This window comes from Gossypium hirsutum, chromosome D05, assembly GCF_007990345.1.
Source record: "Gossypium hirsutum isolate 1008001.06 chromosome D05, Gossypium_hirsutum_v2.1, whole genome shotgun sequence".
Taxonomy (NCBI): Eukaryota; Viridiplantae; Streptophyta; class Magnoliopsida; order Malvales; family Malvaceae; genus Gossypium; species Gossypium hirsutum.
In genome coordinates this window covers 53849621-53921709 of record NC_053441.1, presented here as the reverse complement: position 1 = coordinate 53921709, position 72089 = coordinate 53849621, and the positions used below count along the sequence as shown (strand labels likewise).

The 72089-nt window shown below is 32.7% G+C and overlaps 2 protein-coding genes, 1 long non-coding RNA gene, 1 other non-coding gene and 2 pseudogenes across 7 annotated transcripts in view; 4 read left to right on the top strand and 2 right to left on the bottom strand.

Moving 5' to 3' along the window:
• Nucleotides 1-22247: 22247 nt before the first annotated feature.
• LOC121218022 (small nucleolar RNA R71) lies at nucleotides 22248-22350 on the bottom strand. Its single transcript, XR_005914294.1, has one exon. It is a non-coding gene; the product is annotated as a small nucleolar RNA R71 (small nucleolar RNA).
• Nucleotides 22351-22677: 327 nt separating this feature from the next.
• LOC107902333 (uncharacterized) lies at nucleotides 22678-27877 on the top strand (annotated as a pseudogene).
• An 11113-nt stretch (nucleotides 27878-38990) lies between these two features.
• Nucleotides 38991-40258, top strand: LOC107903812 (probable glutathione S-transferase parC; annotated as a pseudogene).
• A 1501-nt stretch (nucleotides 40259-41759) lies between these two features.
• LOC107903814 (probable glutathione S-transferase) lies at nucleotides 41760-43240 on the top strand. Its single transcript, XM_016829983.2, has 2 exons — nucleotides 41760-42375; nucleotides 42780-43240. Exons 1-2 carry the CDS (start codon nucleotides 42058-42060, stop codon nucleotides 43125-43127), a joined length of 666 nt encoding a protein of 221 aa, XP_016685472.1. The 5' UTR covers nucleotides 41760-42057; the 3' UTR covers nucleotides 43128-43240.
• Nucleotides 43241-54354: 11114 nt separating this feature from the next.
• On the bottom strand, nucleotides 54355-67552 carry LOC121216759 (uncharacterized). 2 transcript variants are annotated; one of them, XR_005912941.1, is made up of 5 exons: nucleotides 67160-67552; nucleotides 66537-66919; nucleotides 66100-66458; nucleotides 54891-55138; nucleotides 54355-54569 (listed from the first exon to the last, which is right to left on the bottom strand). It is a non-coding gene; the product is annotated as an uncharacterized lncRNA (long non-coding RNA). The 2 variants fall into 2 exon arrangements; XR_005912940.1 differs by lacking the exons at nucleotides 54355-54569; nucleotides 54891-55138 and adding an exon at nucleotides 63084-63536.
• Nucleotides 67553-71369: 3817 nt separating this feature from the next.
• The window catches only part of LOC121216758 (signal peptidase complex catalytic subunit SEC11A), a 3552-nt gene continuing 2832 nt past the window's right edge, over nucleotides 71370-72089 (top strand). For all 3 annotated transcript variants that reach the window (XM_041092165.1, XM_041092164.1, XM_041092163.1), the window contains exon 1: nucleotides 71370-71782. In XM_041092165.1, the coding sequence (XP_040948099.1) occupies nucleotides 71771-71782 (12 nt within the window). In that variant the 5' untranslated portion in view covers nucleotides 71370-71770. The remainder of the gene's footprint in view (nucleotides 71783-72089) is intronic.

Genomic DNA, 72089 nt, shown 5'->3' with positions numbered 1-72089 from the left:
GTGTGTCTCAGCTGTGTGACATACGGCCAAGTGACATGGTTGTGTGTCCCCTATAACTTTCAAAGGGTTATAAGTCAGGGTGTTACAGGGCCTAGCACATGACCTAGCACACGGGCGTGTAAGGCTACTTTGAAGGGTACACGGCCTAGCACACGGGTGTGTGGCTTGGCCGTGTGGCCCAAGTCAGTGAGTTACACGGGTACGGACTCGAGCTGGGACACGACTGTGTGTCCCTATTTTGAATGCCCATACGGTCTGGCCACACGGCCGTATGACCCCTATAGCTTTGAAGATTTTTATTATTTTTTGATAAATTCTCTAAGTTTTTGATTTAGTCCCGACTTATTTCTAATGCATATTTAGGGCATCGATGGCTAGTATAAGGGATAATATGTATCATTTTGATTGGTTTTAATATTAATATTGATATGTTATGAAATGTTTGAAATTTCTGTTCTGTTTTATTTGTAATCTCTGGTAATGCTCTTTAACCCTATTCCGGTGATGGATTCGAGTTAGGGGTGTTACATTCAAATGGCCCCTTTTGAGACACTGTGTGGTAGAAAATGTTGCACTCCGCTTTGGTGGCCAGAGTTGGGGGAGAGGAATGTTTTGGGTTCTGAATGGTGGCTGAGACTAAGGATAACGTTTGCTTGATTCTAGATCAACTTATGGCCGCTTCTGATAGATAGAACTCTTATGCGGACCTTAAAAGGTATGATGCGGACCTTAAAAGGTATGACATTGAGTTTGAAGTGGTTGCTCGTGTTTTTCTTAAGGTATTCCTTAGAAGAAGGTTCTCAGGTTTGGTCGTAAGGGAAAGTTAAGCCCTCGATTCATTGGGCCATATTGAATTGTAAGGCATGTTGGGTTGATAGCATATCAGTTTGAGTTGCCTCCATAGTTGGATCGTATTTATGATGTCTTTAATGTATCTATGTTGAGGCATTATCGATCTAATCCTTCGCATGTGGTTCCAGTGGAAAAGATTGAGTTAAGGTTGGACTTGTGTTTTGAGAAGGAACCGGTACATATTTTGGATCATGAGGTTAAGGTCTTGAGGAGGAAGACCATTCTATTAGTTAATGTTCTATGGTGGAATCATGGTTCAGAGGAGGCCACTTGGGAGCCTGAGGACTTAATTCGTCAGTAGTATCCCTATCTTTTTGAGTCAAGTAAAATTTCGAGGCCGAAATTTCTTTAAGGAGGGAAGAGTTGTAACACCCCGAAGTTTCTTTAATATGGAAAGTTAAAATTATAAGAAGTAATTTAATTTGGTTTAGTGGTTATGTGTTCTATATGTGTGTGAGAGGTTTTAAGTTCAAATCCTACCTTTTGGAATTTTGTTAATTTTTGTCTCTAATCCAATCCCTGGTCTTTTAGACTTAAATGTTATTTCCATTCAAATTATGATAGAATGAGCTTGTTGGTGTGGTGGTAAAGTGTTTGTTAGCTTACTTTTTGGTCTTGTTTTCGAATCTTGTAGTGTACAATTTTGAAAATACTTTGCTATTCGTTGGAGGTTGAATTCAATTTGAACTCTAAAGAAATCTGGTAGAATTTTGTAGGATAGGTTTTAACAAGATATTTATATTTATATTATTTTTGATATAAAAAATAATATCCCTAGTTTTGCTCAATCTTTTGCATGTTCAAACAACCCTATCTTTTCACTTTTTTTTTAGTTTATTTTTCCCACTTTTCTCTCTTTAGTTCTTTTGATTCTTCCTCTTCTATGCTTCTTTTTGCTTTCTTGATTTTCTTGATCAATTTGGTTCTTGCGTTACTCTCTGTTATCTGTGTTTGTTGCATTTTCCTTTTCTCTTGGTGAGAGGTGTTGGTCGTGGTTTTGTCTTCCCATTTTACGAGTAAGTTGTCTGTGAATGTTTTGGTGGTAAGGGGGTGTTTATGTTCGTGTAGAGGTTAGAAGTTTCATTTTGATATTTGTAAACTTTGCAATTGGTGGGTTTTTCTCTCTCTTCTAAGCGATATTCGTGAGGCTTAGGATCTTTAGGTGGTCAAGAGCAACACAAGTTGCTGTTAATTTTGTGGTGAGTGGGTTTAGTATCGAATTTAGGGATTTTGTGTTAAGTCTTAACTTTGGAATGAAAATTTTTGGTGTTGTTAATTGATATTTAATCATTGTGATTTTTATGATTATTGTAGGATTCGTGGGTTCCCCGATTGTGTGGTTAATCAATTTCATCATCAGGTGTGTGGTCTAACCCAAAAAATTTGTCAGAAACTCGAAAAAAATTACAAAACAGGGTTGTGTTTTGAAACTACCCGGAGTCACACGACCATATGGCCGTGTGGTAGGTGATGTGCCAAGCCGTGTGGAGCACACAATCATGAACGATTACATAGCTTGGATTGGTAGACCGTGTGGATCACACGGGCTGGCTTGTTTGGCAATATGGGCCCTTTTGGCTAATTTTGAGGGCCCGTTTGGGGGCCAATTTAGGGATTTAAAAATTTGGATCCATGGGCATTTTGGTAAGCCTATAAAAGCAGAAAATTAGGTAAGTTATTCATAAAGAAGCTTAGAGAGCATGTTCTGTAAGTTCGTTTTGTATATGTTATGTGCTATATTATGTTCTCTAAATCTATGTTTAGACATGAATGCTGCGTAAGCTATAGGATACGTATTTGTATAGCATGTTCTGTAAGGAAGTTTTACTGCAATTATGGTGACTAGACCGTAAATTTCTATCTGACAGCTCAGCTGCATATTGAAATTATGGCGACTACACAATTTTATTTGTGTAGCGGTTGAGGGTAGGATATGCTATGATGTGTTATATGATATGTTTTGATATGAAATATGATATGCTATGATATGAGACATGATATATTTGATATGAGATATGATAACCTCTGATATGTTATATGATGTATGACTAGAAACTTTGCTTTGATGAAAGCTCTATATGTATAAGTGATATGTGGGCCAAGTCACACACTAGGTGTACCACTCACTCGTTTATATGTTTCATTTCAGGTGATCCTTGGCTTGGGATTGGACGGCGACTGAGGAGTTCAGTTTTTCACATGACTGGATTTAAACTTTATCTGGTTTACTATGTTTTGAATTTTTATGGACTTTACGGACTTTTGGACCTTTACATTATGTTTGGGACATTAATTTGGTTTTTTTGTATTAATTATGCAAAATTTTACCCATAAACGGAATTTTAATCAAGATGGCGAAATCAATAATAAATGATGGTTTTAAAAGATAAAATTCTAAATGTTTTTCTTTCCAATTCCAAAGTTTTGGAAACTGACATAATGATTTACAACTTAACTGGTCACGTATAAGGGATTTTTTAATAGAATTGGGTTACAAGGTTTTCGACAAGGTATTTTCACATGGTCATATGATTGCTATGAATTCGATAAATTTGATAACTTTAATTTTCTAGGATAAAATAAAAATCAAGTTTTTATGAAAGTTAAACATGAATGTTTTATGTGAGGATGTAACCCTCCTAATTCGACCGTAATGTCTAGGCCGGGTTTGGGTGTTACATTTAACATGGTTCACAATATAACATAGTACGCTAATATAATTGGCTCACACTACAGTTGAGCTCGCACCTAGCATTTCATGTTAATATAATTTTGCACTAATCAGAGCTTGCATTACGGTAAAGCTAATAATTCACATACTGGTTCGTGCATGCATAGAAGTACATTATCAGTAAAATTCACATGTTATAAGAGTTCATATTATATTTTTATATTAGTTTGCAAGCATTACAAAATCCATATACATATATATTATTTATAACAAAACCCACGCATATATATTGTATATATACACACATACCTCTTTAGTATATTAGCTCGCCTTTAATATTATGCTCTCTCGCACACACACAATAATTAATTGCACAGTTCACACACATTTATCCCGTCAAGTACATGGTTTACAGTTACGACCTGCCTATTTTATTCCTATAACTACATGCACGTTTGAAATTCATGCATTTGGCTCATTAAAATCACACAGCATGCATATCCTACACTCAAACAAATTTGCAATGGTTTACACTAGAAGAAATCAAAGTTTGCATATTAATTAAATAGGGGTTTGCATATTTTACCTTGGCCTATGGAGTTTAAATGTTATATATCAAACCACTCACCTTAGCAATCATTGCTTCAACTACCATGCTCAAGTAAGCTTTTATTTACCTTTGTCCATGGTTGTGGAGGCTCCCAAATTAATTGACATTTTTCATACACATCAAACACATTACAAAGACATTACTAACAACAAAAAAACAATTAAATCGTTCCAAAATCATAGATCAAAGCCTTTTAACCTCTACACCGAAAACTTAACTAGTTTTACTGAAATAGGTGGTTAACCACTCAAACCTTGTTTCTAATTTTAGATTTAAACTTCATAAATCCTAAATATAATCAAATTATAGATCTAAACCATATATTTTATCTAATTACACCGATATAATTTTTCCAAAAAAATCAAGCTTTTGTGATATTTTAAAAGGGGAAGACATTCAATTTACTTAAATGCATTAAAGATTTGTTAAACTAAGATCAAATACCTTTTTATTAGATCACAATAAGTTAGAAATCACTTTAAAACCAAATCTTAGACAAGAAATACGAGATCCACCATTTTTAAGCAAAAAATCAACTTAAAATCAAGTGATATATCAAGATCTTGATTAAATCATTTAAATCTGGAATTGAAATAACAACTCACTTAGTTTAATCATAAAAAGTTAGAATCTTACCTCAATTTTGCAAAATTGATGAGCTATGGAGCTAATTCGAGTGAAAACGTGCGAAGACCTTTTTGTCGATTTGAGGATGAAAATGCAGTAATCTTCAAATTTGAAAAGAGATTTTGTGTCTAGAGATCTTAGAAATCATAAAGATGAACTATTTTCAGGAGAAAAAAAATTTGATTTAGTATTTGGAAAATTTTTGAAAGAGGTGTTGGATGGGAGCGAAGGAGACAGATTGTTTAAATAGGCAAGGAAGAAGTAAACAAATTGTTAAATTTTGGGTAAATTGCCTTTTAAAGACTTTCAGTTTTTCCTTGTTTTTCAAATCAGTTCTTAGTTTAATTAAAACACATTTTTCTCAATTATTTTCAAACCTGATTTTGTTTTTAAAATTCGTTTTAAGTTATTTAATAATAGACCACCTAATCCTAATTTTCACAACCTAATTTTAGACCCAATAATTATTTTATCCTATTTTAATTTCTATAATATTAAACCTAATTTTTTTCTCTCAAGCTCACAATCTAATACTCAATTCTACTAATTTGGTTTTTAGGGTGTGACATGAACAGAAGTTTTGTATTCAATCAATACTTTTTTTCTTTCCTTTAACACTAACATTCATTATTTTAATTTTTTGACACTAAAATTCATTTTTTATTTTAATTTTTTAAAAAAAACTTAACACTAACAAAACTATTGTATTCTCGAAATTATATCAGTTTAGGTGCATATATAAGTTACAAATTTATGAGCAATAAGTTTTTTTATAACTTAAAAATTTATCTTCAATTTTTTATCATAGCAATACTTACATTACACATTACTCAAAAAATTATTTTGCTCTACTATTGTTTTTTATACAAAATTTACCTAACTAATTTAATAATTCGTGAAAAATCTATAGGTGCAATAATACTAATTAAATTTGGATTAATCAAACTGCAAAGTTTCCTAATGTATTTTGAAAAGTAAGTTCTTCAGCAAATTCATCTTTTGCTTGAATCAGGTCTATCGTCGCATTTAGTAATATTAGGTCCGGCCACCCTCTGTTAAATAAAACGGTGTTGCTTAATATTAGGTTTGACTGCCCTCTATCAAACCATAATGACTTCATTTATCTGAGCCTTCAACCAAACAACGTTGATTCGAGCTTCAAATGGCTCCATCAAGAATCTCGTGCCCCAAGTTTGAGGTTTTCATGATATAAGTTTCCGTCTACGAAGATTGGCGCCAACTTGTGTAAACCATAACCGACATCTTCGCCTCTTGACAACATAACCTTTGTAGTTCTTGTAATAATATATAATTCAACCTCGTTGACGCTTGACTACCAATATATGATAAAAATCTCTAATTGATGGTATACTCCCCAAACAAATAAATTTTTTTTCAATCTCTCCCCCCATTTTTTTTATCTTCATTTTTTTCTCTTTAGCAAGACATTCTCAGATGAGTCATCATCATATGATTATTTTGGACTATATCTTACTTACATTTGCTTGGTTTCTTGAGCATTTTTATATGTGTTAAATTCATTTTAGTGATTTGATTTTTTTGTTTGTATGGTAAATATTGTGTATTTTTAGTGTTTTTCATGCATTTAGTTTCAACAAAACATTCTATGTGGAATTTGCAGGTAAAACAGGTTTGTGAAAAAGATGTCAATACATGGAACCATGTGATTAAATGCACTAAGCCTAAAGTTGATCCAAGATTATTAGTGAAAGTTCAAAGCTCAAAAGATTAAAAATTTGTAATTTGAACTGTAACACCCCACACCCGGCCTAGACGTTATGGCTGAATCTGGCGATGTCACATGGAATGGGATTTAAAGACAAGATTGTCAAGTTAAAACCGTTACAGTTAGTTAGCTTTTATTTAATTCGGAAAAAAATAAGTACTAGTTGATTTACTTTAAAACTTTCTCTGAGCAGAAGCTTCTGTAACCAATTAATTTAGGGAAAATCATTTTTATCTAGGAAAACCTTAGTTTTCAGAAAAACCGTGTTTCATTGAGTTGCAGTTTTAAAAAAAAATCCATAAAAATAGTATAAAGTCTCAAATTTAAAGTCAACCAGTCCATAGTCCAAAATTTACATCAAAAACCCCAAATAAGTAATAAATTCTAGACATTAACGGAAAACAGTCTAAAATTTATGTGTGGCCACTATCGAGTCCTCTGCTGCACTGACCCATCAAGTCTGGAGATTACCTGTACAGATTAAACAGAAAATGGGTGAGTTTTCGCAAATTCAATGTGTAATCTCTATAGAAAACATGCATACAAATATTCAATAGCATTCAGTTAGATACAGTCTGGGGCCTGTGCCCATCACAGAATTACTTTGGGCCTTAGCCCGTTCAGATACAGTCTCAGAAATACATTAGGGCCTTGGCCCATATCAGATATAGAATGCAGATACAGTAAATTAGAATCCTACCCACCAGCCTCTACACACCATCTCCGTCCAACCCTACACACCATATAAGGATTAAATCAACCCACCCATCCCTACACACCATGCTGTACCGAAATACGGCACATAATCAGAAGGTTGCAGCTGAGCTGCTAGATAACAGGCTTAATAGCCTTTCAGACACTTCCTCCAAATATCATCAACCCACCCCGATGCAATACAACATGCGAAATATGTCATGCCATCATGCAATTAATAGTACATACATTCAGATATCATAAGTCATGCTCGGTATAGATATCAGACAGACAGATCACACATATAGAGGTCTAAGTAAAGCTTACTAATCCTACAGTAGGTCCACAGTCGACTTGGGCGACCCGTGCAACCTTACAGAACTTTTCAGAAAAATGAGCTCACACCCCCATTTGGTCCACTCGGCCCAAATTGGCCTTGGCCATGTGATCCATTTTTAATGTAACCCGTGCTAGTTAATTATTCATATATGTTTTCACTATTTACTAATATGTTCCTTCAAAGTTATCTACTTGAGTCGCTGTTACTAAATTATTTATATCTTGAGCTAAAAAATTCCAAATTAAGATCCGCTTGATTTTTTTGAAACTAGACTCAAATAAATTTCTACCATAAAATTTTTAGAATTTTTGGTTTAGCCAACAAGTACAGTAAAATCTTCAAACTTACCCCTATTTTGCTGTCTGATAGCTTTGTCCCTTCTTTGCTAAAAATTAATTATCTCTTAGTAAAAAATTTGGATGATGTTTCCATTTGTTTCTATTGAAAATAGACTCATTAATAATTTAAACATGTCAATTTTAACCCCTAATTATTTTTCTCTAATTTTTTTATGATTTTCCAAAGTTAGAACAGGGGAACCCGAATTCATTCTAACCTTGTCTCACAAAGTTTATTATACCTCACGATTTACAATTCCATTGCTTACACTGTTTCTTCTATAAGAAACTAGACTCATTGGGATTTAATTCATATTTTTTTCATCCTCTAATTCAATTTCCACAATTTATGGCGAGTTTTCAAAGTTAGCCTGCTATTGTTGTCTAAACAACAAGCAATTTCAGCTTTTCACCGAATCCCTTTTCTTTTTCGTTTTGGGTACACACCTGGTTTTGTTTGATGCTAAAACAGCCCTTGAGCACTACAAAGCTTATAATTGAACAAATAACACTAATTTAATCTCACATAAGATGATCCCAAATCGAACTCGTATCGAGGTTTTAACCCATAAGCGACAAAATCTTACCTTCAACTGATGAACAGTAATTCCCACACAAACTAAGACTCCGATTGATGATTACGAGCCATTGAATCCTCCCCCAATTGGCATAAATAAAACAATTCAGAAGAAATTTAACAAATAGAGACAAATAACTTATCTAAAACTTACCGAACGATCGCAGACAAACATGGAGCGACACGAGGCAAAGTGGGAAATGAAAAATCAAGAAGATGAAGGGTGAAAGAGAGCAAAAATTCGGCAGCAATAAAGAGACAAATGGCAAAAGGGTGGAGGGATTTTGGGGAAAGTAAAAAAAAGAAAAAAAGAAAAAAAAGATGAACAGAATATTCCAAAATTCAAACACAGGACATCCTTCACACCAACACTCCATTTATCCACCAGACCAACAGGCTCATTTTGTTAATTATTTGCCAAATTTTACTTAAAATTTGCCTACTGACCAAAGATTGGGCTTATTCATAAAAATACCAAAATTTTCCCAAGTCGCTTGAACTTGAGACCTCCCAAACACACCTAGAACACATAACCACTAAAACAGACAGATATTTTGTGTCACACATTCACAATACCCAAAATTAAATTTTGGGGCGTTACATGAACACATTCAAAACTTTCAGTCGAAACACTTCTTAGTGTTTTGATCATGTCTCGAGCTTCAGGACTCCATTTTGGGTGTACCTTATATCATCGGAAAGGGGATTTGAAGATTTATTCAAATATTGGAACACCAACACCAGAATCCATTAGGAAGAGATCCAAAAGTAAAGATAAAGTTACAAGTTTCACATTGATGGACAATTTTGACACATTTTCATGTTTGGGTCATATCTCTTAACACAATTGGAGTTTGGAGTTGAAATTTTTACAGCATATAGAAAAGATGCAGACCATAAATCATCTATCTTGGAATTTTCCCATTGAGAGACGTTAACTTGGGCAAAATGAGTCATCTTTAAACATGTGAAAAATGACCCAAAAGCTGACAAAGAAGTAGGCCCATAAATTTATTATTAGCAAGTTCTTTGTATTGTCATTTTCCTCTTTACAAATCTATGTAAGTAGCTTTTGGTTTCAGAATAGGAGGCATCTTGAAGGTTAGTTCAAGATCATTTGCTTGTTAAGTTTTTGTTTGTTTCATTAATTGTGTAAAATTTCAAGTTTCTTATATCTAATATGTCTATTTCATTTAAGTTTGAGTTGTTTAGTTTTGCTACGTTATTTTAAGTTTTCAATGCTGAGGTGAAAGGGTGAATCTCTTGGGAAATATTAAGGTAAATTCCATACTCATCATTTGAGCTAAAATTAATTATCAATCACTTGTTATAATCATTCTTGTAAAGTAAGATATATTATTTGTTATAGACAATATGTGACACAATGAATGCTTGGATAAATTAACCTTGATTTGTTGTAGACATAAAAATGGGTATAATAAATATGTGAAATATTGTAGACACCCATTTTGTCTAAGTCCAATTGGAGGCCCATTTAAATTTTTGTTCTCCCTTAGTCCATTCCACTCGATTTTGGTCAATTTGAGACCTCTGTTTTTTTTTTCTTTCCTTTTTAAGCTTGTTAAGGGCCCAAATTATTATTATTATCATCACTAGTACTACTATTATTAAATAATAATAATAATATTATTATTATTATAACTTTTTACAAATGAACAAGATTAAAATATATATATACATGAAATGAAATGAAAGAAAAAAGAAAGAGGCTTTTCATATTTTTGTTCTTAAAAAAAAGGTAAAAAAAACAAGTATTCTATTTTTTTTTCTTTTCTTCTATTTTTTTTGGCCATAGACATGTCATAAGGGATCGGGTTTATGGCTCCAATGAAGGGGACGTCACCGGACCGTCAGTCCTCCACCCTTAGGAGCCCCAAAAAATCCCCCTTTTTTTCTTTCTCCCTTTTTAAAATAAATGTTTCTTTAAAAAAAAGGCTGGATCTTGGGAAAAGTTTTGGTTTTTTTTTTTAAAAAGGAGAAAGTTTAGATTTTAAAAATAAAAAATATATATTTTAATCATTTTAAAGGAAAGTTTAAAATTTTAAAACAAAGTTTTGACTTTTCTCAACTATTTCAAAATAAAATTTTGAAATTTAAGAAAATAGTGTTTTTTTTAAAAGAGAAAGTTTAAAATAAAAAATATGTTTCTAGTCATTTTAAAGAAAAAGTTTAAATTTTTTAAAACAAAGTTCTGATTTTTTTCAACTATTTCGATATAAAGTTTTGATTTTTAAGAAAAGTAGTGATTTTTTAAAAGAAAATTTTGATTTTGCAAAAAAAAAAAAATACCGGCCACCGTATTCGGCTCTTCGGCCTCCGGTGGTGGAGCCATGACTAACATAGAAGGAGGAAGAGAAAGAAGAAGAGGTTTTGTTTTGTTTTTTTTAAAATGAGGTTTAAATGAAAGAATGAATAGTTTTTTTTTCCATTTACAGGTGTCAAAAACGAGTAATTTATTCCTACCCCATTACTTTTAAAATTTACAAAAATACCCTATTTTTTTGCAGCATCGCTCTCACTCTCTGGCCTATTTACACCCGTAACCCTTTTGTTTATTCAAACCTTCGATCTAATCCGGAATTTAAAAATTAAAAGCAAATTAAGTGCTACATTAGTCCTTTGTCTTCCACATTTTTTATCTTTTAGTCCCAAACTCAAGCTATATCATTTTGTTTCCTTCTTTAATAAATTATTTACACTTATATCTTCCCTTTCATTTGCATTTATACATTATATATTTAAAGTCGATTATGCACTTTATTTTAAGGTTTTATATTTATTCACACTTGTATAATTTTTATTTATTCTTATTTCGTTTTTATTTATTTTCATGTCTATTTATATTTATGTTTTTTTTACACATTCCTCTTACATACATTTTAATATTATTTATTTATGCTAATTTGATTCTTTTATTGTATTATGAATAAAGTGTATTATTGTTATTATTATTATCATCATGATAAGGTCTTATTTATTTCATTTCTTTAAGTTTTCTTTTTACTATTTCCCCTTTTTAAAGATTTTTAACTTTTCATTAACTTTAGTCAATTTAGTTAATTTTCCTATTTTATTACTATTTATTTTAAAAGAGGGAAATTTAGGTCATTTTTCTATCCTATAATTATTGACATGAAGTTAGTTAAGTAGGTGTTACATTTTAATGAAACCATAAGGTTTTTACATTTGGATTTAGGTTAGTTCTTAAGATCTTACCTACCATTTATCACAAAAAAATTATAAATAATATGTAAGATATTTTTTAGGGCTCTAAATCAATTTTAAATATCATATAGGATTCCTCTTTAGAATCTTAAATTAATATGTAAATATTATTTAGGACTTTATTCAAGATTAAAACTAAAGATTTTTCTAGGTGAATTGTAAATCATGAGTAAGTTTTTCTAAGTATTTTTATTTTGGAAAATTTGTAAGAAAGCTAATAAATATGATTTAAGATATATTATTTTACGATTTTAACGAATTTAAACCTTAGATCAAGAATTTTAAAGTAAGATAAATCATAAACCCGGCATAGGATACTGTCGTAAGATCTTGATACGTTTAACGTTATTAATTAAATATTTTAAAATAATAATAATAAAAGATCAAATAAGTTGTTGATGTATTTTGATATTTTTCTTAATTCATTGGTAATTTTAGGCTTTTTTTTTAGAATTCTAAAATAAAATTAGTTTTAGGAATTGAAGGTATTTTACTAGAATTATTTAAGTATCCTTTAGGGTTCACGTTAAAAGTAAAAACCTCTAATTTAAGTATCAAATTAGATAAGTTTGGTGAACACATCTTAATCGAGTTACAAGTAAACTGGAGGCATTTTCTTTAGAGTTTTTTTTTATTTAAGATTTCTATAGGATTTTAGCCTATATTAAGACATTAGTATGTTTAAATAAAAAAAACCTAGCTCCTAAGACCCCGTAGGACTATCTCTAGATAGGCGTTGTGGGGGTGCTATAACCTTCCCCACACGTAATCGTACTCCTGAACCCGAATTTTAGTGATGAAATCGAGTCTAGATTTTTAGTATTTTTGTAGCATTAATTGTAAGAATATCTGATATTGTATGTAGTACTAATATGTCAGTAAAAATGATAATGCAATACAATGCAGTAACATTAACACAATAGAATACCTATAATCGAACAAAGATAAAAATTAGAAGAAGAATTTTGTTGAGGCTTGTATAAACAGTTTTCTTAAGACAGATTCGTCCTCTCCTTGGTGCTTTGAGTAACGTTGGATGTCTGTTTCCCAGGATACAACAACAAATGATCACAGTAGTAGCACAAAAATAGTGATCAATCGAACACAATCTTGCCTTTCTCTATTACCAGGAGAATTGAATTTAGAAGGAATTTTTGCTATTGATAGTTTTTTTTTATGATATGTTTTTGAAATCTCTTAACTTGGCTTTATATAAAGGAGAGGAAATTAATGAAGAGATTTGTTGAAAAATTAATAAACATGAGTGAATAGACACAATGAATGGAAAAATTCAATATTAAACCAAGAGATACATTTTTTCAAAAGATACAACTATATGGAAAAAGACAATATTAAACCAAGAGATACAATTATCATTCATTACTCAATAATTATTTTCCAACAATCCCCCACATGAATGAAATTGATGGATCAACGGGACTCAAAGACTCAAAGAGGTGATAGATTCTACGTTCGATAGGATAGGTAGGCATCAACCCTTAAACCTTCCCTTATGAAAGTATATTTACTTTACTAGCTGACCAGTAGACGCGATGTCCTTGAACTATTTTGTCGTTTGTGTAAACGATGATATTCCTCACACAAATTCCTCACTGGCAAGATTTTGGTTTTCATGGGTATTTTCATATGGCTGTGAACATCCTCTTGATTTGACAAGAGTTTAGAGAATTATTCCCCAATAGTCTCCTTGAAGTGGCCCCACTTAACTCTCACATAAGTGACTTATGTTGTCCATTTCACTGAAACAAAAAATTGTCATTAAAAACATTGCTTAACCTTTTCCATATTTTAATCACTGTTTTCATCATAGGAATGGACTCGGGATAAGAACCCCCACAGTGACCTCACAAGGTCTATGCAAGTAGGTTGTCCCATTGAACCTAGATCTTGGGATCTCCAATCAACTAGGTTGGGTTTTCCTTCTCATAGCACCTTAAATATTCATGGGCTTTAGTCCCATTCCTTTCGATGTTTTATCAACTTGATCTCAGTTTAACCTTTTGGTTAGCGGATCCGTAGTGTTATCTTTTGATCTTACAAAATCAATAGTGATAACTCTAGTTGAGATAAATTGTCTAATGGTATTGTGTCAACGACGCATGTGTCTTGACTAACCATTATACATTACGTTATGTGCTCTACCAATTGTTGCTTGGTTATCACAATATATGCATATTTTGGGCACAGGCTTTGGCTATTCAGGAATATCCTCTAAAAAGTTTCGTCGCTATTTTGCCTCTTCTCTAGATTTGTCCAGAGCTACAAACTGAGCTTCCATTGTGGATCTAGTTATAATCATTTTCCTTGAGGATTTCTATGACACAGCTCCTCCTCCCAAGGTGAAAATATAACCACTTGTGCCTTTGGTATCTTGAATATCAAATATTCAACTGGCATCGGAGAATCCTTTTAACACAATAGGATATTTGGAATAATGTAATTCATAGTTCTGAGTATATATGAGGTATCTCAGTACCCTTACAATCGCTTTCCAGTGGTTCTCCTTTGGATTGCTTGTGAATCTACTTAATCTGCTTACAGTGAAAGTAATATTAGGTCTAGTGCAACACATAAGCGACATTAACCTGCCCATGACTCTTGCATATTCCACTTGGTCAATACTTTCACCTTTGTTTTTGGAAAAATGTTGATTTATATCTATCGGAGTTCTGGCTACACCAAAATCATCCTTGCCAAATTTCTCAAGAATCTTGTTTATGTAGTGTGATTAAGTCAATACGAGACCTTTAGATGACTTTTGATTTGGATGCCCAATATCACATTAGCAAGTCCCATATCTTTCATATAAAATCTTGAATTTAAGAAGTTTTTGGTACATTTTACCATTTCATTGTTACTTCTAACAATGAGTATGTTATCAACATATAAACATAGAATTACATATCCATCAACAGTGGTTTTGACATACACATATTTGTCACACTTATTAATTTTAAATCCATTGACACCGCCAAATTTTTCATGCCACTGCTTTGGTGCTTGCTTAAGTCCACACAAAGATTTTACCAATTTATAGACTTTTCTTTCTTGCCCTAGAGCTACATAACCCTCAGGTTCTTCCATGTAAACCTCCTCATCAAGATCTCCATTTAGAAAAGATGTCTTAACATCCATTTGATGAACTTCTAGATTCTGCAAAGCCACAATAGCAAGTATCATCCTTATAGAAGTTATTTTTGATACATAAGAAAATGTATCAAAGTAATCAATGCCTTCCTTTAGTCTATAACCTGTTATAACCAATCTGGCCTTGTACTTATCAATTGTTCCATCTGCTTTCATTTTTCGTTTGAATATCCATTTAGAATTTAGTGGTTTAAGTCCTTGAGGTAGATCCACTAATTCTCACTTATGATTTTTCATGATGGAATCAATTTCACTCTTGATAGAATCTTTTTAAGAAATACTTTCAGATGAGCATATAGCTTCACTATAAGTTTGAGGTTCAGTTTCTAACATATAGGTTAGAAAATCTGATACAAAGGATATTTTCACCCTTACCGTTTTACTTCTTGTTGGTTCTACCTTGACATGACTATGAATAGTTTCTGAAGTTCATTTTGTTAAACTTGACCCATCTTCCCTAGTCTTACAAGGGAATATATTTTCAAAGAATGAGACATTTTTAGATTCCAATATTGTATTCTTGTGAATTTCAAGATTCTTTGATTCATGTACAAGAAACTGATATGCATTATTGTATCGTGCATAACCAATGAAAATACAATCTACCGTTTTGGGGTCTATTTTCAGTTGCTTTGGCAAAGGAACCATTTCCTTTGGAAGACACCCCCACACTTTCAAGTAGTTGTGGTTTCCTGCCCTTCTATAACTCATATGGTGTTTTGTTCTTTTTTTTACGTGGCACCTTATTTAAAAGGGAATTCACTGATAAAATAGCTTCCCCCTACATGTTTTGTAACAACCCAGAACTTCCTAGCATTGTGTTCATCATTTCCTTTAGGGTTTGATTTTTAAGCTCTGCTACTCCATTAGATTGAGAAGAGTATGATGGTGTCACTTCATGAATAATACCAAGTTGTGCACAAAATTTACCAAATGGTTCAACATATTCACCACCACGGTTACTTCTCACCCTTTTAATTCTTTTATTAAGTTGGGTTTCAACTTCCTGTTTATAGAGAACAAATTTCTCTATAGCTTCATCTTTGCTTTTAAGAAAATATACAAATGAATATTTTATGCTATCATCAATGAAGGTAATAAAATATTTATTCCCTCCTCTAGTTTTAATAAACTTTAAGTCACAAATATCACTATATATTAGATCAAGTGATTCAATATTTGTTTCAACAGATTGAAATGAAGACCTTGTTAGTTTTACCTCAACACACGTTTCACATTTATGATTATAATTAATGTGAAATGAAGGAATGTGCTCTAAATTAATTAATCTACATAAAGTATTAGAATTAACATGTAACAACCCAAGAATTTGTGGGCACCAGAAAAGTACATTATCGAGCCTCCGTCTTAGTAAACTGAGTCATAAATAATTATTAGAAGTAATTATGAGTTTAGTTGAGTGCTTAATTAGGTATTAATTAGGTGAATTTATTCTAATTAAGAATAATTAGGAAAAAGGATCAAATTGAATAAAGAGTGAAAGTCTAATTATAGATTAAAAGAAAGTTAAAAGGACTAAATAGGTAAATATGCCAAGTCCCATAAATGAGGCGGCATAAGTATGATAAAAAAATTTAGATTTTTATGTTTTAAATATATTAATATGTTATTTAATTATAAAATATATTATATTATATTATATTATATTATTATGTAAAATAAACCAAAATTATGACAAGTGTGTGGTAGAAATAAATCCAAGTGTATAAATAAAATACATATATTTGTGATTATTATGTATTTACTTATTATTTAAGTAAAATTATTATATTAATATTATGTTATTATTATTTTAATATAAATCATAATAGAAATAAAAGAATAGAAAAAGAGAAACAAAACAGAATAGGAAGGGACGAAACAGGGGAGTAAGAAAGAAAGAAAAAGAAAAAGAGAAAGAAAGGAAAAACTAGGGTTTAAGGTTTTAAAGCTTTAAAGGTAAGTCAATCAAGTCCTTTTCTTTTAATTTAGATGTTTTAGAAGTCTTAGAACAAAGTTTTGTTGAATTTAAGTTGAAGTTTTGAAAGTTAATAGATTTTTGAGTAGGCTTTATGTTGAATAAATGATGGAATTGAGGGTTTATTTGATAGAAAATTTGATTGGAATTGAATAAAAGATGGAATTGTAAACTAAGCTATACGTTTTGAGTTTTAAGGATTAAATTGAAATGAATTCGAAATTATGAAAATATGATAAAGATTAGATAGTTAAATGTGAGTTTGGCAAGAAATTGAGTAGCAAAAAGGTATGAATTGAGAAAGAAAAATATATAGGTTTAGTTAGGATTAAATTGGAATTAAAGTAAACGTTAGATAAAAATTTCAGCAATTAAATTGTGTTGTGCTAATGATTGTGGAATTATTTTAATTGTTCGTAGCTAATATCGAACCTGAAGCATCGGCCCAAAAAGGAAAAGAAAAGATCGTCGAGGATTAAATCCGAAGAGAATTCTGGTTTGTATCACTATAATTCGAACTTTGTCATTATTATGTGTTTAATTTACTAATTATGTGTGGTAAGTATTTTAAGGTAAGTGTCTAGTAAAATGAAAATTTATGATTGGGTATTGAAATTGAGACTGGTACTGAACTGAATTATAGAATACTGAATATTGTTTTTGAGTACTGAATTAAATTGTGAAGTTACATAATATTGTTATGTGTACCGCATTGAACTATGAAATTACTAAAGTAATGAATTACTGCAATACTGTGAAACTGATTGAAATAAGGAATTATAATTAATACTGAACTAAGATGGAAAGTGTACTGAAAAGTGAATTAAATACGCTATTAACTAGTCGGGCTAGTCGGATATAGTTGGCATGTCATAGGATATGAAAGAGTACGAGTTTTTGCCGGCTTACTGATCAGGCACTTATGTGCCGACTACTGTTACTGTTACTGATTCGATACTTTGTGTGTCAAATACTGTTACTTTTACAGTTACAAATTCAACACTTTGTGTGTTGAATACTGTTACTCTTACTGTTATTGCTACCGTACTGATTACTGATCAGGTACTATGTATCGTTTTAGGCACTATGTGCCGTATTGGTGTGTTGGTTGGAATTCGTGTATCCACCGAGTCCGAGTCAAGTTAATAGGGACAAATGAAATAAATTTGCTTGTAAAACTAAACTTGAATGATATAGTATATGTGAAAGGTGAGAATTGAAATAAAGAAATAAGAATGATATATATAATCAATTGATAATATAAAAAGATTGAATTGTTCATTAAGTAATGATAATTGTAATGAAAAAAATATGAGTGTAATTTAATGTATTTAATTATAAATTGAACTATAGTGATACCACTGAGTATATGCATACTCAGAGTACGGTTGTTTCCATGCGCAGGTTGTAGAAGTCAAGTACTGAACTAGCATCCAAAGCCAGACCCGACTTCAGCAAATTTTTGGTGATGTATATTTTCTTTTGGTAATGTGGCATGTACATAGGATGTGTATAAAGGTTATTATGTTCTGAATATAAATGGTTAAAAATGTTAGTATTATAAGTCTAAGAATTATAATGAAAGAAGTTTACCCATTTCAATTTAATTAGTACATTGATAAATTTAAATTGATATTATATTGATTGAGTTTGATTAGAAGGTATTTAGAATAGAAAATGAGAATGTGAAATGAATTGGTTGAATTGGTTATGTTTGGAAATGATACGGTTTTAATTGTAGGGGGTTTTATGTGAAAATAAGCAAAAATGCTGTCGAAATTTTTAAAAAAAATTGGAGTACTTGAACGAGTCCCATTTCACTTTTAATATATGTTTTAGACTTCAAAAGTTCATTATAAGGACTTAGTTATTCAATTATATTACGAATGTTATTTTATTTATGAATCATTCTTAAGTTATCTGATATGTTCGGTAATGCCTCGTACCCTTGTTCCAGCGATGGTTCGGGGTTAGGGGGTATTACATAACATGTCCGAACCGACCATGCCATAAATAAAATGACTTAAGCATATAAACAGAAGAAGAAGCATTATTCTTATTCATAATATTAGCTTTTACGGAGATAACATTGAGTTTCCACATGTCATTTAATACATATCCCCTTCCCAAAAATGTTCCCCATTTTGACAAAACTAACTTCTAAGATTCAAATACGATTCTAAAGCCATGCATACTTAGGAGGGTACCAAAGACAAGATTCTTGCGTATGTCAGGCACATACAACATATTTTGAAGTTTCAACTCTTTGCCAGAAGTCAACTTCAAAATCACAGTGCCTTTGCCCTTAATCTTGGAAGTTGCAACGTTGCCCATATAGAGTTTCTCCCCTTTCTCACGAGGAACCAACTCAACAAAGGAGTCATTGTCATAGCAAATATGACGTGTGGCACCAGTATCAAGCCATCATTCTCTTGGATTTGAATCAACCAAGTTGACTTCAAAAATCACAGCGCAGAGGTCAAGATTAGACACTTCCTTAGAAATATTTTCCATAGTGTTGGCCTCGTTTGTTCTGACTCTCTTTGGAAGCCTACAATCGGATGATTTCTGTCCCATCTTATTGCAATTAAAGCAATTTCCTTAGAATTTTGGCTTCTTGAAAACACCGCCTTTTGGACCTAGTTTAAATCCAGTCTGAGAATGTTTTCTTTTCTTAGAGTCCTTCTTGACTTCCACTAGGTTTGCCCTGGTAAAGTAAGGATTGGTTACTTTGTTTAGCCTTTTAGCCGTGCCTCAATTTGTTTCTTCAATTTGAAGTCTGACAATCAGATCTTCCACCGTCATTTCCTTTCTCTTATACTTAAGATAGTTCTTGAAGTCATTCCAAGCAAAGGGAAGTTTTTTAATAATGGCTACCACCTAAAAGGATTCACTTATCTCTATCCCTTCTACGAGAAAACCATGGGTGATCAGTTGGAATTCTTGCACCTGATTTACAACAGCTTTAGAATCAACCATTACAAAGTTTAAGGACTTGACAACTAAGAATTTCTTAGCACCAGCATCTTCAGTTTTGCATTTATGGTCTAGAGATTCCCATAATTCCTTAGTTGTTTTTTTGATACTATATACTTCATAAAATTCATCAGATAAACTGTTCAAAATGTAGTTATGACATAGGAAACCAGAGTTATTCCATGCTTCGACAAGGTTGAATGCGGTAATAGTATCTTCCTCATCCTTTTTAAAAATAGGAGGATCATCCTTCAAAAATTTTTTCATATTCAACATGGTAAAAAAGAACAAGATTTTCTGTTGCCATGTTTTAAAATTATCTCCAGCAAATTTCACAAGCTTTTCATTGTGACTCATAGCCACAGGTAAAGTTTGGCTTTCAGCTTGAGCTTGAGCATTTGCCTCAGGCTTTGAATTGGATAAGTTGTTTGACGAATGAGACATTTCTGTAATCGGAATAAAGAACCAAAATCTATAAATAAATTAAAATCTGAAACAGAAGTATAAACCAATCTTAAATAAGTTATAATGGTAATTTGTACGCCTTAGATTAAAACTATAATAATTAATCTGTCTTAAGATTGTAAGAATATTTGATATCGTATGTAGTATTAATATGTCAATAACAATAATAATGCAATACAATGCAGTAGCAGTAACACAATAGAATACTTGTAATCTGACAAAGTTAATAATTAGAATAAGAATTTTGTTGAGGCTTGTATAAACAGTTTCCTTAAGATAGATTTGTGCTCTCCTTGGTGCTTTGAGAAATGTTGGACGTCTGTCTCCCAAGATACAACAACAAACAATCATAGTAGTAGCACAACAACAGTGATCAGTCAAACATAATCTTGCCTTTCTCTATTACCAGGAGAAATGAATTTAGAAGGAATTTTTGATATTGATAGTTTTTTTATGATATTTTTTGAATTCTCCTAACTTGGCTTTATATAGAAGAGAGGAAATAAATGAAGAGGTTTGCTAAAAAATTAATAGACATAAGTGAATAGAGACAATGAATGAAAAAAATATCAATATTCAACCAAGAGATACATTTTTTCAAATGATACAACTGTATGGAAAAATGCAGTATTAAACCAAGAGATACAATTATCATTCATTCCTCAATAATTATTTTTCCAATATTAATTCTAGACTTTTAGATGATAGGTGGCTAACCAATCTAGCCCTAACTGGTTAGTGGCTACTCTACGTTAATTTATGCCTTTCGTGGCTAACCAATCTAGCCCTAATTGGTTAGTGACTACTCTAATGTAGGCAACTTTATGACAAATATTTTTATAAGTCTTAAAGTTATCAGGTGATTATAATACCATATGGTTGGAATGAACTTAAACAGTTGAAATGTCATATTTCACCATCATTTGCTTATGGATTCATTTGGTAAACTCTTGGACTTATTAAACAATCATTTTGGACACTCCATTGATGGACATACCTTTGCTCATGGACTTATATGCTTAATTAGTGGACGTACATTGTTAGATCATCTGATTGGGACCTCCATTTATGTTTGGGTTCTAATTGAGTAATAACATTAGTATTAAGTTTTAATCTTAATATAAAACCAAGAGTTCATCCTCTAACCCCAACATATTTTCTTCCAGTATTTGTTTTTATTTTCTTGCATTGATTGTTTATTTTTAGTGTTTCTAGCAACTCATTTCATTACCAATACTTATTCCAAAGTTAAGTGTTAAATTTCTGTTGTAGCATAATACTAGTAATCTTGTAAGTTCTAATCAACTTCTCTGTGGATCGATCTTGGACTCCTGAGATTTTATTACTTGAATATAACCTGCACTTGGGTTGTAGACCTAGAAAGTCATTGTCATGTTTTTGGCACCATTCCCGGAGAAGATAAGATTTATGTGACAAGTTTATAAGTATTCTTTTTTCTATACATATATTTGGCTGGTTTTACTGCCTATTTTGTTTATGCTTTTTGGCATCCTGATTTCAATTCTCATTGTTTAGTTAGAAAAAACTGTGAAACTTTTGTTGGTAATTTGATTGAGACACCTCCACATTCACCAATCATAGATAAGATTGGAAGAGCTCCTAATGAAAATGAGATTCAATAAGTGCACACCATGCGTGATTACTTGCAACCTCCTTGAAACTCAACAGCCTCTTGCTTTGTTTTGCCTTTGAATGCAAATAACTTTCGATTCAAATTTGGTACGATAACTTTACGTCCTAATTTTCATGGCTTAGAGTCTGAAAGTCTTTACTTACATCTTAAAGATTTTGATAAAGTATGTCCCACCTTTAATGATCCAACTTGGGCTAATAAAATTGATAAACTCAAATTATTTCCTCTTTCTTTAAAAGCTAAGGCAAAAATTTGGTTTAAAAATTTAAAGACAAGACCAATTGGTACTTGGCAAGAAAATTTTCCAACACAACAGATTCAAAATTTCTTGCAAAATTCAAATGAACCATTTTTTCATTGTTGGGAACGTTTCAAAGATTTGTTAAGTTCTTGCCCACATCATGGTTCTGATAATTGGTGGACTTTAAGCTTCTTTATGAAGGTTTAACTCCTAAAACTAACCAATTTGTTGAGACAATGTGTAACAGAGAGTTCCTTGATAAAGAACATGGATCATTTAGTAGAAAATTCATAATCTTGGCACATATTAACCCTTCTGAAGGTTCCATTAGATAGAATCTGGCTAATAATAAAGGAAAATATCACCTTAGTCAAGAAGATGATCTAAGTCCTAGGATGGCTAGTTTAACTAGAAAGGTTGAAGCCATAGAGCTTAGGATAATAAAAGAAATTACACCAGGAAAAATTGAAGAAAATTGTGGTATTTGTGAAATCATGGGACATTCTACTGTGGAATACCCAAACATTTCACTTTTCAAAGAAATGTTGCATGATGAAGCAAATACTGTGGAAATATTCAAAAAACCCTTTCATTCTCAAAACTCAAGCACTTACAACCCTCAATGGAGAAACCATCCTAACTTTAGCTGGCAGGATAATAATCGTGCTCATTTCCCCCAACCTCCAAAACCTCCCAACATTCTGACCCAACCGTCTTCGCATGTTAAAAGTTTAGAGGAGACATTGCAAGAATTCATGCAGACGCAAACAAATGTCAACAATCAGACTTCATAAATCAATGAAATCAAGAACACACTTTCTATGTTGATAGCCTCATTGTGCATTCACGAAAAAGGTACGTTTCTTGCTCAACCGTAACCTAATCCTTCTACTCAGTGCCATGTTTCTTGTACCTAGGAAATCCGAAAAGAATATATGAATTCTACCACAAATTTTCTAAGTGGGAAGGCCATCAACAAGACCATTCCTTCCAAAGTCAAGAGCCCTCTCTTGCTCCGCAAATTAGTGGTAAGGATGATGGTAAGCCTAAAATTTTTTATTAGCTAGACAAGGAAAAATGTGAGAGTTCTATACCTTTCCCTAAATGATTGCAACCAAAAAGGAATTTGAATCAAAATGCTAAAATTTTAGAAATTTTCAAACAAGTTAAGATTAATATTCCTTTATTGAATGTGATTAAACAAGTTCCATCATATGCTAAGTTTTTGAAATATATGTGCATAGTTAAAAGGAAATATAATTGCAAAATAAAGCCTTTTTAACTGAACATGTGAGTTCAATCATTCAACATATCACTCCACCTAAATATAAGTATCCTGGTTGCCCTACAATTTCATGCATCACTGGGAACACTATAATAGAGCGTGTTGTGCTTGACCTTTGTGCTAGTGTTAATCTTTTGCCTTTCTCTGTTTATCAATAGTTAGGTTTAGGTGAACTTAAGCCAACATCTGTTACACCTTAGTCTGATGAATCTGTCAAAATTCCTTGAGGGATAGTAAAATATGTGTTGGTTCAGATTGACAAATTTTATTTTCTAGTTGATTTTATTGTTTTGGACACACATCCTGTCTCAAATTCTATTGTACAAATCCCTGTTATTTTAGGTCGTCCATTCCTTGCAACTTCTAATGCTTTGCTTAGTTGCAGGAATGAGGTTCTAAATTTGGCTTTTGGAAACATGACATTAGAATTAAATGTGTTTAATGTTTGTAAGTAACCTCCTGAAGATTTTGATGTACATAAAGTGGACTTCATTGAACAACTTGTCCATGAAGAATTCATCAATTCCAAATTATTCAATCATTTGGAAAATTATTTAATTGAATTTGAAATTGATGACGAAACAAAATATTCATGCATTGATTCTATGTTAAATTCTTTTCAGGGACAAGATAAGAACTTTTATTGGAAACAAAAGTTTGAGGAACGCCTAACAACTATAGATGTTTTAACACCATTAGTTGATTAACACCCCAAGCTTGATTTGAAACAACTACCATGTGATCTAAAATATTCATTTTTAGGTGAAAATGACACTTTTCTAGTCATAATTTCCTCAAAACTTAATGCACACCAAAAACTTAAGCTATTGAAAATTTTGAATATGCATAAAAATGCATTAGGATGGACCATAGCTGACATAAAAGTAATTAACCCATTGATTTGCACACCTAACATTTATTCAGAGGAAAATGTTAAACCCCTTTAGACAAATGCAATGAAGGCTTAATCCTAATATAAAAGAAGTAGTGAGAAATGAACTTATTGAACTCTTGGGTAATTGAATCGTTTGTCCTATTTCTGAGAGCAAATAGGTAATTCCTACCCAAGTTGTACCCAAGAAATCTTGGGTTACTGTAGTCGAAAATGAAAATAATGAATTGATCCCAACTAGGACTGTTACTGGTTGGTGCATGTGCATTGACTACATGAAACTTAATTTAATGACTAGAAAATATCATTTCCCTTTACCCTTCATGGATCAAATCTTAGAAATAGTTGTAGGGCATGAATTTTATTGTTTTCTAGAAGGATGTTCTGGGTATAACCAAATTGCAATTTCATTTGAGGATCAAGAGAAAACCACTTTCACATGCCCTTTTGGCACTTTTACATATGAAAGGATGCCTTTTAGATTATGTAATGCACCAGCCACGTTTCAGAGATGCATGCTCATTATTTTTAGTGATATGGTTGAAAACATTTTAAAACTCTACATGGATGATTTTTCTATTTTTGGTGATTCATTTGATGATTGCTTATCCAATTTAGAAAAGGTTTTAATCTGATGTAAAGAAAAAAAGAATCTTGTTCTTAATTAGGAAAAATGTCATTTCATGGTCACTAAAGGAATTGTTTTGGGACACATAGTTTCTTCAAAAGGGATTGAGGTAGACAAGAATCCCCTGATTTTGAAAAGGCTAAGGCTTGAATGGCGCTCTTTTTCCAACACCAAAAATTGTAAAGGACATTAGGTCATTTTTAGGACACGCAAGATTTTATAGGAGATTTATAAAAAAATTTATTGATATATCTATGCCTTTGTGTTATCTCTTACTAAAGGATAGTGTGTTTGAATGGAATAAAAAGTGTGAAATGGCTTTTGGAAAACTTAAAAGTATTCTTACTTCTGCTCCTATTATGAAACCCCCTGATTGATCTTTACTATTTGAAGTAATGTGTAATGCTAGTGATTATGTTGTTGGTGCTGTGTTAGGAAAAAGGAAAGATAAGAAACCATATGTCATTTATTATGCAAGTAAAAATTTAAATAGTGCCAAAATGAATTACTCTACTACTAAAAAAGAATTACTTGCTGTAGTTTTTGCAATGGAAAATTTTAGATCATACATTGTTGGATCATTTATTGTTGTCTTTAGTGATCATACAACTTTAAAATATCTTCTCTCCAAAAAGGATGCCAAACCCATGTTGATTAGGTGGACTCTTTTTCTTTAAGAATTCACCATCACCACTTGAGATAATAAAGGAGTAGAAAATGTTGTGGCTGACCATTTGTCAAGACTTGTTTTCTTGATGAGCAACTTTTAAATATCTCTTTTATACCATGGTTTGCTGACATTGCTAATTTTCTTGTGACAGGAAAAATTCCTTCTTAGTGGAGTTTACAAGATAAAGGGAAAAACTTTTCTGAAGTAGAAAAATTTTATTGGGATGATCCATATTTTTTCAAATACTGCTTTAATCAAAATTTTCGAAGATGCATATCTGACAATGAGGTACATAGTGTCATTAATTTTTGTCATTCTAAGACATGTGGTTGGTATTTTTAATCCAAGAAAACTGCTACAAAAAATTTACAATGTGGATTTTATTGGCCAACCTTATTTAAGGACACTTATAATTTATGCAAATCATGTGAAAATTGCAAAAAATATGGATCCATTTCAAAACGAAACATGATGCCTTTGAATTCGATTTTGGTGGTAGAAATTTTTTACTGTTGGGGTATCAACTTCATAGGACCTTTTCCATCATTGTTTGGTTTCTTATACATATTCGTTGCAATAGATTGTGTTTCAAAATGGATAAAGGCAATTCCATTCAAAATAATGATCACAAAACAATTATTAAGTTTTTAAGAAAATATTTTAAGTCGATTTGGGATTCCACGATCTATTATAAGCGATGGGGGAACACATTTTTGCAACAAAATTTTTTAATCATTATTGAAGAAATATACCATTACACACACAGTTGCAACCCCTTATCATTCTCAGACAAATGGACAAGTAGAACTTGCAAATAGGGAGATTGAGAACATTTTGGAAAAAAAGGTTAACCCAACTTGCAAAGATTGGTCTTTGAGACTTAATGTTGCATTATAGGCTTACCGAACTACTTTCAAAACATCATTAGACATGTCTCTCTACTGATTAGTTTATGGAAAACCTTGTTATTTACCTATGGAAATTGAACATAAGGCATATTGGGCAATTAAAATACTTAATCCCAATCTTGATGGTGCTTCTAAGTTGTGAAAGTTGCAAATTAATGAACTTGAAGAACTTAGAAACTATGCTTATGAGAATTCAAAGATAAATAAAGAAATAACCAAAGCTTTTCATAATAAGATGATGTTAAGAAAGACATTTGATGTTGGACAAAAGGCTTTGCTCTATAACTCCAGACTTCTCATATTTCTTGGAAAACTAAGATTAAGGTGGAGTGATCCATTTGTTATAATACATGTGTACCCTCATGGGGCAGTCGACATTGAGAATCCAAAGAATGGTAATGTATTCAAGGTAAATGGACAAAGATTGAAATTATTCCTAAAAAATCAATTTGCTCAACATGAAATTGTTTGTCTTTCCGATCCTTGTTACAAGAATGTTTAGGTGTAAATATATATTTTACTAATTAGGAGTTTATATTATTATAAATATTATTATCATTTTTATTGTTACTATTTATTTCAATTCTCTTTTTTTACCCCGATTAAATGGCGAATAACAGTACTCCGTGGATTTATAGTCATTCCCATCAGCTACCTATAAAACTGATATTGTATATTCTTAATTTTAAATTTTCTCCAATTCAAAACCTTTTACTCTTCTCTACCATATCGTTTTCTTTGCTTCCAAAGTACTCTAATCATTTTTTCAAACTTTTTTTGTTTTCAAAATGGATAACATTGTTTCAAAGTTGCACAAATGATTTTCTTGTCTCCTTAGAAATATGATAATGAAACTTTACAAGGTTAGATGCGAGAGATTAAGGATGCTCATGCATAAGTGCATGCCTATAGACATTGAAGTGATCATTAAAGGAAATGTATGATTTGAGGAGTATCTTCCTTTTTTGCATTTACCTGGCACAGGTAGGAGCAGTTATGCAAGAAAGCGAAGAGCAAAGCGCGTTGGAGTGATTTGTCACCAGTGTGCCAGATGGACCTGTAATGGTTAGTGTCGATCTATTTGGATGGCATTGTAAATTGAGAAGATAAAATAATATTCATTACAGATAGATTGTCTAAGGAGAATTTTAGAGATATCCAAATGTCTCTTGAGACCCATCCTAGTGGAGCTATGCAAAAGGAAATTCTCGATTTATGGTCTCAGTTCCAATATGAATGGATCTAATGATAAAAGACCCTGTTTGCCAGTTTATAGGAAAACTGGATGGAAAGCTGATCCTTGACTCATAGAAGGCGTTTAAGCTTAAACTGGACGTAAAACAGGAGGAAGATGTGAGCCACAATCACAACTACTGTAAATAATTCTCAACCTTCAATCTTCATTTGCAATAATCACATGTTTCGTGCATTTTACATGATTTTATATCAATTATTTATCTTGATTTCAATTATTTGAAAAAAATAAAAATAAAAATAAAAAATAGAAAAAAATGATTGCTAATATTGATATTTTATTACTATCTATTTTTAGATTTTCTGTCATGTGTGATGATTTTTTCTCTTCCGTATTATTGTCTAGGGATTTATTTTTTTGTAACTGATAATTAATTCTGACATGTTCATTTTTGAATTTTTCTTCTCGAGAAATTTTTGCCTTTGACTTGTTTGATTTTTTTCCTAACATCTTATTTTCTCTTTCTTTTTTATTATTACTCTATGTGGGGTCCGAATCTTATATAGTTCACTACTCCCTGTAACACCCCTAACCCATATCTGTCGTCAGAATAAGGTTTCAGAGTATTACCAAAGTTTACCGATCAAACAGACATAAATTTCAATCATTCTGTATCATATAATATTGGGTCAAAAACGAATTAAACTCATACATACTGTCCCTTATTCGAGTCCTTGAGACCCAAAATACACGTTAGAAACAAGTCAGGACTAATTCAGAAACTCAGGGAATTTTTTAAAAAATATTAAAAAATTTCAAAGCTGCGTATGACCAGGCCGTGTGACTCACGTGGCTAGGAGACATGCCCGTGTCTTAGACCGTGTGGGCATTTGAAATAGGGACACACGGCTATGTTACAGCCCGTGTTCGTGCCCGTATAACTCTCTAACTTGGGTCACATGACCAATCCACACTCCTATGTGCTAGGCTGTGTACCCATTCAAAATGGCCTCGCACGCTCGTGTGCTAGCCGTGTGTCTCACATTGCCGAATCACACGCCTGTGTGTCTGGCTATGTGGACTCAGAATGTACTTCAAACAAGTTTACCATTCCCTGCAAGCTTGGACATTATGTAATTCAAAATTCATTCGTTTAACTAGTTCAAAACACAATCAAACACATTCAAATCATATCAAAACAACCATCTTAGGTGCTTGACCAATGTACCCTCATTGGTACCACATTTATATCATCAAAACATATCATCAAAACATTATTCAAGTCCAAATTATAAACATACCTAATTTAATCCATTTTTCCTAGTTTATAAATATTTAAACATAAATTTAACGTGCCATAATATAACTTCAAACACAAACACATATTCATATGTATATGCCAACCAATATTAAGCTTATAACCTCATTTACAATCAAACCACAAAATAACTATTATTTAGACACCCTAGGTACATGCCGACACAAAAGATAGACATCACCACATTTGAGTTTGGGATCGTTGTTGGATGCTGAATCGATGATCAAAAATTAAGTACCTAACCTACGCACGGAGAACAAAATCGTCAGCTAAGTAAAAACTCAGTGGTATTTCTATAATCCGAATATTTAAAGGCAACAATATAATAAATACAATTGAATATTTTAAACCACATTTTATTTTTACAATAACATTAACTATTCAATACTCAAAACATAAATAATTCATTTCATACCATATTCAATTTTCATCACTTGTTATACATAATAGCTTTTCACAATTTAATCCACATATCAATTGAAACAATAACAATATCAAATTCATGAATACATAATTCATGTCTCTCATTTTCATGTTTCGATTCTTTATCCCATTTTCAGTTCTCATACAATATCATCCAATATCAATCATAGTACTATTTTATTTAATTACCCCTATTAACACGACTCAAACTCGAACAAATACACGGATCCAACCAACACACCAGTTTGGCACCTATTGCCTCATCGGATAATTCGAAGTAATAAATTGACACCCAGTGTCTCATCGAATAAATCCGAAGTAATAAATTGACACCCAGTGTCTCATTGGTTAAACCAAAGTAAATTGGCACCTAGTGCATCATCGACTCGAAGTCGAAGAAATCCCTGATCTCTTCCAATCCTATGGCATGGCATTTATATCTGACTCTGCCCAATATAGTTAATAGGGTTCCAATTCACTTTCCAAATACAACCAATATCCAATTATCATATTTACACATATATATTCATAATATTTATACATATATCAATTCAATCCAATTCAATCAACTTTAATTCAATTCAATATCAAGTCCCAAATACTCACCTCAACACTTACCATATGCATTAAATTGAATTATAACAAATTTATAACTAAGTTCGGATTATAGAAATACGAACCAGGAATTTCGAGCTATTCCACGTCAACTTTATCTTTCCCCTATTTAGTTGAGGATTCCGGTACGACTTAGCTACAGAATTCAAACAATTAAAATTCATCAATACAACATAATTCAATTTCGTATTGCATATTTCAATTTTTACTCAATATTTTCCTGATATTCAATTTAGTCCCTAAACTGAGACTAACTTTATTTCTTTACAATTAATCCTATATTTTCAAACAAAATTTACTTTAAACTAAATTTAACTCCCTATTTTTACTTAAATCCCTAAATTTTGAAATTTTGACAATTTAGTCCCTATTATTCAAATTTTACAATTTATTCTACAATTTAGTCGCTAAAATTTTGACATAGGTCGGGTAGTACTTAACACCGGGATTCCAAAAACATAAAAATTACAAGAAAAAGGGACTAAATTGACTAACCAATTGAACTTGGAACTTTGAAACCCCTAAGCTTTTGCGTCTGTTTCTTTCTTCTTTCTCTTTTTATTTTTCTTTCTTTCCTATTTGTTTCGTTTTACTTTCTTTCTTTTTCTTTATTTCATTTACTTATTCATTTGTTTTATTATAATTACTTTATTATGATATTATATATATTTACTTATGTATTAAGTAAAAAATATTATAATATATATTTTAACTTTAATTTATTAATAATATATATAATAATTTACACTTATGCCACCTCCTTAAAGGACAATGACATAATTGCTTCTTTAGTCACTTTAAATTTTCTTTAATCTATAATTCAACTTTCACCCTTTATGTTGTAACCTCCCAAACCCGGCCTAGACGTTATGGCTAGATTGAGAAGGCTACATTAGCCACCAAAATGGCTAAGCTAACTTACGTTACTTTTTATGACTTTAAATAAACTCATTTTAGAGAAAACCGTAGTTGTACTTTGAGTTATCTTAAAAGCATTCATTCATTAGGTCGCGTATGCTTAGGATTCATTTTACTGTTGACAGTGTTGGTTTAGAAAAACCGTTTGGTTGTTTCTCTTTTTAAAAAAAAACTCGAAGTTAAACTAATGCAACGGAAAAACCATTTTTCAAGTCATTTTGGAAAATTAGTTGCCTTATCGATTTGTTTTTCAAAAATAGTTCCATTGCAATGTAGTGGAAACTAGGGAACAGTATCAAATTTTCCTTAAGCCCGATATCATGCATTATCCGGTTATTGTGCTTGAGTAATCCATGCATACAAAATCCCCAAAAGAAAAGTTATCAAGCCACAGACCAGAAATAATTAAAAATTACGAGCCAAAACCAATAAAGACTTAATACTTCTTAATTAAATAATAATAATTCGAGGTCCAAGTTGATTCTCCGAATGCTGAGTCTGGTCCTAATTTTGAGGTTTACCTGAAAAGTTACTATTGGGGGTGAGCTTATGAAAAGCTCAGTGTGAGTCGAATAATTATTTAAACGGGAAAAAAACATTAAATACAGTGAAACATATTAGTATTAACAGAAGAAAACAGAACCATCATAGGAATTTCATGTCATTACATAGCCATTATCAAATTGATGTCAAACGGTGTATGAGTATAGGTCATCATTCATTCGAGTAACAATCATTAATTTCGATACTATTCAAAACAACAAAATACAATGCGTAACATAAGTCAATAACATTCAAATATGTCGTGCACATAATGCAATGTAAAAAGGTTCCTACCCATACCATCCGCTACACACCACGAGTTCCTTAGAACCTGTCTGCCAAACCCCAAAACATTATGAGCATAGCTCGATGTGGTAAAACCACTGAATAATAAATAATGCAAAAAATCTGCCGGATATCAAATAGTGCGATACAATAGCCAATAACATATAATATGCGATAAAATCGACAAGCCCTTCGGTACTCCAAGTGCAGTGCACTGACTACAAACAATGCGGACATAATATGCTGCCGGTACTCCATGGAACTCCACCGTCAACCACAAAATCTCAACCCAATGCATATGCAATATGTCACACAATCTTATACATATTCATATCTCAATACTTTTCACATTCATTTGACATGCTCAACACGTCCTCAATAATCACATACTTTCAGTAAATGGAAACAGTCTTCCAATCTTTCAAATTACCATTGTGTTGGTATCAATCAATATCGTTCAATTTCACATACTCTACGGATTTTTATTTGTGCATAAATAACACCCTTTTCAGTACACAATATAACAAATATCTCATGCTTTTAAATCATACATAAGCTTAATATCTCAACACATTATATCATTCAGTCAAACATTCTCATATCTCATAACTCAAATATGCAATTACAAACCCAATCAAACATCCATACTATCAAACTAGCAATTTTGCCAACACGTCAATCTTTTAAGGCTCGAAACATATCAGGTTCGGCCACTCACAAAATCAATAATTTGGCTATTAAAACAATCCAATCAGCAAGCTAATTTATCAAATATAACATGATATTTAACATTTTCCAACAATTTTATGAGTTTAAGACCCACACCTTATTTTTCGCTTCCTCGCAGCACACTAGCGAATCTTCCAATTTTCCTTAATAATTCCTTAAACGAACCTATACCAAAATCCAGTATAAATTCAATCAATTTACCATTAAACCAGCCCCCAAACACCCACTTATGAGTTCAAACCAATCATTGAAATTATAACTATTTTATGAATCCAAACTAGTTAGATTCCTTACACTGTATTGATCCAAATCGTATATACAATCGTTCATTGCCTTTACGGATGATTTGAGGTGTTTGGGTCGGCACCTAATTCAATAATATATTGGAAAATTAATAGCTAGTTAATGATTAAATTCCTTCATTTAATCAATTCATAATCTTTACCCAACAACTATATCGAAATAACGAACTAGTTACCCTCAATTACACTTACGCTTCACGATTTGTGGGATTCGAATGGCCAATCGATCAAGAACATTTTCCCTAATTTAAATTGATTTAAAAGGTTATTAGGAGGGTTAAAGAACTCAATTTAATGCTTTGAAATTCTGGAAAATACATTTGAAATCATTTAAAATCCCCCAAATTCCAAATCTAGAAATTTAGGTTTTTAATGGACAATATTAATTAAGAAATTGAAGAGAGAATAGACCTTACCCAAGCTAGTCGAGAGAAATGACGATGGCACTTTCTTGGCAATGTTCGGGATTGACCTTGGAGTTCAAGATTTCAGATTTGGGGGTAATTTTAATGAGGAAAAATGATAGCAATATGGTGGAGAATATGTTAACAAATCTTGTGGCAAAAAGAAAAAGGAAAAAAAAAAGAGATGGTAAAACTAGGTGTAGGCGATGACAACAATGGAGGAAAGGAAAAAAAATTAAAATCAAAGAGAATGAGAGGAGGAGAGGAACAGCTAGGGCAATGAGGAGGAGGTTTAAAGGCTGATTATTAGTAAAAAAATAATATTTATACCCAGGTTAACTAGGCTTGGATGGCCCACACATTAAAAAAAGGGGTTTTTGTCAAAAAATTAAATTATTTGTATGGGAAGGGAATTGAAGTTAGGACCTCAAGGATAAATTCACTAACATTTAACCATCAATCCAATAACTCATTATTGATATAATTTTGAAATATTTATTTTAAAAAACAAGGCATGTCACTCTCTCTCGATTCACAAACCCGATTCTACTAACCCCCGATTTTTGGGATGTTACATATGCAATTTAGGCCTTATACCTAATTAATCTTAATTCATGCAAATTCACTTAACCAAAACCTAATTAACTACACAACTAACTTCATAAATATTTTTAATAAATATTTATGAGTCTGTTTTGTAGGAACGGAGTCTCGAAAATGCACTTTCTGACATCCTTGACTATCGGGTTGTTACACTACCTTATTTACATTCAAACACTAAAAAAACTTGGCAAGTACTTCAATGCGAAAGTATGAAAAGTTTTGTGTTTTTTTGTTGATCTTATCTGGGAATAGATAAAACTCTTATAGATATGGCTATAAAATTGGGCAAAGTGCTAGCCGATGAAAAAATGAAGCTAATCTATAGAGGGGGAAGTATGGGTTTAATGGGACTAGTGGCTACATCAGCATACATTAAAGGGAGTACAATTTTGGGAATAATCCCAAGAGCGTTAAAATAAAATGCACTATGTGGACCAACCTTCAGTAGAGAATTACCAATTTGGAGTATTCCTAAATGATTAGCGATTATGTTTGACACTGCTGATGCATTCATTGCCTTACTTGGAGGTTTTGGTACATTAGAGGAAATATTTTGCATAACCTCTTGGTCATCTTTCTTCAAACATAAAAAAACTCATTGGTTTGCTTAATGTTAATTGTTATTATAAAAAATTACTCTCATTTTTAGATAATGTTGTGGAAAGTGGATTTCTATTTTTAGAGGGAAGAAATGTCTTGATTGCAGCTACAACTATTGATGAACTATTTGTTAAGCTTCAAGCTTTTGAGTATCATCCAGATCTAATCACTCAACAGATTGTTGAATCAAGAAAAAGGAAAAGAGATATTGATAAACAAGAAATGGATTTAACTTTGTCTTTGTGACATTATCCAACTTTTGGGTTTAACTTATATTGATATTTATATATATATCTACATTTTCGTGTTTCAGTTGTAGCAATCTTGACCAACTATCACAGGTGATATCCTCTAAACTTCACTCATGATTTTGACATTGAGGACAATATCCTAATTTGGCAGGGGGTAGTGGATACTTTTGTGAAAATCATAAGTTTCTTTCAAACACACACACACACTCACTCATTGGGGTTGTGATTGTAATCAAGGTGACAGAGTATGAAAAATAATATTGAGACTGCACCTTATTAGAGTGCCTATCCTTATTATTATTTTTAAATATATATATTTGTAAAATGCAAGTAAGGAGTCAATAACATTCTTGAATTGCATCATTTTATGTTGAAATCAAGGATAAGGAGTAATCTTGACACCCATTTTTCTTTCTTTTTTTTTTCTCTCTTTTTAAAAAAAATCTTTTCCAATTTTTTTATATGTGATGTTAGTAAATGTTTTGCATGATAATTTAAGATACCTAGTACTTTTGAGATTTTAACATGCTTGCGAAGTACTAAAGTACGTAAGCTTGAATAATTTCTGATTATCAAAAGATTAGTTGCTAATCTATTATAGAATGTGTTTCATGGGTTTTGTGTAATTAGGTTTTGTTATGACTTTGGATTTTTCCTTTTTGAACTTTCTTTGACAATATTATCTTTTGAATTTTATTTGATACATTACCTGTCTTAGGTGATATGCATTACTTGTAATGGGTTGTAAGTAATATTTTAATCATGATCTTAGAATCTATGGCTTATTACCCTTAAGTATAATGAGTAGTTCCAAATGCATGATAAAGGAAGACCTAGGAAATTTCTTTGGATCGTTTAAGCCTCTCGAGCCAACCCTTGCATAAATTTTCTTAGTACCCTAATTTTGAGTCTTTTAAGATTTTTTTTCATTTAATGTTGTTATCTTAGCCTATAAAGCCTTAATTGCTAAGTCTCAATCCTTTTGTTTACCCTAAGTATTTAGTGCTTACCATACATATTCCTTTAGCTTAAGTATTAAATGGGATACGTAGAAAAATTAAGGTGGATATTTTAGGGTGAGAAGATGAATAAAACATGGCTTCACTATACATTGTATTTACATCATGGAAAATTTAAAAAAAATCAAAAGAAAAGGACGATTTTTTTGTCTACCTCTTTTATCCATGCTTTATTTGAAGGATGGAGAAATAAGGAGAACAAAAACAAAAAAAAAAATCAGATGGAGTTGAAGATATAATTAGTGCTAATATTGGGGAAGTAGGGAATGATACTTTAACCTTTTTAATGATCTGTAAGTAACTAATGCTTAAGATTTGAGCATAAATTGCCTTTTCATCCTACCTTAGCCCTAGCCCAATGTTGCAAGCCAAAAGACCTAGTGAACTTGTTATGCATATTGGAATTAGATTAAATGAGAAAGGGAACTATTAATGGACTTATGAAATCATGATTATTATGCTTACAACCTATTATTGTTTAATGTGTTGATAAGATTGCATACAGGTAATTGCACACAAACACAAAGATCCAAGGTTTCTAATTTTGCCTACTTATATAAATATTCATGTGACTATTTATATTTTTTACTAGCATCTATGATTTCTATTTTCATCAAGACTTTTTGTTTTATGATACTTTTGTACTTTATTCACATGTTATTTTAATTTTTGTACTATTTTTGGGTAGTAGCAATTTTCTTTTTTGTTTTGTTGCTTGAGGACAAGCAAAAATGTAAGTGTGGGGGTATGATGAGTCATCATTATATGATTATTTTGGACTATATCTTACTAATATTTTCTTGGTTTCCTGAGCATTTTTATATGTTTAAAAATTAATTTTAGTGATTTGACTTTTTTTTTGTTTGTATTGTAAATATTGTGTATATTTAGTATTTTTCATGCATTTAGTTTTAATAAAATATTCCATGTGGAATTTGCAGGTAAAATAGGTTTGGGAAGAAGATGTCAATTCATGGAACCATGAGATTAAATGCACTAAGCCTAAAGTTGATCCAAGATTATTAGTGAAAGTTCAAAGCTCAAAAGATTAAAAATTTGTAATTTGAACACATTCAGAACTTTCAGTCGGAACACTTCTTAGTGTTTCAATCATGTCTCGAGCTTTAGGGCTCCATTTTGGGTGTCTCTTATATCATCAGAAAGGGGATTTGAAGATATATTCAAATATTGAAACACCAACACTAAAATACATCAGGAAGAGATCCAAAAGTAAAGATAAATTTACAAGTTTCATATTGATAGATAGTTTTGAAGCATTTTCATGTTTGGCTCATATCTCCTAACACAATTGGAGTTTGGAGTTGAAATTTTTACAGAATATAGACAAGATGCAGACCTTGAATCAATTCTCTTAGACTTTTCCCATTGAGAGACGTTAACTTGGACAAAAGAAGTCATCTTTTAACATGTGAAAAATGACTCAAAAGATGACAAAGAAGTAGGCCTAGAAATTAATCATTAGCAAGTCCTTTGTATTGTCATTTTCCTCTTCACAAATCTCTATAAATAGCCTTTGGTTTCAGTATAAGAGGCATCTCGAAGTTGAGTTCAAGATCCTTTGCTTATTAAGTTTTTGTTTGTTTCATTATTCGTGTAAAATTTCAAGTTTCTTATATCTAATATGTCTATTTCATCTAAGTTCGAGTTGTTTAGTTTTGCTATGTTATTTTAAGTTTTCAATGTTGAGGTGAAAGGGTGAATCTCTTGGGAAATATTAAGGTAAATTCTTTAATCATCATTTGATCTCAAATTAATTATCAATCGCTTGTTATAATCATACTTGTAAAGTAAGATATTTTATTTGTTATACACAATTTATGACACAACGAATGATTGGATAAATTAACCTTGATTTGTTGTAGACATAAAAATGGGCATAATAAATATTTGAAATATTTTTATAGGTCTTGAAGTTATCAGGTGATTATGATACCATATGGTTGGACTAAACTTAAATAGTTGAACTGTCATATTGCACCATACTTTTCTTATGGATTTTTTACTAAACTCTTGGACTTATTGGACAATCATTTTGGACACTCCATTGATGGACATACCTTTGTTAATGGATTCATATGCTTAATTAGTGGACATACATTGCTAGATCATCCAATTGGGACCTCCATTTATGTGTGGCTTTTAATTGAGTAATAACATTGAGTATTAAAATTTAATCTTAATTTGACACCAAGAGTTGATCCTCTAACCTCAGCATATTTTTCTAGGTATTTTTTTTATTTTCTTGCATTGACTTTTTATTTTTAGTGTTTCTAGCCACTCATTTCATTATCAATACTTATTCCAAAGTTAAGTGTTAAATTTCTATTCTAGCATAATACTTGTAATCTTGTAAATTCTAATCAACTTCTCTGTGGATCGACCTCGAACTCCTGAGATTTTATTACTTGAATATAACTTGCACTTGGGTTGTAGACCTCGAAAGTCACTGTCACTCTCAACAAATTTTTTTCTTAATCCCCGTTTTACTAGAACCCAAAGTGCATCCATGACTAGTATATATAGCCTATTGGTGCCGACAATGAAAAAGCCGGCACCAAAAAAAATATTTAATTTTTTACTGGGGTGTTGACCACTAAAAACATGGCACCCAAAATTTTTTTGTTACAACACGGGTGCTGGCACGAAAAAGTACTATTTTTTACAGGTTACGGGTGTCGTACACCACAATGCCGACACCAAAATAAAAAAAATTGAAAATGAGTGTCAGCCACCTGTTACACGGCACCAAAAAAAAATTTAATCTTTGTTCCGTTCATCAGGTAATGATTGCCAGATTTATGACATGGGTGCCGACACTCCCATGCATTATTCCTTTCAGGTCATTCCCGTAATTATTTTTAAATCTAAGTCATTCTTATAAATATTATATTGTTTTAGGTTAGTTTAGTAAAAAAGCCAATAACCGGGACCACATGGAATTATTTTGTAAATTTTTGTGTATTTAAAAATGATTCAAATTGTAGATTGAGCCTTAACTCGATTGACATGGATATTATTGTCAATGTAGGAGGATGTGGGTTCGAGTACGCTAAAGTGCATTATCTTCCTATTTATGGGTTGAGAAAAAAATGATGGATAATTTTAGATATTTTGTAAAAAAAAGAATATAGGATACAAACAAAATGGCTAATTTTATTTTTCAGAATAATTTATTTGTAGTGAGGAAAGTTACAGGAGATGACCCCACTAACTCTAAACTCTGTCTATAAATACAATGGCAAAACCCTTCAGTTTCAGGTATTAGAACCTAAAGATAAAGAGTTCAAATCGTTTTGAATTTGTTTTGAGTTTGAAAAAAGGGGAGATCAGAGGTAGTATTGTTGGATTCCTGGCCAAGTCCCTTTGGGGTGAGGTGAGGATTGCTTTGGCGGAAAAAGGGATAAAATACGAGTACAAGGAAGAAGATTTGAGTAACAAGAGTGATTTGCTTTTAAAGATGAATCCTATTCATAAGAAAAACCCTATTCTTATCCATAATGGTAAACTTGTTTGTGAGTTCCTCATTCAGGTTTAGTACATTGATGAGATTTGGCCGCATAAATCTCCCTTGCGCCCTACTGATCCTTACTAAAGAGCCATTGCTAAGTTCTGGGGTGATTTTGTTGACAAGAATGTTCTCTCCTCTTTCTTTTCATTTTTATGGGTTCTTTTTTTTGCCTTACTGCCTTTGAACTTTTGAGCTTAAACATTGCTGGCATAGGTTGATTTGCTTGGGTTCGAATTTCTCTGTGTTTTACTTGCTTTCCTTTTTGGGTAATTTTGATAACATTGTTTTTATATTTTATATTCGAATCCAAGTAGCCTAGGAGACCAAGCTTTGAACTCTAGTAGGTGTCTCTTAAGAGACTAAACTAAATGGTTTGCCCAGGCTGCTAATCTAGGTTTAGCTTCAATATCTTTTACGAAATAATTTTTTTTTAAATTCTTGTTTTTCATAATTTATTGTTACATGATTGAAATCATTTAAATTTTTATCTTGTATGGATAAATTAATGGTCAATGAAATGCAGATATATGATCTAGGAAGGAAAGTATGGGCCACAAAGGGAGAAGAACAAAAAGCAGCAAAGAAAGAGTTCATTGAGTGCCTGAAATTGTTGGATGGAGAGCTTGGAAACAAGGCTTATTTTGGTGGGGAGAATCTTGGTTACGTTGATGTTGTGTTGGTTCCATTTTACAGCTGGTGCCTATGAAAAGCGTGGGAATTTTAGCATTGAAACAGAGTGCCCCAAGTTAATTGCATGGGCTAAAAGGTGCATGGAGAAAGACTGTGTTTCCAAGTCCCTGCCTGATCAAGACAAAATCTATGGCTTTGTTTTGCATTTGAAGAAAGTGTTCAAAATTGAGTGAAATATTGTGCTTACAACACATTTCAAGATTGTGCTTTGGATGGTGATTTGATTTTTGTTTTGTTTTAAGGAGTGAAATTAATTATAATTTTTATATATATTTTGTGTATTGTTATTGTCGTTTTGTGTTGTTTTTGTTCTCTAATGTCATTATCAACTTGGTTGTCCAATTTTGGATTACAAAAAAAGTTTGGCTAATATTGCACTTAATGGATTTTTTTTTGTTAGGAAAGTGTAACACTCAAAATTCATAGGCTAGAAAGTTAATTAATAAGTTGAAAATAACTTAGATTTGATGATTATGTAGCTACAATTATTCTTAAAAGATCTTAGGTTCAAATTTCATTATTTCCATTTCTCTTCTATTTTTTTTCAACAACGAATAGACCAAGGCCACCTAGAATATATATTAAATATAGTAGAAAATAACCAAGTATGGACAGCAACCCAATAGTTAAGTATAGGTTCATTCTCCTTAGTTTCCTAAGTTTTATCCACGTCACTCTCTTTATTTTTTCTCACTTTCGACAATATAAGTAATTTATCAAAATAGCCCTCTAAAATTTGTTTAACCTAACCATTTAATCCCCTTCCTAATCATATTAGAATTTTGGTTTTCCTTTTCAACATAAAGAAGAATTGCTTCCCCTATTCTTCTACGTCTTCCCCTTTGTAATTATTTTCTTGACATTGTTGGATTGTGTAACGTCAAAAATTTGTAGTTGTTAAATTATTATTTTTATTGCTTAAATTTGGTATAAAAAATTATATTTCATGATAGTTTAAAAAATATATGAAAATAAAATAAATAAATAAAATTTCTAAGACAAATTAAAAATTGGTATCCTCATAATTTTTTACATCCCCTTATGTTTTTTGGTATTCCTTTATAATATTTAATAATTGCTCATAAATTTTGGTACATCCACATATTTTTTTGGTACTTTCTCAATTTTTTTTATATTTCCTCATATTTTTTTATATTTCTTCATATTTTTGGAGTAAATAAAAATGATATTTTTAAATATTAAGAAATTTCTATAGGATTTTGTAACCAAAAAAATTGTTACTCTTAAATTATTATTTTTAATGCTAAAATTTGGTACTGAAAAATTATATTTCATGATAATTTTTTAAAAAATGTGAAAAATAAATAAATGAAAATAATTTCCAAAGGCAAACTAAAAATTGATATTCCTCACAATTTTTGACATCCCCTCATGTTTTTTGGTATTTCCTCTTAATTTTGGTATTTCTTCATATTTTTTTAATATTCCCTCGTCATTTTTGGTATCTCTCATATTTTTTGGTATTCTCTCGGATTAGTATTTTGAGAGGCCGCCATATGGCACCAACGGATTAGCTAGTAGTGTCATGTTACAAACTAATAGAGTTAGTACAGAGGTATCAACCTGGTTGACGAAATACAAGTTTAGGGACCAACTAGGTCAAAATTTTTTTAAGGACCAATTAAATACAAATAAATAAATTTAGGGGCCAAATTATATATTATCTCAAATTTAAAAAAACAATTATGGACAAAGTGATGTAAGCAATGACATATGACATATAATATCTGTTGACCGAATGATATATCCTTTTTCTGATTTCAATAAGGGGGCATCCATTAAAATATGCTTTGAAACTTAAATTTAAGAACTGTTACGCATGTAAGATGGGAATTTGCTACCAACTGAAGACTTTTCTTTATTGCTTTTCAAAGAAATGTAATTTTCCAGGTAAAAGCTCATCTTTTAAGCAATAAAGAACACAGCCTAAACTCTTTGTCTAAACTCTTTGTCTATAAATATGATGGCAAAACCCTTCAGTTTCTGACATTAGAACCTAAGAACAAAGAGTTTAAATCATTTTGAATTTATTTTGAGATTCAAAAAATGGCTGATGAAGATGTAGTATTGTTGGATTTCTGGCCAAGTCCTTTTGGGATGAGAGTGAGGATTGCTCTGGCTGAGAAAGAGATAAAATACGAGTACAAGGAAGAAGATTTGAGGAACAAGAGTGATTTGCTTCTGAAGATGAACCCTATTCATAAGAAAATCCCTGTTCTAATCCATAATGGAAAACCTGTTTGTGAGTCCCTCGTTCAGGTTCAATACATTGATGAGATTTGGCCGCATAAATCTCCCCTACTCCCTACTGATCCTTACCAAAGAGCCATCGCTAGGTTTTGGGGAGATTTTGTTGACAAGAAGGTTCTCTCTTACCCTTTTCATTTTTATGAGTTTTTGTTTTGCCTTGCTGTCCTTTAACTTTTGAGCTTAAGCACTGCTTGCAGAGGCTGATTTGGTTCGGTTCGAATTTTCTTGTGTTTTACTTGCTTTCCTTTTTGGGTAATTGTGATAATTAGAAGATATGTTGTTTTGATATTTTAGATTCGAACCCAAGTAGCCTTGGAGATTAAGCTTTTGAACTCTTGTAGGTGTCTCTTAAGAGACTAAACTAAATGGTTTACCTAGGCTACTAATCTAGGTTTAGCTTCAATATCTTTTACGAATTAATTTTTTTTTAAATTCTTATTTTTCATAATTTAGTATTATATGATTGAAATCATTTAAATTTATCTTGTATGGATAAATTAATGGTAAATGAAATGCAGATATATGGTTTAGAGAGTGGGAAAGTATGGACCACAAAGGGAGAAGAACAAGAAGCAGCAAAGAAAGAGTTCATTGAGTGCCTGAAATTGTTGGAAGGAGAGCTTGGAAACAAGGCTTATTTTGGAGGGGAGAATCTTGGTTACGTTGATGTTGTGTTGGTTCCATTTTACAGTTGGTTTTATGCCTATGAAAAGTGTGGGAATTTTAGCATTGAAACAGAGTGCCCCAAGTTAATTGCATGGGCTAAAAGGTGCATGGAGAAAGACAGTGTTTCCAAGTCCCTGCCTGATCAAGACAAAATCTATGACTATGTTTTGCATTTGAAGAAAGTGTTCGGAATTGAGTAAAATATTGTGCTTACAACACATTTCAAGACTCTGCTAGTAACTATGTTTCTTAAATATGGTGATTTGAATTTTGTTCTGTTTTAAGGAGTGAAATTAATTATAATTTTTATGTCTTTTCTTGTGTAGTTTTTTTTCTCTAATGTCATTGTCAACTTGGTTGTCCAATTTTGGATTACCAAAAAGTCTGCACTCAATGGAAATTCTTTTTCCTTTTTTTGTTAAGAAAGTGTAGCACCCAAAATTCATAAGGTTAAAAATTTAATTAATCATTTAAAAATGGCTTAGACTTGAAGATTACGTAGCTAGAGTAATTTCTAAAAAAATTTATGTTCAAGCCTTACCTTTTCCATTTCTCTTCTATTTTATTTCAGCAACATAAGAACTAAGGCCACCTAGAATTTATATTAAATGTAGTAGAAAAAAACTAAGTATGGGCAACAGCCCAATGGTTAAGCATCATTTCATTCTCCTTAGTTTCTAAGCTTTATCCACGTCACTCTCCCTTATTTTTTGCTAAAGGTAAAATAGGGATAAAATTTTGTTTTTATATATAAATATTAAAGTCTAATTTGAGAAATAGAAAAACTGAATCAGGTTGGATCACAGGGTAATGAGTTAAAAATGGCCTAAGAATTACTTATAATTGGATCTGATCTAAGAGAGGCTCAAAACCCCTCATATAACATGAATGAGGTGGCAACCCTAATAAAATTACAAGGGTGGGACGTTCACTCCTCTCCTACTCTAAGTAGGATGTTTTTTTATTTAAAATAAACCTCTACAACTCTAAAATGGTTCTAACTTCTTTTCCTATAAATAGATGGCACAGGTAGAATTATTTACACATCTTTTGAGATATTGTTATTCTAACGAAAAAGAGAGAGAAATTATTCTCAAATTTTAAATATATTTTTAAAGAATAACAATTTTACCGATTTCTATGAGGAAGAGAGAGTTTTCGTTTTCATCATAAAAAGACATGAATTATGGTTAAACTGCTCACTAAGTCTATGTACTATAAATTGCAAAATAAATTTATTCTTCTTTCGTAACAAATAATAATTTAATTTTTTACCTTTATTTGAAGTAAAAAAGTTTAAATAATATCAATAGTATGTTACGATGATATAAAAATAAAATCAAATTTTAACAATTTTTAAAAATAATAAGGAATAATTTCTCAAATTTTATCTTACTTTATTTTGAATTTTCTTATATTGAAAATTATTATCATTTATAGCTTTATCCTTTAACTAAATTATTGAAAAGATTATATTTATAATAGGTGTCTCACTCAAGTATTTTAATATTATTTTTCATATCATAACGGGGATCACACGAAATTACTCTATAAATTTTTAGGATTGTGGGTGTTTTTGGATGGTTTCTTAGTTTTTTTGGTGGTGATACAATTGGTTTTTTTGTTCTCTTGCCTTTATTTTTTGCGAATTAGTTTGGGGAGGTTGGATTTATGGAGAAAGATTTGGTAGGCTTGTCGTTGGATGATGAGGAAGACAAAATATTGCAGGTAGAGAGATCCTGACTTTGTGCTTGGGAGGTTGGAATTTTGTCTAGTAGGTTAATTTTTTACGGTAAGTATTACACATTTTTCAGCGATGAAAAGTATGATGACTAATCTTTGGCATCTGGTTAAAGGGATTCAGATATCAGATATTGGGGAAAAATGATTTTTCGTTTAGGTTTTTTCACAAAATAGATATGGATAAAGTGGTTAAGGGGTCTCTGCGAACCTTTAATAATCACCTCTTAATGTTGCATTGCTTAACGAAGGGTGATGATTCGTTGAAAGTACCACTGATTAATGCATATTTTTTGGTACAAATTCATGAGATACCGAATGGTTTCTTTATTGAGTCATTGGCGAGGAAATTAGGCAATTTTCTTAGGAAATTTTTGGAGTATGATGTGACAAATTTAGGGAAGGGATTGCGGACTTATTAGCGAGTAAAGGTGGTTTTAGTTGTGCAACGTCCATTGAAAAGGAAGAAGAAGGTGTTTTTTTCTTCCAGGATTTGTTCATATTTTAGTTTTAAGTATGAACAGTTGACCCTGCTTTGTTTCTTCTGTGGACAGTTAGGGCACAATGATTCCTATTGTGAAGCAAAGATGACACTAGGATTTGAAGTGGTCGAGATCAGGTGGGATCTGTCTTTAAGAGCCAAATCTAGAAGAGCTCTTGCAATGAGTAGTATATGGCTTCGTGAAGAGGGGGAAGGGGTGACAAGTGATAGAGATACTGAGGAGTAAGGGGGGAAGGCGTAATTGGAATGATGTAAAGAGAAGGGAGGGTGGTTCTAATATTGATCATATATTGAGAGTTAATTTAGAAGGAAATTCAATCAAGCTTCTTGTTTGGGTGGGGAGTCATCTTTAGTTTAGGGACAATGGGTGTGTGATTAAGGGGGTAATGGGAAGAAAAGATCGAGAAAGGAGGGAGATAAATCTACTGATTGGGAAGATTTGGGTTCTCTGATAGTTAGAAGTAGGAGATCTTTGGGAAGCAATCTTTTTATATCGGCAGCTACCAAGGGGCAAGCTGACCAGTCGCAATAAAAATCTTATGTTAGAACGTCCGTGGATTGGGGAGCTCATGGGTGGTAAGAAGACTTCGGCATGGGCTAAAGATGTATAGTCCCTGAGCGGTTTTCTTTATAGAGACTAATTTATGTAAGGTATGAATGGAACGATGAGAAGAAGTTATGGTTTTTTAAATTGCATTGAAGTGGCGGTTGAAGGTTCGAAGGGTGGTCTCTGCTTGGAATGGGAGGATGATGTTTCGATGAATCTTAGAACTTATTGAAATTGGCATATTGACATTGAAATTTGTTATTCTTGTGTGGAAGATCAGTGGAGGTTTACAGGGTCTTATGGATCTCCTCATGCACGTAACAAGGAGGATTTTTTAGGAGTTATTGAGAAATCTTAAAAGTGATTCGGAAAGTCCTTGGTTTGTTTGTGGCAAATTTAATAAAATAATGTTTGCTAATGAAAAAATGGGTGGTTTGCCTACAGATGAGAGGAGAATGAAGGCTTTTAGTGGGGTTCTAGGGGAGTGTCAGTTGTTGGATGTTGGGTATTATAGCGCTTGGTTTACATGGGAGAGAGGGAATCTACCGGAAACTAATATTAGAGAACGCATAGATATAGGGGTGGCAAACGTTGGATGGATGAACCTATTTCCTAACGCGTTAATTCAACACATTCCACATTCTTTTCCAAATCATTGTCCTCTTCTTTTAAATATAATTTAGCTTGAAACTAGGCTCAGAAGATACAAAATCTTATTAGCATGGAAGGTTTTGGAAAGTTCTTTTATTGAGGAAGTGGAGAGTATCTGGAAGGTCTCTTCGATTGGATTGCTTAGTAAATTGGATGTCTTAAAAAATGGTTTTCAAAAATAGGGTAAACAAACAAAATGTGTAACACCCCAAACTCGGCTTAGAAGTTTAAGCCAAACTTGGACGAGTTACACCAACGCATTGAAAACCGATTCCTTTTCAGAATTTTAACTTTGATAACCAGAAATTCATTTTTATCTGTTTAGGTGATTTTATAGTTTTGTGTTAGAAATTGACTGATACGAACAAGATTATCAAAAGGAAAGCAAGGCAAATCCAAAGACAATTTACAAACCCAAAAGATCAATTCACAATTATTAAAGTGCAAGACAATCTGAGCTCCCGTATGCCGTCCGATCTTAAATCTGATTTTTTCTTAAAAAGATGAAGGTAAGACAAAGGGTGAGTTACCAATCACCACGTATAACCAGACTCAATACAAATAAGTAGAGCATACTATATGAATCGTAGTAACGCAAAGAACTTTAGAGTAGTTGTATAACCAGTACGGACAAATCTAGAGTATCATAAATAGTTGATCAAAGGTGGTACAACAATACAAAGCAAAAACAGAACAGAGCAGAACAAAATAAATCATACAGTATAGTACAGAATCAAATAAAACAGAACAAAATTGAATGGTACAGAGAAGAGCAGAGTTGAACACAACAAAATGGAACAGAGAAGAACAAATCATGTATGTTTATGCAGATGCGGTATTTTCAAACAGATCAGAATGTAGATTTATCAAAAACATTCTACCTAAACTCCGTTACACACTAAGAGAGAGTTCTCCAGTGAACTCATCCATCCAAACCACACCAACAAAGTCATCTCGGGTTGCTCAACAACGATGACCCGCCATCTTGAGTTGCCCATCAACGATGGCTTATCAATATGTAGTTAAACTGTCGATCAAATATATGTGGTCAAGCCACTAAACTCAAAGATCATTAATTTCCAGTACAAAATCTTCTTCCTTTAAACTTTAACACAAGTCCCATGCACTGAGTCATGGCATGCATATGTAGGATCACAGTAATGAGCATATAAGACATGCTATCTTTCAATAATAGAATCAGTAAACATGAGAATCATTTTTTTGTAAAACAGACATGAAAGTAACGTGCACGGTTATAAATCAGAATTAGTAACAATCAATCTAACATATTCAGATATCGCATGTTCTCCATCAACAGAATAATGTAGAGGCGGTCCAGCATATTTAACAAAATATAAATCGTACCTGGATAATTCACACACATCAGATAGTAACACATTACGTTTTGAAAGATCTTATTCACTTAGATTCGGCACCCATCTGATAGGGACTCGATGTAGGAACAACAAGGATGAATCCTCGTCCCTAAACGACAAGCAATTGCCTAACAAAATGATTAATTCGCAGTCAAATCGCTCAAAACTAACATTCCAAAATTGCAATTACGTCGAAGAACTTTTGACACCAAAACTTAAATCGAACTTATTGGCCAACGAATTAACTAGAAGAAGAAGTCAGACCTCGTACAGAATCGGTGTAACGCACATAACAAAAAGAAAGGTCGCTTGAAAATAAGAAACCAAAATGATAGAAAACATTGCAGAAAAGAAAGAAAAAAATGAAAATAAAAGCACCGGAGGTTTCTGGAAGATTTTAATTACCTAACTGAAACTAATTACCTTATAACGAGATTCAAAGAAATAAAACATTCCCTATTGCTTTCACCGAGATTTGAACACAAGACCAATGATTACACAGAAGCTTAACCATTGAACTAGCAGGCTTATTCTTAACATTAATTGACATGATTTAATTTATAAGTCAAACTTTCAAGGGTAAGGGTTTAAGCAAAATAACAAAAATTTCTAGAAACAGGATTCGAACCTAGAACCTCACACACATACCCAAAACATTTAACCATTGAACCAAATCAATTTACATGTTAAAATTTTCAAGATCTAAACTCATAATCGATGGATGACCACTCTTGGTTTCAGAACCCCATTTCTTCTAACCCATTTTTTGAGATGTTATAATTCTCTCCCACTTAAAAGAATTTCATCCCAGAAAATCCCACAGTCTCATCAGTTACTAACCTATAGAATCTATAATGTTCTTATTCATACATGCCACCATGCTGTTGCTGCGCAACTCAAATTTAATACAAACATGTACGACATTTCTAATAACTTTTTATTTGTTCACGCAAATTATCACACAGATTCAATCATTTATTTGAAAGAAAACAAATAATAAACAACCTAATCAAAGGTCTCTACCCTTTCGAAAAAAGAAAGGAAGAGTATGTTGTATTTTTTAATAGTATAATTAGTTATATTTTAGTAGTCTAGCACGACGTTGTGCCACTGATGTGACCCATCAGTCACGAGTCTGAATTTCAATACCTGAATATTTTAGTTTTTTATACTTTTGTTTATAATATTAATATTAATATTATTATATTATTTTCATGATTATAAAAGGGGGTTGATTTGGTCCCTAACCCTCATAGATTGATTCACTGATTTGAAAGAAAAAACAAACAAACAAACAACCCAGCTAAAACCTTCCCCCGCGGAAATTAAAAAGAAATAGTATGTTGTAATTTTTTTAGTATAATTATTTATATTTTAGTAGTAGTTTGGTTGATATTAAAGCATGTTATTTATGTTAAAAGTTTATTTAATATTAAGGTTAGTACTAATTATTTTGCATCTTTGATTTTTTTTATTACAAACACTTAGGTGCTCCCCTTCTCCCCACGACCGAAGGTCCCCCCAAAAAAATTTGGTATGTATTTTTTCTAATAATGTAATTATTAATAGTTTAGAATTGTGTTAAAAGTTTTTTTTTGTAATAATATGTTAACTTTGAAAATAATTAGAATTGTGTTAGTTTATATATTTTTAATATTATATTAAAAAAAAACATTAGAATTGTGTATGTCAATTTTGTATTGTATGTATGTTTATTAAGATAGGTTTGGTAGTGCATGTTTATTTTAGTAGAATTATTAGAATTGTTAGAATAGTGTATTAAGATAGATTTATGTTGAAATTAATATTAAGGTCGGTTTGACTAGTGTATATATATTTTTAATAATAATTTGTATATTTTAATATATAAAAGTGAATATTATATGTTTGTTTGAGTAATTAGATTTTTGTTGATTACGAAAATGGGCTTCGAAAAAATAATTGTCGTTATTTTTATATTGTTTATTTGTTAAGTCAATGATTAAAATTTTAATTGTTTGTGCAGATATCAAAACACAACAAGGATGATCCATTTGCTAGTAGAAAATGTTCTAATGTTGCACGTAATTTTTTTATTTAATTGTGAGATCTTAATAATGTTGTAATTTGATATGATTAGGATGCGTACCGCGTGTTGAGGCCGCATGGCCATGCTCCATGCCATTGGCTTAATGAATGGATTATGCCTTACCTGGATGTTGTGGGATTTGGACAAGTGGCATTAATCCGTGTGTTTGAGTTGAGGGCCAACTTAATATCGACATTGGTTGAGTGGTGGTGCCCAGAGACGCACACATTTCATTTCCTTGTGGGGAATGCACTATCATACTAGAGGATGTTGTAATGCAATTAGGGCTCTCCGTGGATAGTGATGTCGTAACCAGTTCAAGCCAAGCAGTGGATCCTGCGACGCTCTACTATTACTTGCTTGGATGCTCTCCCGGTGATGGTAGAGCTAAATTTATGAGTTTAAAATTTCTGTGGTTGAAGGTAAATTTTGAAACATTATCGAATTATGCAACCAAGAGGAAGGATATATCCACTGCTCGGGCCTATATACTGTAGCTTATAAGGGGTACTTATGTTGGATTCCAATAATAATAGAATCCACTTGATGTACCTACCCTTACTAACTGATTTGCAAGGTGCTTGTTCCTACAATTAGGGTTTACCAATACTAGCGATGTTGTATCGTGAGATTTTTCGAGAGACAAAGCATAGAACACAAGATATAAGTGGGTTCTTGGTACTGCTACAATCCTGGGCGCTATACAGGATGTCATTTATGGCATTAGTGGGTCACCAAGTACATGTGTTCCCACTTGTGAATAGGTAAAAAAATGAAACTTGGATTAAGATTTTTTTAATGAAAATATCTTCTTACGAGTGTGGTTTATTTTTTAGATGGTATACTTGTCCAAATATCGGAAAGTCAGAAACACTTATTGTGTACCGATAAAAAACCGTGGCACACATGGGGGATGAGGTAATTTGTTTTCATAAAATAAAATAATATTAATTTCATGTAATTAGTTTATTTATTTAATTATGTTGTTATAAGTACTTTAATCATGTTAACGTAATTGTGTTATTAATTATGCAGTTCTTGTGGATATCATATAGCGAGTTGGACATTGCTTCCGTCATTCCTCAGTTGGCTAGCGCCCATACACTCGTATGGGGCATTAATGCACTCGTGATGAAGTTTTCAACTGAGTTGTACATCTGGGATCGGGTGCCTTGTCAATTTGGGTGTCGTCAACATATTTCAGACGTTCCTATACATTTGGGTGATAACGTCCACAGAATTGACAAGAAGGGGAAAAATGCAAAGAATTAGGCATTAAAGCATCAACCATATATTGTGTTATGGAATGTCTGGTTAGAAAGAAGGCCTTATATGGAATCATGTTTGCTTGATTTCACTCTTTCGAAGGACTACATGCTATGGTACATATGGAATACGTTGTCTTTTTTTATGGTGGTGAATTGATGGTAATCCCTTCACATATACAATCACAAGGTCCCTTACAAAGATGACTCTGTCAACCGTCTCCTCCTCCCCCACTAGTGCCCAAGCCGACACCTTCATTGTCATACACACAATCGACCGGTAGCTCTTATCATCCAAAGTTGGGAGTTGCAGTTTTGTCCTAGAGTACTCCGGTTATGCACTTCAGCTAGAGATGGGTGATTGTAGTTCTCCGCAACAAAAACCGACCTCACTAGTGATGTTTAATATATTTAGCCTATAGCCACCCCAGTACTACACCCCTCACGAGCAAACCTTTATGACACACGATTTTTTGAGTTTGCTTAGTACACCCCAAGGATCGCCTATGGGTGATAAGAATGTTGGTTTGAGTAAGTTGGGCATTGATCAATTGGTGCACCCACAACGGAACGACAACCACCGTAATAGTACACCCAATGGACAACTCCATCAAACCATTAATTTTGATGGTTTTAATTCAAATGTTTCAAATTATTGTAATGTACAATTTATTTAAACTTTTTAATTTTATTTCATTATAACGTTTGGCTCATTTAAACTAATGCAAATATGTTACAAGTTCATGCAAATATATAGGACAATCAAGTTCATGCAAATAGCCCTAACATAATTGTAGTTAATGGAAATTTATTTCATTTATTTCTTATACAAGAATGGAAATTCAAGTTGTAGGAATGTATGTAACATAATTGAAGTTAATAAGAAATCCATTTCATTCAATTCTTATACAAGAATGGAAATTCAAGTTGTTGGAATATATAATAATACATCTGAACATGGGATACATAAATTCACAATCCAGTTGACCATAACGACTGTCTAGGGTGGTAGTTTTGATGCGAGCAATTACTTCGATTATGACCCATTGTTCTGCACACGCTGTAATGTTTGGGTTCGACCTTCTCCCTTAAGTCTATGTCATTTATTATCCAAGTAAAATGTGGGCAACCTCTAGGCTTCCTACGTAACCCAAAGTCCAGTACCAACTCAAAATTCGGTGGAGGAACTTCTCACATTGAGACATCCCGCATTGTTGGGAACTTGTTTCCCCAAATACGTAAAGTTCATTCCATTGTATACACCTCATTGATATATTGTTTGACATTGATGGAGGCGTTAGCGCATGCTACAACAACATGCGCTCACAGGTATTAAAGTGTCTAGAACTTTCTACAGTCACACTGCTTGTTCCAAAGATCAACTCCGTATGACCTAGATGGGATCCCGGTCAACAACTGACGGTCTCTACCACCTAGAAAGTTTTAAAATGTCGAGAATATAATTGAATGTTCATCATCCTCTCTCTCTGGCCGTTGACCTCCATCACCTTCCTAACTGTCTCGACATACACATTTCCCGTATTCATTTGATTTACTTGTTTGAGCCCCATTCTTGGCATCAATGATGTTAGCCTACCAAGGCTCTATGCTCCCAAGCCACTCCTATAATGTAATGGTCGTCTGACCTTGTATATCATCCTAAAGGTCTGCCAGTCTCCGTTTGAATTGGTGTGGTTCTAGCTTGTACCCTAAAATGTTACAACATGTTACGTTCCATTTCACAAACTATAAATATATTTAAAAAATAAAATAGATACTTACCCATGTTCACAACTTGTCTGCGCCAATCCGCATTTTTGAATTTCTTGTGGAAGTTCACCGCAATGTGGCTAATGCAGTAGATGGATCTCCACGAAGCACCCGAACGCCTAATTATGGAAATTAGCCCCTTTGATCTATCGAAAATGATATAAATGTTATCTTGCTTGACAACATACCTTCGCAAGTTTATCAGGAAAAACTATGACTTCATGTTCTCTGGCTCAACAATGGCAAACACTACTGGTAGCACATTCTGGTTCCAATTTTATGCAACCGCAATGAGAAGGATCTGCGTATATTTCCCATACAACCAAGTCCCATTCACTTGCACAAGCGAGTTATAGTGGGGAAAGGCTCGAATGCATGGATTGAATGTCCAAAACATTCATTGGAAAGTTCTTTTACCCGGATGTAGTTTGACATCTCAATCGTAATAAGGCAGTGTCTACAACTCAATAACAATCCCTGGAATGTACTCTCGCATTGTGCCTATCCACCTTTGGAGTTTGTTGTATAACATATCCCAATCTTCGTACAAGTAATCCATGGCTATCTATTTAGCCACCCATGCCTTCCAATATGAAACTCAGTACTAGAACCGTTCTTGCATTTTGACAATCAACACCAATACAAGAATGGTGGACTTGTTTTTAACCATTAGTAAGATGCAGTTGTAAATGGTTTTTGAATCAAGCTTGCAGTGGTCCTACGTCACATGTGCAGAAGTGCAAGTATGAGGCCCAATATATTTCCGTATCTTTCATTGTTGGGACCTCTTGATAATGCAGCTCGTACCCAGTACCTGCACCCTTCTCCCAACTTTCAACACTCACCAACATACATAATTGGTTTAGAGTCAACCACTCTGTAGTCCATAGGCATCTTCATACTATACCGCTTGATGGCAACAACACACTTGTTTTTTCTCGAGAATCTTTGACCGACGAACAACTTTTCTGATTCAGAATTTGCTAACATCAAGTGAGCAGGTATTATGTTCGAGTACTCAGGGAACTCGGAAGCATGCACCGCATCAGGATCGAATATCGACATGTAGGCCCTGGGATCATTGTGTATGGCGATGCCATGACTCGAGTTTTCGGTCGAAGTGGCATTTTAACCTCCCAAACACGGCCTAGAAACTATAGCTAGATTGAGAAGACTATATTAACCACCAAAATGACTAAGCTAACTTACGTTACTTTTGAAGACTTTAAATAAACTCACTTTAGGGAAAAATCGTAGTTGTACTTTGAGTTAGTTTAAAAACATTCATTTATTATGTCACATGTACTTAAGATTCATTTTATTATTGACAGTGTTATTTTAGAAAAATTGTTTGTTCGTTGCTTTACTTTGTAAAAACTTGATGTTAACTAATGCTTCAAAAAAAATCATTATTCATGTCATTTTGGAAATCTAGTTTCCTTATCGATTTGTTTTTTCAAAAATGGTTTCTTTACAATGCAACGAAAATTAGGGAACAATGTCAAATCTTACTTAAGTCAGATGTCATGCATGTTCTGGTTATTATGCTTTCGTAATCTATGCATGTAAAAATCCCCAAATGAAAAGTTACAAAGCCACAGACCAGAAATAATTAAAAATTACAAACCAAAACCAATAGAGACTGATTAATACTTCTTAAAAATATTTTGAGGTCCAAGGTGTTTCTCCGTATGCGAGGTTTGGTCCTAATCTCGAGGTTTACCTGAAAAGTTCAACACTATGGGGTGAGCTTATGAAAGCTCAGTGTGAGTTGAACAGTTATTTAAATAGACATAAATACCAAATACAGTGAAACATATTAGCATTAACAGAAGAACACAGAATCATCATTGCAATTTCATATCATTACATAACCATTATCAAATCGATGTCAGACAGTGTATGAGCATGGGCCATCATTCATTCGAGTGTCAATCATTAATTTCAATATCATTCAATACAATACAACACAAGACAATACATTGCATAAATCAATAACACCCGAATATGTCGTGAGCATAATGCAATGCAAAAAGGTTCTTACCAAAACCATCCACTCCACACCACAAGTTCCCCAGAGCCCGTCTACCAAACTCCAATATTTGTGAGCAAACCTCAATGTGTTAGAAACCACCGTATAACATAAATGCAGAAAATTTACCCAACAACATATAATGCGTTAAAATCGCCAATCCCCTCGGTACTCCAAGTGTAGTGCACTAACTACGTATAAATGTGGACTGAATATGCCACCAGTACTCCATGGAACTCTTTTGTCAACCATAAAATAATCTGCCCCAAAGCATATGCAATATGTCATACAATCTCATACATAGCCATAATTAAATACTTTCACATTTAATTGACATTTTCAACATATGCCATTAATTATCAAATACTTTTAGTGAATGGAAATAATATTCCAACTTTAAATTTACCAATAAAATGGTATCATTCAACAAATCACAATTTCATGTTCATTTACAACTTTTCTTTGTGTGCATGTATAATAGTCTTTCGAACATATCATAACAAATCACTTGTACGAATATATCATGCATAAACTTTATTTTAGTTCATAAACATATTATACATACAACAAATCATACATCAAATTAACCAAACGTTCATGACAATGTCAATCATTTAGTCAAACTAGCAACATTGTTACCATGTCAAATAGTTAGGGCTCGAAACGTACTTGATTCGACCACTTACAAATTAATTACTTAGCTAATTATGCCAAGCCCAATCAACAAGCTAAACCATTAATTAAACCATAATAATCATTATTATCAATCAAGTTATTAAGTTTAGGACCCACATATTATTTTACGCTCTTTCGCAACACACTTGTAAATCTTGTGGTTTCTCTAATAAGCTTTAAATTTAACCTAAATTAAAAATTAGTATTAAACTCAATCAATATACCTTTTAAACAGCCTCCAAATACCCACTTATGGGTTCAATCCAACCATTACAATTATATCTATTTTTCAAATCCATACTAGTTAGATTTCTTACACTGAATTGATGTGAACTATATACGCAAACGTCTTTTGGCTTCACGTTGGTTTGGGGCGTTTAATTCGACATCTAACACACTTCTAGAATTATCATATCTAAGTCGCCAATCGATCCAGATTGATTTTTTTCCTAATTACATATGATTAAGGGCTGATTAGGAAGGGTTCAAGAACCTAAGACGTTGATAAAAATAAAAGGAAAAAAATAAAGAAACAACAACCCCCTGTTGTGCCTTTAGGCGTGGCGCACCACCAGCAATGGTGGCAAAATCGGGGCTATTTTAAAAAAAAAATAATTGAAATCACTTTAAAGGCTGGAAAAATACTCATTAAATCTTTAAGATTCACCCAATTTTTAGATCTAGAATTTTACGTTTTTTACTTAGAAGATTGATCAAGAAATTGTATGAAAACAAGAACTTACACAAGCTAGGTGAAATGGGCAACAATAGAGTTCTTTTGGGGCATCAATGGAGGCCAATCTTGAGTGCTAAAATTCCATATTTAAGGTTAGAAATTTTATGATAAAATGATAGCAAGAATAGGAAAAATAATGGTGCAAGAATCCGTTGCAAAAAGAAGAGAAATTAATGGTGAATCTTGGTGGCTTGGGCGGCGGCACACAAAGGAAAAAAGAAAGAAAATTGAAAAGAAAAGAGAGAGGAAAAGGGTGAACAACTAGGATAGGGAAAATTGACTTAAAGGCTGAAAAAATATAAGAATAATTTGAATTTATACCTGGGGTTCAAGGGTATGGATGGCACACACATTAAAAAAACAAGGGATTTTGCAAAACTTAATTATTTTGCAAGGGAAAAGATTCAAACTTGGGACCTTAATCTAGTTTCCATGCTTTTTCATTTATCAATTAACCATAGGCTATTTCCTTATTTTTGACATAATTTTGTAACATTTATTTTAAAAATAAGACATGTCACATATTAGGGTTTGAGGCAAAATTTGTAAAATAATAAAAATGGTGCGATAGAAGGGATTTGAACTTAGGTTTCAAGGAACGTTTCCCTAGCATTTATCCAACAAACTAATACCTCATTTATTTCCTAAATGCATAGATAATCTCAAAAATTAGGGTATGACCACTCTCTCTCGATTCACAAACTCGGTTCTACTAACCCCTAATTTTTGGGATGTTATAGGCGTAATCATTTCCATCATCAGCTTCTTCATCTACGATGTCATCCAGGACATCGTCTACATCGGGGTCACTAAGATTTTCACATTTGTGATCAGAACGGCCATTATTATTGGATCCATCTTCACCATGCACATCGCTCTCAATCATGACTAGATGAATCTGTAGAGCAACATGGTGTGGATTTTTAACCCATGTCGACGTGGCTCTACCACCTTACTGATCTAAACATCGAACATTGAGATCGATGTCAAAATAGCGCACAAACGACTTCCTATCAATAGACACTCTGGGAACCTCCGAACACGGGTCTTCAAATCCATATTATTGACTTAACAGAGTTACATCTTCAAAGGGCATCGCATCGGCTAACTCAGCAAATAAATGAATCGGTTCAGTGTTTACAATCTCTGGCGGACAATATAGTGTGACCATTGTCTCGACATTATCGTCTAAAAGTTCCATCTAGGTCAATTTGATAGAATTTGATGAAACTAGAAATTTGTAGAATAGTATCGACATCCTCCTTCCACAGCGTCGGGAAATTTTTTGCACTGATCTTCTCTTTCATATCATCAACAAACACATTTCTATCGAACCTCATTCCTATTTTCTGCTGAGTTTTAAAAATACAACCAACGGTTGTTTCTAAAATAACACCATCGAAATGAATAGCTGCAAAAAATTGATTCTCCATTTTTTTCTAAAACTGCAAAAGAAAAACAACTAAACTTATAAGTATTGAACAAACACTATAACATTGACATACATGATTCTAATTATTTAAATAAAAATATAATATTAAAAATATCTAAACTAACATAATTTTAATTATTTTCAAAGTTAATGTAAAAATAAAATGTCGGTAATAACAATATATCGCAAAGAAAAAAATAGAAATAGAAAAATAAAGAACACATATATTTTACGTGGAAACCCTTTCGGGAAAAAAACCCTCGGGCAGAGGAGAAGAAAATTCACTATGTTGAATTTGAATTAATTACAAGAGGAGTAGACTATGCCTATTTATAGGCTTGTAAACCTGATTCTAATAGGAGTGAAACTCCTTATTCTAATAATATCAAATAGATGGAGTTTAATGAGGTTTAAAAAATCTTATTCTAAAATAAAATAAAAGAAGTATAATTCTATGGGGATTTTACTTTTATTTTATTTTACCACAGTATTTTATTTAAATAAGGATTTGGGTCACTTAATTCTAACAATCTCCACCTTGACACGAATTCTTAATGAACAAGTTCTTCATCGCGAACTCTCAACGAACAAGTTTCTCCACCTCTTCCATAAAGCCCCTTAAGAGTTTATCTTCAACAATGAACACCAACCAAGTCTAAGCAGTGCTCAAACTTGGTTATAGGAAATGACTTAGTCTTCATATCTGCAGAATTTTCATGAGTACTAATTTTACTCACAACAATATCACCACTAGCAATAATATCACGAACAAAATGATACCGAACATCAATGTGTTTTGTTCTCTCATGAAACATTTGATCTTTTGTAAGGAAGATGGCATTCTGACTGTCACAAAATACTGCATTGATTTGAAGGTCTTCATTAAGTTCACTAAAGAGTCCCTTCAACCAAATAGTTTCATTACAAGCCTCAGTAATCGCCATGTACTCAGCTTCATGGTAGACAAGTTTACAAAGTGGCTTTCCAACTGATTGCACAACCTCCGATTGTAAAGACATAACCTGTGAGAGATCTTCTTCTATCGAGGTCTCCACCAAAATCAGCATCAACATACCCAATGACTCTATCTCTAATTCTTCCAAACTGTAAGCAAACATCGGTAGTACCTCGTAAGTATCTTAAAATCCACTAAAATGCTTTCGAATGTTCTTTATCGGGATTCGTCATGTATCTGCTAACTGCACTAACTGCATATGATAAATCTGGACGTGAACAAACCATGGCATACATGAGAGATCCTACTACATTAGAGTATGGAACATGTGACATGTACTCAATCTCATCATCTGATTGTGGAGACAAAGCCAATGAAAGTCTGAAATTGGCTGCAAAAGGAGTACTAACATGCTTAGCATTCTGCATATTGAATCTGCAAAGAACTTTTTCAATGTACCATTTCTGACTTAGGTACAATTTACTTGCTTTTCTATCTCTGGGAATCTCCATACCTAGTATCTTCTTTGCTGGTCCCAAGTCTTTCATCTCAAATTCTTCATTTAGTTGGGCTTTGACCTTTATTATCTCTCATTTATCTTTCGCTGCTATCAACATGTCATCAACATAAAGGAGTAGATACACAAAAGAACCATCACTGTTTTTCTTAAAGTAAACGCAACTGTCAAAACTACTTCTTTTAAAATCATGAGAAGTCATAAAGGAATCAAACATTTTATACCACTGTCTTGGTGACTGTTTCAAACCGTAAAGGGACTTTTTCAGCAACAAACATAGTCTTCTTTTTCTGAGACTGTAAAACCCTCTGGTTGTTGCATGTAAATATCCTCCTTAAGTTCTCCATGCAAAAATGCAATTTTTACATCTAACTGCTCAAGCTCCAAATCATGCATGGCCACAATACCAAGCAAAGCTCGAATTGAACTATGCTTCACAACTGGAGAGAACACATCTATGAAGTCCACTCTTGGAATTTAACTGTAACCCTTTGCAACAAGTCTTACTTTATATCTGGGTTCTTCAACTCTTGGAGTCCCTTCTTTATTCTTAAACACCCATTTACAACGAAATCTCTTTTTAGCTTTAGGAAGTTTCACAATATCCCATGTTTTATTTTTGTGTAGTGATTCCATTTCCTCTTGCATAGCAAACATCCACTTTTCTGAGTATTCACAACTAACTGCCTCAGAACAATTAGATGGCTTTTGGTTTGCATCTATATCTTCAGCCACATTTAAAGCATAAGAAACTAGATCAGCCTCAGCATACTTCTTTGGAGGTTTAAATTCTCTTCTAGTTCTATTTTTAGCGATAGATTATTGTGGTGAAGAAGCAACTCTATTTTAAATTTTTGTACCGGCTTTAGTAGTCGACTCTGTTGTAGATTCTAGATTAATCTGATGCTCTACCTACTTTTGATTTTATTTATTGAAAGAGTCTTTAAGAGATAAGTTAGGTAGCATAGCAGTTTCATCAAAAAACATCTCCGCTAATCACAATTTTTCTATTTTCAGGATACCATAACTTATACCCTTTTACACCAGCTTTATAACCAAGAAAAACACATTTAATATATCTCGGTTCCAATTTTCCATTATCCACAAGAGCATACGCAGGACAACCAAAAATCTTTAAATCAGAATAGTTAGCAGGATTACCAGACCATACCTCTTGTGGAGTCTTTTTCTCAATGGCAACGGATGGAGATCAGTTGATCAAAAAACATGCAGTAGAGGCTGCTTCGGCCTAAAATGACTTTGGTAAGTTGGCATTTGACAACATACATCGAACCTTCTCCATGATCGTTCTGTTCATTCGTTTTGCAACACCGTTTTGCTGTGGAGTATGACGAACTGTCAAGTGTCTCACGATCCCTTCTGACTTACACAATTTATTAAACTTATCAGAATAAAACTCTAAGCCATTGTCTGTGCGGATGTATTTTATTTGCTTTCCCGTCTATTTTTCAATCATGGTTTTCCAAGACTTAAATGCGGAAAACACATCACTTTTCTGCTTCAGGAAGAACGCCCACACTTTTCTGAAAAAATCATCAATAAAAGTTAGCATATAATTAGCTCCACTTTTTGAAGGCACTTTGGATGGCCCCCACAGGTCAAAATGAATAAACTCCAACGTTCCCTTCGTGTTATGGGTTCTTCTGGTGAATCGAACTCTCTTTTGCTTTCTAAAAATGCAATCTCACAGAACTTCAGTTTGCACATTCCTTGCCCATCAAGAAGTCCTCTTTTGCTCAATTCTTCCATGCCACTCACTCATATGCCCTAGGCGCATATGCCAAAGTTTAGTAATATCACCATCTGAAAAGGAAGAGGATGAGATAGCTGCATCACTAGTGATAGTAAAACCCTACAAAACATATAACTTGACAGTCTTTCTCTGCCCTTTCATCACAATGAGGGAACCTTTAGAAATCTTCAAAACCCTACTTTCAGCTGTGTATTTGTACCCTTTTGAATCAAGAGTACTCAACGAAATTAAACTTCTCTTTAACTTTGGAACATGTCGTACGTCACTAAGTGTTTTGACGACTCCATCGAACATCTTAACTTTAATTGTTCCAACACCTTCAATTTTACATGAAGCATTATTTCCCATCAAAACAATACCTTCAAACACTATTTCGTAAGTTGTAAACCAATCCTGATTGGGACTCATGTGGAAGGTGCAACCCAAATCAAGGATCCACTTCTCGCTCGCTTTAGAATTGTTGACAGAAGCGACTAGAAGTTCACTATCGCTGTAGTCTTCTACAACATCAGCTTTACCAGAATTTTTTAGTTGTTTTCCATTTTGATTCGTAGCCTCCCTTTTGATATTATTCTGTAGCTTATAACACTCAGATTTAATGTGCCCTTTCTTCTTGCAAAAGTTACAAGTTTTACCTCTGTTTGAAGACTTCGATCTACCCTTAGATTTACTGCGAAGATTCCATTCATGTGTCCTTCCATTATTATCATCAACATTCTGATCTTGTCTCCCACGAACAATAAGACCCTTTCCCTAAGAGTCGGTTCTAACCACAAGATGCTTCATCTTATCATACAAGGTTAAAGAATCATAAACCTCATCAACTGTGAGAGAATCGCGGCTATATAAAATCGTATCTCTAAAGGTTAAATAAGACGGGGGCAACGAACAAAGTAGAATCAACCCTAAATCTTCCTTATCATACTGAACCTCCATGGCCTCCAAGTTTTAGAGAATTTCTTTGAACACTGTTAAGTGTTCGTGCACAGATGCACCTTCTTCCAAATGATGAGCATAAAGACGATGCTCATATGTAGCTTGCTAGTTAGAGTTTTCGACATACATATCTTTTCCAACCTCTTCCATAATCCAGCGGTGGTCTTTTCCTTCATCACATCCTACAAAATTTCGTTAGACAAATGCAGATGTAACTATGTTAACGCCTTTCGATCCTTGCGCTTCTTCTCTTCCTCCGTTAATGTTGAAGGCATCTTATCTACCCCTAGTAGGGCTTCCTCTAAGTTCATCTGTGCAAGAACTGCTTACATCTTTATCTGCCACAATGTGAATCTGGTGTTATGATCCAACAGCAGAATTTCATACTTTAAAGACGTCATTACCGTTATTGAAATGAAAAACCCAAAAGCTCGGATACCAATTTGTAAAAATAAAATTTCGGTAATGACAATATATAACAAAAAAAATAGAAATAGAAAAATAAAGAACACACAGATTTTACGTAAAAACCCTTTTGGGAAAAAACCACGGGCAGAAGAAAAGAAAATTTACTATGTCGAATTCGAATTAATTACAAGAGGAGTAAAATATGCCTATTTATAGGCTTGTAAACCTTATTCTAGTAAGAGTGAAACTCCTTATTCTAATAATATCAAATAGATAAAGTTTAATAAAGTTTAAAAAACCTTATTCTAAAATAAAATAAAAGAAGTATAATTCTATGGGGATTTTACTTTTATTTTATTTTACAACAATATTTTATTTAAATAAGGATTTGAATCACTTAATTCTAATAGTTAACATACCTTAATACTAATCTTATCAAATAATATATCAATAAATAAATTTTTAACACAAATAAACTATTGCTAAAATATAACTAATACTACTCTCTCTATTCCCAAGAATGCTTTGCTTAGAAATCTTAGAGAAAGCAATAACTGCTGCGGCTTGGATGGAAGCAAGTGGTGGTAACGACTAAGAGAGGAGGGATGAGATCTCTCTTCTTGCCAAAGAACTAGTTCAGTTATCAGTAAAAAGCTCGATGGTGGTACCAAATTCCAAACCTACATTGATATGTACAGTTTGGACAGAAAAAATGTATAACCCAAATAGCTTTAGGGCTCATATGAAAGGTATATGGAAGATAAGGAAGAAGTTTGAGATCCAAGTGGTGAGTCAAAATTTATTTCTAAGAATTTTTGAGTTGAAAGAAGATCTGGAATTGATTTTGGAGGGAAGGCCTTGGCTTTTTCAGAAAAATTTAATTCTATTTGACAGACTATGCCAAGCAATGGAGAGGGAACAGATCAAGCTTACTTTATTCCCGTTTTGGATAAAAATTGAATCGTGTTCTCCAAAATTCGATAAGAAAGATTTACTGCATGCTATTGGTGGAACATTTAGTGGGGTTCTCAGATCTGAAGTTAGTGAGAAATTGTCTGACTCAAAATCAATTTAGATCCCCAGAAACCACTTAGAAGAGGTATTTTTGTCTCTACTAATTATGTTAGTAAAGTTTGGATCCCTTTTAAGTATGAAAATCTGCCATTGTTCTGTTTTGGATGTGGAAGAATGGGGTATGGGATGAGTAACTACACTCAAATACCACCTGCAAAGAAAAGCAAAGTTAGCGAAAATCCTCCTTACTCAGTAGCATTAAAAGCAGAATCAAGATTAATTGGAAAAGAAAGTATGAAATTTAATAGTTTGATGAAGCAAACGGGGGTGCAAAGCTCTTACAATAGTATAAAACATGCTGAGGACGGATACACTGAGGTGGGGGTTCACAGGAAAATTTAAGTCTAAAGGAAGGGGGAGAGATGACGAGAAGAGTACAAGCTGGAGCGATAACAACAAAAGCTGAAAGTTACATGAGGAAGAGGAAGTCCTTAGATGCAGATTTGACAAGTTTTCAAGAAAGTGTTAACAGAGATGGAATTAAAAGGCTGAAACGAAATACTTAAGAGGATTATGACACTGGTCCTTCAGTGATGATGACAGACAATGCTGAGCAAAATGAAGTACAAGACATAATGAGATCGGCGGCTGCCAATAGGCAAGCCGACTGGACGCAATAAAAATTGTAAGTTGGAATGTTCGTGGATTGGGGAGTCCACGAGCTATTAGAAGGAATTGCAATTTTATGAATGGAATTGATGTTGAGGCTGAAGGCCCAAAAGGAGGTTTATGCTTAGCTTGGAAATAATTACTTTACGGAGTTTTTCTAAAAACCACATTGACATTTTGGTTAAAGAGCAGGTTAAAGAAGAGTGGAGATTTATAGGGTTTTATGTTTCTCCATATGTCCATAATAAGAACGTTTCATGGGATCTATTGATGATTTTGGGACTTGATAAGAATTACCCATGGCTGGTTAATGGTGACTTTAATGAGATCTTGTATTCTTATGAGAAGTGTGGGGGTGCCCCAAGAGACGAGAGCAGAATGCATGCATTCAGAGAGGCCCTAGAACATTGTCATTTAGAAGACCTAGGGTATTCAGGAGTATGGTTTACATGGGAAAAGGGAAATTTACCAAAGACAAATATTAGAGAAAGACTTGATTTGGGGTGATAAACGATAAATGAAGGTTCCTCTTTCTGGCAGGAAGGGTCAACCATCTCTCTTACACAATGTCTGATCATTGTCTACTTCTAATTAGTATCGAGGGTGATAGTAAGCATAAGGGTATTGCAAAGTTTAAATTTGAGGCGTGGTGGTTGACTTAAGAAACATGCAAAAAAGTTATCAGAGACTCTTGGGAATCAAGTACAGGTACTTTTGATGAGAAAATTGGAAAACTACAGGCTTATAATTGGAAAATTGGAAAATTAGAAAATTAGAAAATTAGAAAATTGATGCAACTCAAAGTGCATTTGTTCTAGGAAGGCTTATAATGGACAATGTGCTACTAGCTTATGAGATCTTGCACACCTTCCAACAAAAGTGTACAGGAAAAAAAGGATATATGGCAGTAAAAATTGATTTGAGCAAAGCCTATGATAGGGATATTTGAAGGACGTAATGTTATGAATGGGTTTCGCATCAGAGTGGGTCAGGATGATTTTGAATTGTGTTTCCACGACATCCTATGCAGTTAATATCAATGGAAGAAGTGGAAGAACCTTTTCACCAACTAGAGGACTACGCTAAGGGGATCCTTTAAGTCCTGTTCTATTTTTTATATGTAGTGAAAGATTATCATCCTTGATGATATTGGCTTCAACGGTGAGAATGCTAAAAGGTGCAAAAGCGAGCAGAAGTGGACCAGAAATTACACTTTCTTTTTGCAGATGACTGTATTCTGTTCGGGGAAGCATTGGATAGGGGTGCTAGGATATTAAAGGATATTTGAAGGAATATGGAAAGTGCTCTGGGCAATGTGTTAATTTCAATAAGTCTTCAGTATTCTTTAGTATAAATACAGCTGAAGATAAGAAGGACGAAGCATCCGCAAAGCTGGGGGTGCGGATTTCAACAAATTTAGAACGTTACTTGGAGCTTCCGAACATGGTTGGTCGAAAGAAGGAATCCTTTCAACAGTTAAAAGAGAAGATTTTTACTAGGATTGAAGGATGGAGCACTAGATGGTTATCCCAAGGTGGTAAAGAAATCTTTATTAAATCAATGTTACATGCAATCCCTACCTATGCTATGTCATGTTTCTTATTACCAAAGACTCTGTGGAGAATTTGAAAACATATTTGCTAAGTTCTAGTGGCAGAAAGCGCATAAAAGAAAAGGTATCCATTGGAGTCAATGGAAGTATTTATGCCATCCTAAAGATGAGGGTGGATTGGGATTTAGAAATATGGCTCAATTTAATATTTCTCTTTTAGCTAAACAGGGGTGGCGTATCTTGAACAACCCAAATTCTTTAGTAGCAAAAGTATTAAAAGCAAAATATTTTCCAAAATTTGATTTTTTAAATTCAAATTTGGGAAATAACGCTTCGTATATATGGAAAAGCATTTGGGCGACTAAGGGTGTCTTAGCTGAGGGATTATGTTGGAGGGTGGGAATAGGTACAAATATTTCAATTAGTCGTGATAATTGGATTCCAGTTTTACTGCATGATAGACTACCAAATTTGAATATGATTTTGAAAGTAAAGTTGCGGAATTAATTGATTCAAACAGTAGAACATGGAAACAGGAGTTGATAGAGTATACCTTTCCGGAGGATGTAGCCAAGATGATTCTCAGTATCCCGCTGGCTGAAAGCCCACATGAAGATTTTCAAGTTTGGAGTGCTGAAGCGTCGGAGTTCACAGTACGTAGCGCCTATAAACTATTACAAAATACTGCAAATGATCCTAGAGCTTATGCTTTACAAGATCACTATAAGGACTTCTATAGGAAACTATGGCTTCTCGATCTACCTTCAAAAATGAAAATTACAGTTTAGAAGATCTCGTGGAATTTCCTAGCTACTCGCGTTAATATGCTACTTAGACGGCTAACGAGTAATTCAATGTGTCCTCGGTGTGGTTCTGGATCTGAATCCATGGAACATCTTTTTTGAGAATGCCCTGTTACAATAGTGTGGAGAGAGTTATCATTTCATAGTTATATGCAGGATAACCAGATGGGTTTCAACAGTGGTTAACCTGGGTTTTTTCAGTGTTCAGCATCCTACCGTCGGATTTTTTGTGTTGCAGTTTGGGCCATTTGGGGTGATAGAAACAACAGATTACATAACAAAGGAGGCAAATCTGCAAAAGAAATAGGGAGATTTGTTAATAGTTACATTTTAGAGTTAGATTCAGTTGATAAAACTAGTCGACAAACTTCCATAATTGTGAATAAATGGGTAAAACCAACGGACAGATTTGTCAAAATCAATTTTGATGCAGCTTATGAAAGAGGACAAAATAAAGCGGCTATAGGAGTGGCCAGAGACAAAGAGGGTTCAGTTCTCTTATCTTGTTCGGAGGTTCATCAATGGGTTTCGTCAGCCTTTGGAGCGGAAGCAATCGCATGCAGGAAAGCCCTCCAGATCGGCGTTCACATGAAGTGGGACAGAGTTATTATTGAAGGAGATTCGTTATCAATAATAAAGAAATGTAAAACGAAAAACCCAGATAAATCACTGGTTAGTGCGTTTATTCATGATATTCATCAGCTTTTGGTAAACTTTAAGGAATGTAAGTTCGAGCATATCCCAAGATCTACAAATAGCCTTGCACATATTCTAGCATCTGAAGCGTTTAAGAGCAATAGAGGAGATTACCTGGTCAAACGAGTCCCTGGAGTCGCAGAGATTCAAGAAGAAATCGAAAGGGTGGGAGAACCAGACTGAAGCAGGTTAAGGGAGAAATGGAGGGATGGTTTCGGAGTAGAGCAGATTTCAGAGTGATTATACTAAGCTCTTGGTTTTTCAAAACGTCTTGAAGGAGAATAGAAAATGAAGGGACAAGACACGTTTTAGACTTTTGAGACTGATTGGGCAGAGGAAACGACTGTAATTAATGTGTTGCAGATTTGTTTCCTTTTTTCATTTCCTAGGTGATTAGGTTTCCTTTTTTTATTATTATCGTTTTGTTTTTCATTCTGGTGGGCCTAGTCTGATCAATGGGTCTTGTTTTCTTTTTATGTTATTGAACTTTTATGTAATTTCATAATTTTTATATAGCCCAATCTGAGATTTATTTCAAAAAAAAAAACTAATACTATAAAAAAAATCATACCATTTCTTCTTGATTTTTTCGGGGGCCTTCAGCTGGGGAACTCGGTTGTTTTTTTCTTTCGAATCAATGAATGAATCTGTGGGGGTCCTTTTATAATAATGGAAATAATATAATAATATAAATATTTTAAACAAAAGAGAAAAAATAAAGTTGAAATATTCGGATATTAGAACTCAGACACATGATCGACGATTTATTGACATATTAATATATTAGGCACTTTGGTGGCACCAATGAAAAATAATTTTTATATGGTTTAACATTATACAATATACAATATTTTTAGGGTGAAAGAAATTGGTATCGTCAATTTCTTAGGCGGCAACTTAATTTAAAAAAAAATTAACCATTGCTTTAATCATTGGTGGTAGGGGAAATTGGTCCCGCTGATTGCTCAGGCGGCGCCATGTGTACATTGTTCATTTTACCTAATTATGTAAATAATTATTTGACTATCCCATATTAATATTTAATTTTTTTATATTATTATGGTAAAAAAAACCCAATCAGAATATATAAGAAATTAAAAAAAATCACTTTTTGAGATAAACATATATTATTTTTCACAAATCATTTATTTGTAATCAGGAAAGTCCAATGAGACGATCCCACTTACTCTAAACTCTTTGTCTATGAACACAATGCCAAAACCCTTCAGTTTCATACATTAGAACCTTAATAGAAAGAGTTCAAATCATTTTGAATTTGTTTTGAGTTTGAAAAAAAGGGAGATGAAAATGTAGTATTGTTGGATTTCTGGCCAAGTCCCTTTGGGATGAGAGTAAGGACTACTTTGGCGGTGAAAGGGATAAAATACGAGTACAAGGAAGAAGATTTGAGTAACAAGGATTATTTTGGTGGGGAGAATCTTGGTTACGTTGATGTTGTGTTGGTTCCATTTTACAGCTGGTTTTATGCCGATGAAAAGTGTGGGAATTTTAGCATTGAAAAAGAGTGCCCCAAGTTAATTGCATGGGCTAAAAGGTGCATGGAGAAAGACTGTTACCAAGTCTCTGCCAGATCAACAGAAAATCTATGGCTTTGTTTTGTATTTGAGGAAACACTACACCAAACCAGGCTTTTAGCGGCGTTTTTAGCGGCGCTCGGGCAAAAAATGCCACTAAAAATCAAGCATTAGCGGCGCTTTTATAAAAACGCCGCTAAAGGTCAAGCATTAGCGGCGCTTTTTGGAAAACGCCGCTAAAAATAAGCATTAGCGGCGTTTTTTGAAAAGCGACGCAAAAAGCCTAAACCCAACGACGCCGTTTTTTGGGTTTTGGGCCTTTAGCGGCGTTTTTGAGGAAGCGCCGCTAATGCTCGGGCCTTTAGCGGCGTTTTTGAAGAAGGGCGTTTTTTATTATCTCATTCTTTGATACATTCTCAAGTAATGTTTCAATTATTTTTTTATTATAAGTTGAAAAAATTGATATTTCGTTGTATTTATTATATATTGGTCTAATTTACATTTAAATGATAACAAATAATATTGTTTAATACAAAATGTTTTTATTAAAGAGAATTCCTAACTCCTAACTATTTATTATTATTTTTCAATCACAGTTTATTTAAACTACTTTACTAGAAAAATATATTAAAATATGAGTAAAATAAAATATCATAAAACTTAAATTGTAAAAGATACGATAGTATAAATTTTAAAATATTTAAATAATTATCATTATAGTTTAGGGTTTAATATATATGGTTTAGGGTATATGGTTAATTTAGGATTTAAGGTCGGTTTAGGAGTTATAATTTTAATGTTTATAGATTATGGGATTAGGGATTATGGATTAGGAATTCTGGTTTAAGGGTTGTAATTTAGGGGTTAGGGATTAGAGATTAAGAGTTAGTGTTTTAAGGTTTATGAATTCAGTGTCAGGTTAGGGTTTAGGGTTTAGATTAATTAGTGTGTTCTAATTTATATTGAATAAGGTGTAGGGGTTAGGGATTTGGGTTAGGGTTTAGGGTCTAGATTAATTAGTGTTTTTAATTTATATATTAAATAAGATTTAGGGGTTAGTAGTTAGGGATTAGGGGTTATGGGTTAGAGGTTAGAGGTTAAGAGTTAGTGATTTAGGGTTTAAAGATTTGATGTTATGTTAAGGTTTAAGGTTTAGATTAATTAGTATTTTTTTAATTTCTACATTAATTATGTTTTTATATAATTGTAAAATAGGGGTTAGGGGTTTAAGGTTTATGAATTCAGTGTCAGGTTAGGGTTTAGGGTTTAGATTAATTAGTGTGTTCTAATTTATATTGAATAAGGTGTAGGGGTTAGGGATTTGGGTTAGGGTTTAGGATTAGAGGTGCTCATGGGCCGGGCCGGGCCGGGTCCATAAAAAAATTTCGGCCTGGGTCCTAGGCCCGAGCCCGGCCCGGCCCGAAATATGGGCCTAAGATTTTGCCCAGGCCTGGCTCAGGGAAAAAAATCATAAGCCCGGGCCCGGCCCGGCCCGGCCCATTTTTATTTTAAAAATTTTAAAAAATTAAAAAAAGTATTTTAAAAATATTTTAAAAATATTTTAAAATTAAAAAAAAATTAAAAAAAAGTATTTTAAAAATATTTTAAAATTAAAAAAAAATTAAAAAAAGTATGTAAAAAATATTTTAAAATTAAAAAAAATAAATATATTTATTAAATCGGGCCGGGCCGGGCCCGGGCCAAAAAAGTGGTGCCCGAGGCCCGGCCCGTTTTCTAAACAGGCCTCGTTTTTTTGCCGAAGCCCATATTTCGGGCCTATATTTTTACCCAAACCCTCCCATATTTCGGGCGAGCCGGGCCGGGCCGCCCGGCCCATGAGCACCTCTATTTAGGATTTACTGTCTAGATTAATTAGTGTTTTTAATTTATATATTAAATATGATTTAGGGGTTAGTAGTTAGGAATTAGGGGTTAGGGGTTAGAGGTTAAGAGTTAGTGATTTAGGGTTTAAAGGTTTGAGGTCGGGTTAAGGTTTAAGGTTTAGATTAATTAGTATTTTTTTAATTCATATATTAATTAAGTTTTTATATAATTGTAAAAGAGGGGTTAGGGGTTTAAGGTTTATGTTTTATGATTCAGGGTTAAGATTAATTGGTGTTTTTTAATTTATATATTAAATAATTTCTTATATAATTATAAAAGAGATAATTTTAATTTTAATATATTAAAATTATGATTATAGTTTAAATTATATAAGAGATAATAGATCAATTTTATACATATTAAATGGTTTAGGATTTAAGGTTTTCTTTAGATTTGTTAAATGATAAAATTTTATACAATTAATTAATGTTTTTATATTTAAAAATAGTTAATCTAAATTTAGATTAAATGGTTTAAATCATTTGATATATTTAAATATAAGATTTTAAAACAAATTGATACATAAATAAATTAATGTAACAAATTAATGTAACAGATTGACAATAAAAGAGATAATATGAATTTTAATTTATTAAAATTATCATTAATATAGTTTTTTAAAGTTTTTTTTTCATATTTTAAAATTTGTTGTTTTTGTTTTTTTTCTTACATAAAAAATTATATAAAAATTTTAAAATTTATCTAATTCTTTTAAATATTACTTAAATTTTCAAAATTTATTTATTTAAATTTGACATGAATTATATAATAATTAAATATAAAATTGTAAGAAAAAGTCAATCATTAGCGACGTTTATGAGAAAAACGCAGCAAAAGGTAAGCAATAGCGGCGTTTTTCATAAAACGCCACAAAATTCATTTTACTTAAAAAGATTGGAGCTGATTTTTTCCCAATTTCCCCCTAAAACCCAAAAACGAAAAAACCCCAAATTTCCCCCCAAATTTTTTCTTAGTTCTCTCATCCAAAAGCACAAATTTTGAAGACCAAATGGCAACAATTTCAGCATTTTCAACTCCTTTGCATTTAATCTCCAAAACCCATTTTAAATCTCCCAAAAACCTTTTCTTTTATCCAAATTCTATCCATTTTCAGACCAAAGTTTCCACCTTTTCTTCCAAAAACTTAACCTTATCCTTCAAAAACGGTAAAACTCTTTACGGTACTTAGAAACTCAAGTCTGCAGAAGAAGAAGAAACAACTGTTGTTGAACAAGAACGAGAAGAAACAACTGTCGCCGAACAAGAGTCTGTTTCTGTTCCTGTTTCTCCTTCAGACACTCTCAGAATGTACTTCCAAGTATGTTCCTTTTTTCAATTATTATAATGTTTATGTTATTTTGGTCTGGCAAAAGGAAAATTGAACCATTGTTCAGAGCTGGCTTCTTTTATTAGTGAACTATCAAAGTACCTCTTTTGATGCAATGAAATATTGTTTTGGTTGAGTGATGATATAAGTTTGGGATCTAACTTCTATTTTGCTACTTAATTATGTAAAAGTTCAAATTGCTTTGTTAGTTTTTTTATTAAGTAATGGTGAATTGTTATGTTTTTCAAATGGATGATGCTGGGTCTTGAACTTTCTGAGTTTATATTTGTTACTTAAT

What these genes read in the sequence shown, in the direction of transcription:
- LOC107903814 (XM_016829983.2), top strand. Translation starts at nt 42,058, where the DNA reads ATGGCTGATGAAGATGTAGTATTGTTGGATTTCTGGCCAAGTCCTTTT. An exon ending in GAGATTTTGTTGACAAGAAG is followed by an intron (nt 42,376 to 42,779) that starts GTTCTCTCTTAC and finishes AATGAAATGCAG; the next exon opens with ATATATGGTTTAGAGAGTGG.